At 44.2% G+C, this 72,089-nt stretch overlaps 2 protein-coding genes and 1 pseudogene across 3 annotated transcripts in view; 2 read left to right on the top strand and 1 right to left on the bottom strand.

Annotated features, from left to right (window-relative positions):
* Positions 1–22,899: 22,899 nt before the first annotated feature.
* On the top strand, positions 22,900–23,370 carry SCP2D1 (SCP2 sterol binding domain containing 1; the record flags this gene model as incomplete). The annotated part of the gene is made up of 1 exon (XM_084258184.1): positions 22,900–23,370. One exon carries the CDS (start codon positions 22,900–22,902, stop codon positions 23,368–23,370), a length of 471 nt encoding a protein of 156 aa, XP_084114310.1.
* Positions 23,371–26,830: 3,460 nt separating this feature from the next.
* Positions 26,831–53,593, bottom strand: LOC311186982 (proteasome subunit alpha type-2-like; annotated as a pseudogene). The gene is made up of 3 exons: positions 53,589–53,593; positions 49,317–49,373; positions 26,831–27,344 (listed from the first exon to the last, which is right to left on the bottom strand). The product of its transcript is annotated as a proteasome subunit alpha type-2-like (transcript).
* Positions 53,594–62,978: 9,385 nt separating this feature from the next.
* GEMIN8 (gem nuclear organelle associated protein 8) overlaps positions 62,979–72,089 on the top strand; it is a gene marked incomplete at both ends in the record, with an annotated part of 10,740 nt that continues 1,629 nt past the window's right edge. The window contains 2 exons of the mRNA XM_084258182.1: positions 62,979–62,990; positions 63,608–64,010. Of these exons, the coding sequence (XP_084114308.1) occupies positions 62,979–62,990; positions 63,608–64,010 (415 nt within the window). The remainder of the gene's footprint in view (positions 62,991–63,607; positions 64,011–72,089) is intronic.

Genomic DNA, 72,089 nt, shown 5'->3' with positions numbered 1-72,089 from the left:
AGATCAGCTCATATTGGCCAAAAAGACAGTAAAAGCAACCATTGAGGCCAGTTAGAAGCGAGAGTTTTTCTTTCTTTCTCCATCGTCATTGTTGTAATAGACCAGAGGGAGTCACGAGAAAGGGAGAGAAGATGTCCCAAAGCAGAACACCGTCCCAGCGCCTCTCCGTGTGCCACACAGCACGGCTCTTCGGTCAAGGCACCTGCTGCCTGAGGGGTAGAGCACGGAAGGCCACATATCTATGTAGGAATGTTAACCGATACCTCGTGACACATTTTCTTAGGGAAGGATAGGGCCCCGAGGAAACAGGCACAAGCCAGGTGTGTTTTGACAAGGAAGAGAAGCCCAACTTAGCCTGACAGGTTTCCAAAAGGGGAGGCAGGAGGGAGCCCTGAAACAAATGTGCCCTGCCTCCTGGCTCTGGCTGCCAACCCTGGCAGAAATGGCTCTCTGTGGGGTGCGAGAGGCAGGTCTGACTTTATGGCTTATGAGATTGGGTGCCTGGTGTTTTTTGACTGAACTGTTTATTCAGGGATTCGCTTCAAAGGTACCCCACAGAGCACCTGCGTCACCTGGGGTCTCCGTGTGGCACTGACTGGTGATGCATAACCCACGTCAGCAGGCAAAAGAGACTGTTTTCAAAGAAAACAGAATTTTAACAGCAACAAACAATGGAGGACAATAGGTGTTGATGCTCACCGCCCCCCTTCTTCAGAATCTGTCACCCCTGAGGGAGCGAACATAGATACTCAAGCTCCACATGCTCAGCACTTTTATTCTGCCCCTTTCTGTAGCGTCACAGAGAGAAGCTTCTCCCTCCCCCAGTTCTTGGACACACTGGGAGTACCAAGTGAGCAGCATCTTGGTATCATGAGCCCTATCCCTTCAAGTCTTTGTATCCCCAACACCCAGCTTATCTGTGTCCCCGCCAAGCAGTCCATTCCCAGATAAGCAAAATCTTCCTGATTGGATGAACATGCCAGGACACTCCACCTCCTCACCCGCTTGTGTAATAAGCTAGTGGCTTACACGCTTAACCTTCAGAAACCACGTGAGGCCACAAATGCTTCCTGTGTTAAGCTGCTAAATTCCAGGGTGACTTTTACACAGCAGTAGGTCAGCCACACAGTAGGCCGCTACCATTTTTAAGATGTATGGGTCCTTGTAAATCTCCCTGAGGATAAAAAATATGATATGGAAGTATCACCTCAGAAGATGGAGGGAAACTTCTGGAAAATTTGGGGAAAGTGGCAAGTCTGTTGTGAACACTTAGAACAGTTGGGCACTTTTGTTCTCTGCAACTCATTGTAATCCATCAATCTGGGTCAAGTCCAGGCGAGTATGGGCCCAAATAACTTACAAGAAAATATGGATTATAAAAGTTTCACATCTTTTCACTGTATTTTCAGTTTTATTTTAGTGGTTAATCATAAGATCCTAAGCTGAAATATTAAAATTTAGGCAAAGAGGAGGCTAGACCGTGGCAGTTGTTCCATACTACATGGTATGGGAGAAGACTACGGTCTAGGAACAATGCCTGCAGGCCCCCTACGGCAGAGATGGTGCATCTGTAACATCTGAAAGGAAGGTCACCGAGGCACTTGGTAAACTGCATCCTCTCAGTTCACCAAGGGTTGTCACTTAGGAAGCCCAGAGCTGAGAGTCTGGAGTCTAAGGAATTCTTTAATAGCTTGACATGATATCACCTGTGGATCCTTAAGGCCTCTCCTACTTATTGGAGAGGAGAGATCTTGAGGAGATAACTTGCCAACTGAACCCTAAGGCAGAAAGAGAAGCCTGAGGTGCCATGAGAGGACGTGGACTGCTGAAGAACATTCTAGCATTTGAGTTGATAAAATAGAGGAAATTAAAATAGGAGAGGAGGAAAGAAGTTTAAAAACTACACATTTCAGTAAACAAAACTGAATCAAGCTGTGTGGTGCAGAAAGTAAATTCTCTTACCTGTGACTAACCCTAGAAATTCCCACTCCCCAGTGAGTTTCAGTGATACGCACTGGAAATTTTATAAGAGAATTTTTTATTAAATATTTCCTTATCAGTTTCTTTCTGGGTGGAAAAAAAAGTGCTATAGGGTCATAATCATCAAACTAAAATTTCCTCTCTTTTGATCGAGATCTTGGCATCAAAAGACATCAAAAATAAATCTGCTTGGGAAAAAATTATTTGATGTTCTTTTCATTTTGGTAAAATTTAGGACAACATACAATTTGGGCCTGAGCAGAGAAAAGAGCAATCTCTGTGTTTTTTGAAAAAAGACACTGGCATCTTGCTTGCCAGATCATGGGAAGAAATCACGCCATGTCCACTAACATGAGGAGTCGTCAGACCTCTTTCACCTAGGAGCTCAACCCTTCATCGACCTCCATGGATATTATTCCCTAGGACCATTGGCTCCAGATTCATCCACATGTATTATTCAAACATATCTTATTTTGTTGCATTAAAATGTCCATATAATCATTTCCAGGCTGTGCTAGAACCCCAAAATATGCTCTCTTAGATGTCATCACTTTCCCAGACATATTGCTTAGCTTGCGAGAGTGTTCCTTTCATCAATGCTTACAAACCTAGCAATAAAAGATTGATAAGAATTAAGAAGTAAAATGTCAGGGACTACAGTTAGCTTCCAGATAAAGCCCATTCTTTGTCCCCTACGTGTTCACATTCCCACATGTTAGTCAGGATAGGACAGGATGTGCTGCAGTAGCAGATGAACCCTGGAACCTCAGTATCTTAATGCAAAAAGGTTTACTTAATCATATTCAGTCCATCCTCATTTTGTGATTCTGTTTAAAAGGTCTAAATAACATGTGTAGAGACAGATGGGTATGACACGCAAAATCTTAATTGCTTTAGCCAAGAAGTGACATGTCACTTTTAATCCAGGTTTATTAACCAGAACTAGTTACATGTTCAAGTCCAGCTTCTTCAAGGGGAGTGTGGGCAACGTAGTAGCAGGTGTGGTGCTTTGGTGAGCATTATAGTCTCTTCCATACCCACAAAATGAAGAAAATTCTGAATAATAACAGGATTGGTGTTCCCTGGGGAGCAGAGCAGCGTAGAGATTCACGTACTTAGCCTCATGCTCACCACCTTCCCCAAAGCCTGTGCCTAAAGTTAGAATTCAAATTATCAGTGAAATTACAACTTATGGAGACCACTGATGCTTCTAGAACAGTCTCTGAGCAGAACCATAGGGTCTTCCACAAGGCATGACATCAACTGGACAAAAGTGGTTTGGAGATAACAGGTAGCAGAACAGAATGAGAAGGAAAGAGGAACAGGCAACTCTTGCTGAAATACTTGTGTTCAGCCCACCTTCTTCAGAGGTACAAGATTTTTGGTTTCCAATAATTACGTACAATACTGTCCCTCAGAGACAGACAAGGCCTACCTGAACTGTACGTCGAAGGGGAAGTCTATAATGAATGTTCCATATTTTACCTGGTGGATGATGGGGAGCAAGGAAGCAAGAGTTGTCAACTCCACCTTACAAGGGCAGTAAAGATGTGGCAGTGACAGGCCCCAGGCCTACAGGGGTGTGCCCCTGTCTCCGTGTCATCTCCATTCCTGTCTAGATGAAGAAGCTGGGAATCAACCGCATCCTACAGCGCCCTCTGGCGGGCCTGTGCTGTTGTTGCACCGGCATTATTTGTGTGTATGGTGGAAATTGGCCAAGGGAAGAAGCTTTCTGGGAAGACCAGAACTGGACGAGGCCTCAGAGCCAATGTGAAACCCCCCCAACCCCCCATGTCACAGAAGAGGAAAATCAAAATGTGCAGAACGGGGTGATTCACCGGCTGATTTTAAACCTTAAATAACTTCAGATGGGATCCTACCAAACTGTATGTCCTCCACGCCTCCGCACAACCCTGAGCGGTGGTGTTATTCCCCCCAAAGAAACTTGCCCTCTCACAAGAATAGCAAGTGTCCTCCTACTCTCCCTTCTCTTTTCTTTATCCTTTTCCCTGATCTTTCCTCCCTGTTTCTCAGGCATGGAGAGGTTTATGTGGGCTCTGCTGTTCATCAGGTACCCAGATATTGGAAGGTCATTGTCACTAGGCCCTGCTTTCCTGACATGGTGGTAAAGATGGCTGCAGGCAGCGCCAGGCCTGCCTTCTGCCATCAGTAAAGAAGGAAACTTCTGTCCTGAAAGATTACCCAAACTGTCCCAGACTCATGGCTCAGGCCCCTGTGGAGCGTGGAGTGTGGCACGTGTGGCTCATCAACCATACTGTGAGCAGGCAGGAAAAATCTGTTCCCTCTAGTCTAAGCTGTCGCGGGGTCACTTCCACTCTGTGCCACTAGGTGTTTTCAGGACACAGTGTTTTCGCACAGTCATTTAAAATTCCTCAGCCATGCAGCTCCTCTTCGGGGCAAATTTGGGGTACCACGCAAAGGGTGAAAGGAGCTACTTCTCCCTTGCCACCCACAAGGCTCTTGTATTCCCCTCCCCTCCCTTCTGTGCTGTGCAGATGGAGGTGAAGTAGTGATATTTACAGCCACCTGAGAAAAGAAAGATTTCCTGAACCTTGTGTTGTCTGGAAGAATCTGTGACATTATTGAAAAGCATTTTCCACATCAATGTCACCTATATTCTACTACAGTAACACCATATTGCAGAAGCTTGACTAAAATCTTCCTTTGGGGACTCTTGGTGGTTCATGGGTTAAAGACAGCGCTATCAAGCTAATCTGCAGCCACTGCAGCACGAGTTTGATCCCCGGTCAGGGAGTTGACCCACATGGCGCGGCAGACCTCTCCTGTCTTGCCACCTGCTCCCCTCAGCAGTGTATTTCAGTAGATCTGCTTGTTCTGCTCCCCAACTCTGTCTCCAGTGAATCCTCTCACCCTCCCCCTGCATCTCTGTCCTGTGCCCCAGTTCTTGTATGCATTAAAAAAAAAACAAATCTTAAAAAAAAAAACCTTCCTTTCATCAAGAAAAGGCTGCCATGGCCAAGACACACGGCAGGGAGAGCGGCAGAAGATTCTTCTCTTGCCCCTATAGTTCAATTACACCAAGTTACCATGAGCTTCTAAAATTACATTTAAGAAAAAAGATTGAGGCTTGCATTTTTTTCAAGTGGCTTCATGAACTTGGAGAACAAAAATCTAAAAACAATCACAGGCAATAAGGTGAGGAAAGCGAGGAAGCTGTTTCTCCACCCGGAAAGCAGAGAGCACCCAGCTCTCGGAAGCCAGGCTGAGCAATTTATCAAGTGTCCTCACTTCATTTTAGAATAAGTGATAAATGTACGGTCACCCAGAGGGCTCAGGAAGAATCAACTTTTTTAAGGATGATAAATCATCCGATGATAATGGCTCTGTTCAAACCCTCACTTCAGGGTCAGCAAGAAAACCGCCACTGTGATGACCACTTTGAAAGTTTTTTTCTGTAAATTAGCCAAAGTCTGGGCTGAGGGGCCTTCATCCCCAGCTTCCTCTACCTCTTTGGAAAACTGGGTTCTAATACCTGTCTCAGGTGGGAAAGGAAGCGGGTGTGACAACTGTCAAACATGGAGAAATGGCAGTTCCTGCAGGGAGGCTTTGAGACATTCGCTGAACCACACCCAGTGTTGACGTCACATTATTTACTCCCGTCTTGCCTTCTTTTCAAGTAAGAGTAACCGGGTTGAAGATGTGGCTTTGCAGCCTCATGACGCAAACCTTAGTTCACAGAGGAAAGCAGGGCTCTCACCCACAGTGTGCCCGCCCGTCAGCACCACCTCGTCGCCTGAGGCCTACTCGCTTTGACTTTGGATATGTTCTTGGGGTACCCTGGAGACCCAAGTAGTTGTTGATGTTCTGTCTCCCCGCATGGTGTGTTTTCATTGCTAAAGAACTTCCTCTACTTGTGGTTAATGAACAATTCTGATTCCTGTTCATACCTTTCAGGCCCCCTCAGTTTACAGTTTCCGTGGAATAGCCACAAGCCACAGCCCGGAGCTGCAGCTTGTAGGAATATTAACTACATCTGGAGGGAAAATATGAGGGGGGGGCGCGGGGGAGGGAGAAGGAGCAAAATACTCCTGAATGGGAACTTGTCGACTGACATCTGCACTCCAGGTGCTCTGCCAGCTCGTGTTCAGGAGCAGCTAAGCGAATGGAAGAGCCTAAAAGATTAAATGATAAAAGTGCCTCAAGGAAACCCCACACAATCCATGTATCGGGCCATTACGCTTGTTCCTAAGATAACCCACTTCTTAAACCGATTTTACAAGACCCATGGGCTAGTTCACTCTTCCAATTACTTTTCGTTTCATGGATGAATTAATAATGAGTGATGTTTATGGTTTGGGAGAGATTATAAATACTTGAGATGCTATTTTCAAGAGGTCACCCTATTTTAATTGCAAAGTGTAATTCTCATTTTCACAGATGAAACCTGTGGCCCACAAAATAGTAACCCCAAGTGAAAAGAATGTGCATAGAAAGTGAATTTTTTCTCAAATGTGGTGATCACTATCCTAGGCTATATTTAGAGAAGTTGGCATCCCACAGGAGTATCTTGGTCTCAGCCCAAAGGAATTTATTTCCATATTGACATTCAAAAATGATCTTGTAAAAGAACATCTCGTCTATAAATAAGTCTCACAGAACACATGGCATCAATATATTAGAGTGGAATGAGTGGATTTTTTCTCAGATTTTATTGATTAGCCAATCATTTAAATAAAGATAGGATTTGGAGAGAACCTCTTCTTACTTCCATGTGCACATACCTCACTCACCCTCCACCAAAGCCCTGTGCTGCAGCCCCCCACCAACCTCCCAGCCCCATCCTACTGGTAACCTGTGAATTTTGAAGACTCTAAGAATTTTCACTGTGCTTCTCCAGTGTGTGTGCTTTGGTTATTTATAGTCCACAAAAGAGTGAAACTGTCCCATAACTGTCTTTCGCTTTCTGACTTATTTCACTTAGAATCACCTCCAGATCCATTTTGTCTCAAAAAGCACTATTCCATATTTTTAAGGTTTATTTCTTTATGCATACAAGAGCTGGGGTGCAGGCCAGAGGTGTGGGGGTGAGAGGATTCACCAGAGACAGAGTGGGGAGCAGAACAGGTGGATCCACTGAAACACACTGCTGAGGGGAGGAGAGGGGAGACAGGAGAGGTCTGCTGTGCCATGTGGGTCAGCTCCCTGGCCTGGGATCGAACTCGTGCTGCAGTGGCTGCGGATAGCTTCATAGTGCTGAGACTTAACCCCTTGTGCCACCAGGGAGGCCCATCTTTTTAAGTAGCCAAGTACTATTCCATGGAGCATGTCGTCCACAATCCCTTTATACTATCATCTGTGGATGGGCATTTGGGTGGGGTCCATGACTTGGCTCTTGGAGGTAACACTGCTGTGAACTTCGAGTGCATCAACCTTTTTCGTGTTAGTCTCTTCCTAGGCATTGGGTCAGTACCTAGCTGTGGTGTGGCTGGACCATTTGTATTTCCATTTTAGTTTTTTGAGGAATCTCCATACTGTTTTCCACAGAGGTTGCTCCACGTTCCACTCCCAGCAATAGTGGATGAGGGTTCCTTTTTCTCCACATCCTCACCAGCATTTGTTGTTTCCAGTCCTCTTGATGTAGGCCATTCCTTGTGTGGATTTTTTATAAGCATGGCTAACAGGCAGACTTTCAGGGAAGTGAGGATAAGAACAAACATGGGGATCTACCATTTACTTTTCCTTGGTTGGAAAATGGCCCCATCCATCTGAATGACCCTCCTACGCACTGAGCACCAATCCTTGCCACACCCCTTTGCCTTGTGGGCTACCTCCATCTTCTCCCCATTTCCTAAAATGCTTTTAGGTACATTGTCCTGACCTTCCTGATTTTCACCCCCCTTCCTTCTCTCACACTCCCTCCCACAAAACCACTTTGAGGTCTATTTTGGAAATTAGCTCCCCCAAAGCTTCCCACCTTAACCCCGCTACATGTGATTAATCTCTTATTTTGGGTTTTCTGAGAACTTCTTCCTTTGATTTGCACAATCCTATTTTGCTCTGTGAATGCTCCCTCCTCAGAGGCCATCCCTCACCCCACAGAAGTGGTTTTCTGTAGCTTTGCTTTTTGATCTTCTCCTTCATTCATCACAATTCACAGCTGATTTGTGCATGTCTATTCACTTCTCCTCTGCCCCTCCCCATGCACCCCAAGCTTCATCAAAGAGTGACCCTGTCTTCTTCATCATTCTATATCCAACACCTAGCATGATCCCCAGCAAATGCAGTGTACAAATAAATGAATAAATGAATCCAGTATCCTAAAATGACCCTTTTAGTGTTTTATCAGGCCCAGATTACTCAGTGACCATTGTGTCTGCCTGGAGATTCTATAATTCCTCACTTACACACATAAGCAGTCATTCAACAAATGATTAGGAAAACACCTAATTCAAACTCGAGCACTATTAATATCTACCTACCATGTTGCAAGGGAAAACTCCATGGCTGAAAGTACTGTGTCTGAGCTGCTCAAGCTGGCATCATAAGACCCCCTTTGACATATTAGTAAAGATCTTCAAAGTCTGGGATTTTTTTGTGTGTTTCATGTTTTCACTTAATCTAAAAATTTTTAACGTGCCACATCTAAATAATCAGTGTCCTCTTTAGACCAGAAACTGTCTCCCACTTTCAGAAACGTCTCTTAGTTTGTTTTTTTTTTTTTTACAATCACTTTAGCCTCTGAGAGATTTCCCAGAGTGACAGTGTTTAACTCACGTGTGTTGATAAGTGCATTGGCTTCCTCCGAATTAGCATTCCCTCATGCTCAAATGACAGCAATCAGCTCACATCTGCCAGTGAAGACATCTTGAATTCTTGTGCTAGGTATAAAGGCAAAACTTGATTTTGCAGTAATAATTAGTGTTTGAAAGACACATTCGTAGGCTAAGACTTTAGCTACTAATGTGTTTTTCAGAAACTGAGACTTTGTTTAACATAATGAAAACTTGATAGTATAATGGAATAAAGAGGTTAATTATCAAGGGTTAATATGAAACAGGAGGCTGCATTAAGCCATCTCAATAAATAAAAGATCAGTTGTCTCGCAGGGTGCCGTAGAAACAAAAATTTTAAAACAGTGTAAAAGAGCAGGTTGAAGAGTTGAAATATTGCATCACACCGCTAATATAGTCAAAGCTGTCAGTATTGACAGCTTCACACTAAAGACTCTTTTTATACTTGCTAACTTGTAGCATTTCACAATAAATGAAATAGAAAACACAAAATGCTTTTGTTAAACACATTTTTTCAGTTTTTTTGATATTGTGTTTTGAGGCTCATCCCAAATTGATTAACTCCATCAAAACAAGGAGTTAGTAATTGTTATTAAATAGGAAAAATAATGATAATTCTAATGACCCAAAGGACGGTCCATTATGCTTTGAATGTAAAGAATCAAATCAGGTAAAATATGTCATTCCAATATGTCTTTCAACTACTAGATATATGGAAAGTTAATTTCAGCAAAATTTCATCCATCTCGCTGATTTTAAATTATTGATTTGAATGGTATTGTTCTATATCTACCTGTGTTGGTTTATATCTGCATTATCTGTGTATGTTGGGGTAGCATCCTGTGAAAGCTACACCCCATGTGTTTCTCTCCAGCGTGGTACTAGATTCAAAGAATGATAATCCAAACATCAATTCCAGTCTTTACCCAAGACCCTTAAAGAACTTAAAAGGTACCCACAAAGAACTTCTCCATACCTGGGTAAAAATTCACTGGCTTTTCTTATTATTAATAACCTCAAACTGGTGGATTTAGGACCCCCGCCCCAAGAAAATGTCTCTCCCTTCTATTCATTGTTCCATTCCCAAGATCTGCCTGATCCCTCTCCTCCCACACCCTCTGCATTTAGTCTTCTCCTTAAAGCTTTGTCAGCAAATCTCACCACCACCACCCCTGCCCCACCACCACACTTCCAGACCCCTGTAGTGAATGCTGAATGCATAATTTCTTCTCCTCTGAGAACATGTTTCTCCATGAGTCACTCTGGTAGGAATTGGGAGACAGGATATCCACTTTCCAGCCTCCCCCATCTGGCATAGTAATGCAAATGAACAGTCTGGATATTGGAGAATCATAATTGCTTTCAAGAGCACCTACCAAAGCTGATACTGTCTTTATTAGGAAAGAGAAGGAAAAGGCTGAGATTTATGAGTCCTAACATAGAGAATGTTGCAGTGAGGTCTCATGGGAATATTTTTTTTTTTCTTTTAAAAGAGGTCCAGATGATCTCCTCCAAGATATATGCTAAAATTCCAACAGCTGAGTGATAGGAAAAGTGTGCTACTATTTGTGCTCCTAAAAAGGAATATATTGCAACATAGGCTTTTATTTAGATAGGATAGCTTTACGTATATGCCAAAAAATTATAACAGTGGTTGCTTCTGCAGAAAAGAACCTGGTAAATGAGGATAAGAAACAGGGGTGGTGGGGAAAGTTACTTTTCACCATATACCTTTTGATTTTTTAAAATATTTTATGAATTATATTATTACCTCCAAATAAAATTGCTTTAAAAGTTTTTAAGGGGAGAAGGCTATCCACACATTATCACTTGAGTCTGGGAAACATTATACTCTCTTGTATTCCACTCACACCAACTATAAAAGATAACTTTTATTATCCCCCATCTACTGAGAGAGAAACAAAGGTTTCTCAAGTTTCAAGTGACTTGGTTAACTTACAGAGCTAATAAGTGACAAGACCGAAATTCAAACTTGGAAATTAAGGACTCCAATGTCCTTTCACCTCATGCCTCTCCTTCAGTACAAATGAAGCCAGTCAGATAACCACCACGATGGGGACGGACCAATTCTCTCTGCCTGCTCGAACGGCAGTGTTTTAAAGATCATGAAACATTCTAAGCTCCCCTCAAGAAAAGGTGAGAAAACGTTCTAAAAAGAGTAGGGGTTAATTTACAAAAGCATCAAACACTTTAGTATGCGTAGGAATAGATGTAATGAAAGGTAGACAGCATCTCTACCAGGAAGATGATACAATGTGACTTGAAAGATGAGGGAGCGTCTGATGAAAGGGTAAGCTCTCTGGATCGGAAAGCTTGATATTGTGAAGTGTCATTTCTCCCCAAATTCATCTATACATTCAGAAATCACAAATCCCAGCCCATTGTTTCTGAACTTTGTATTAAAATGCAAAGGACTGAAATAAAGCTAGAGGACTTACAGTCCTACCTTCAACGCTTACTGTAAAGTCACAGCAATCAATACAGAGCAGCATTGACAGCTGATCCACAAATAGAGAGAAAAAAAAACCACCATAAAGGAAAGAAAAACCGCCCACCTATAGTCAAATGGTTTTTGACAAAGGTTCTACCCCAGTATGAGTGGAGGAAGGAAAGTAACTCAGCAGATGGCACTGGAGCCAGGGAATACCCACAGAAAGGTCACCTTTGACCCACTCCCCACACAGCACACAGGCCTACCTCCAGAGGAACAGCTTCAGGACAAAGTCATTAGGAAAAAAATTTGGCAGAGATTTCTCAGACAGAAAGCAAAAATCTCCACCCTTACAAGAAAAAAATTGATATATGGGACTTCATACAAATGTAAAACTTTTACTTGTCAAAAGATGCCATTAAGCAAATGAAAATTCAAGCCAGACTTGGAGAAAAAATTGGCCGTGCATATTTCCCAACTTGTGCCCAGATTGTGTAATGAACACCTACAAATCACTAACAAAAGAGACAGACCATTGAGTAAAAGGTGAGCAAAAGATTTGGACAGACAAGCCAGAAGAGAATATCTATGCACAGCCAGTGAGAAAAAAGCCGTTCAGCATCATTAGTTTCCACTGAAATACAAATAAAAACCACCGTGAAAGGCCACTCCATAGTCACTCCAACAGCTACAATTTTAAATTTAAATGTAAATTTTTCATTTAAAAATTACAGATAAACAGTACCAAACAAATGCTGGCAAGGATTCAGAGCAATAGACACTCATACATCGCTGGTGGGAATATAAAATGATACGTCCATATGGCAGGTGCTTAATAAAGTTAAACAAAACTGCCTCATGATCCAATAAATCCACTCCCAGGGACTGAACAAAGAGAAGTGAAAACATTCCTCAGATACGCTCTATCAGGGATGTTCACGGCAGCTTTATTCATTATAGCCAAAACCTGCAAACACTCCAAGTGTCCATCTGTAGGGAAATGAAAGACTGGTATATCTAGACTCAGAAATATGGCTCAGCAGAAAGGAAGAATTAACTGCTACTGCATGCCACCACATGGAGAAATCTCATCATTAGGTTGAGTGAAAGCAAGCTGACACCAAAGTTTATCCCCTGTGATTTCATGGTATATGCAGTTCTAGAGCAGGCAAAGGTAATCTATGGTGATAGAAATCAGAACAGAGTTTGCCCAGCAAAGAGAAGAATTAACAGTGTCGGTATACAAAGGAACTTACTGGAATCGTGAAAGATTCTAGATCTTGATTTGGGTGTAGGTTATATAGTTCTTCATGCTGTTAAAACTCATAGAATTGCACACTTAAAATTAAGCATTTTACTTATGTCATTATACTTACCGCCCCCCCCCCCCCCCCCGCCAACCACCACCACACACACACACACACAGAGAAAGCGGGGGTGGGAGGAACAGCTGGTGTAACGTTTTTCATGACATCGTTCCATGTGTTTTTAGTTTCCTTCAACTGTGGTGGCCTGTGAGATGCTATTTTTAGAATATAATTCATTGAGGTAGGGGCGACATCTGTTTCATTTGCTTAACCTAATACCAGACCCATTGCCAATTACAAGGGAGGCTGTTTGCTGAACAGGAGAAGGACAGAGGATGCCTAGCGATTAAATAAGAAAAACTTGCTTTTGGTGCAGAAAAAGAAATTAGCAGAAAGGGAACTGGGAACTCAGACCATTTTAATTTAAGGTCTATCACGTATGAGGTGCTCGGCAACATCTGAGTGTGCAGCGCATCCGTTCGATGGTTTCTACCTCTGCCAGTGAGTTTGCATTCCATTACTTGCCTGCTTCTGTTGAGTTCAAATGGTACCATCTGTTACTTGAGTTTAAAACAGATGTCTTTACCACCGCAAGTGTCTTCTGTTCTCTATCGGAACAGGGGGAGGGGTGTGCCAGGTAATGTACCTACGATATATTGATGTTGTTTGAGAATAAAACATGAAGCCTTATGACCCACCCCTTCATCCTAGAAGCAAAGCAAAGTTAAATGAAAATGATCCGTTAGAGCTAGTTGCTGCTCAATGAAGCTTAAAAATGCAAAGTATCTTGCCTGGGCTGACTAAGATTGCTTAAAAGGGGAGGCAAATGTGTGTGGTGTCATTAGGTAGCCAGGATAGGAGTTCTATCTTGGGGGGAAGAACAAGGTCAAAGCCTAGTCCGTAAGCCCCAGAGGTGATAGAAAAGTTACAGATGTACGTCTGCGGCTCGTTGTCGTAGCCGTTCACAAAAGACAAAGATCAAAGTGGGGTACCTGGATCTTTAATTTCATGGATGTCAGTAGGGGAGATGGGGGGGCGGTTCTCAAAGCCTACTCTGTGAGATCACCCCCTAAACACCAAAGAGAATGTACTTAAGAAGGGCTACAATGGAAACATGGGAAATGGGATTTTTGGAAACATCGATGACCAGGGGGACAGCAGCCTTAGTTCTTTCAAGAGTTCCGCTAATCAGCTATTGTAGCGCAAACAAGGGAAAGCTGTTCCCTAAAGGATGTGTACAGAGCTGGTGAGGAAGCAGTATTAGAATTATCAACCCATTATACAAAAAAAGAATGTGGAGTCATCCAATTGAGTAAGACGATCAGATAAATGCAAATTACTGTTAGTATTTTCAATAATGCTGTCAAATTCTCCTTAAAAGATCCTTTCAGCTTCTGTAGGCATTTTGGTATATTTCAAATTTCTCATTGCAATGAACAAGTGGCAGGGTGAGCCCATCTACGGGCTATCAGTAAAATGCAGTGAAAAGCAGCACTTTGCAAATTGTTTTCTAATCTGCCTTTAGGTTTGCCCACAGACGGAAGGGATTACAGAGAATCTCAATTCAAATAGCTAATGTAAAATTTTATAGCTAAGACAGTGTGTTTCAGCATCAATAAATATTCTTATATATTTTGAATAGTAATCATATACTAGAGAACTTATTTTTCAATTAGACAACAGAATAAGGATAAGCATGAAGGTGTTCATGCAGCAAAAACCATAAAAGCAGAAAACAAAAAATAACTAGCCTAATATTAGGAAGATTGTTCCCAAAATCATGATACTTCAATTAAATACCATTCAGCCATTAAAAAGTTAATAATACTAAGAATTTCAGAATACTGAGGATCTTAAAATACCCTGGGAAATGCACATAAATGACTAACAAGATTCTAAATGATCTATATATCTGTGATACAAATACATTGCATGTGTACACTTTGCATGTACTTTGTATATATCTGCATGTTTAAAGATGGCAGATATGCACAAATTGGCATGATCATTTTTATAAATGTAATGGCAGCAATGTGATGCTGCTTTATAATAAATAAGCATTTGTAAATTTCTAATTAAAGCACCATAATGACATTCATTCATTTAACATGTTGACTGTGGTAGATAGAGCGCTGTCTTTACATATATTGTCTTCCCCCAGTCCAATCAAAAACCCCCAAATAGGCAATAATCATCATCCAGGGTACATCATGCTACATTTCTTTCTATCCTGGGGGACAAACATTCACGTAGGAGAGAGGACTTACCATCCCAGCTTCAAAAATTACTATAAGATTCCAGCAATCAATATAGGATAGCGCTGACACCCAAATTTTAAAATATATCTGAATGGAAAACTGTTTGATAAAAAAAATGCAAAAGACCAGAAATAAATTGAACCAAATAAGTACAATACGTATGGCAGGCACAAACTTAATACTTCTGAGTTTCAAAGAATGCCCATATTTTTTTCTATCAAACTTACATCATCCCTATATTTCACCCTGAAGATTGCTTTCCCCTCTTCCTTAGTAATGTATCCCTGCATCTCCCCAACTTGATAGATATTGCTGTAATTCATGTTTCTATTTATCATTCATAGTAAGAATCTGCATGATTAATTCAGCCATTTTTTTGCAAAGGAACATTCAAGTTGTCTCCAGTCTTGACACTACAAGAAAAAGCTGCCTTATGCTGTGAGACATTTATTCCTGTAGGATAGATTCCCGTAGCTGAGATTGCTGGGCCAGAGGCTTACCCATTTTTTTTCAGCTTTACTTCGCAGCACAAAACACAAAGAAATGTTTGCTTTCCCAGATTGTCCCCAGTACTGGTGGTTATCAAACTTATTTTTTTGCAATGGGACAAGAGAATTTGGTATCTCAAATCTGCAATCCCATGAATGTTGATGAGGGTAAGATTAGTTTATTGATCATTTGTGTTAGTTCCTATAAATACAAACCTTCTTTTATATTGTGTCATTTTGCACTCAATGTGTGGGAATTCCTTGAAGAGTGGAAGTGTTGAGTGTTGCCTGGCACGTGGACTGCACATACTGAGCTCCTCTATTTCTTGCCTTTTGGTTTTTTATTATACATTTTTCCATTCAGAAATACTTTACAATTTATATGTCTATTGATCATTTTTTTTGATTGCCTCTGAGTTTCCCGTCTTGGTTCATGGCCTCTGCTCAGTCACAAGGTTGCAGAAAAATTAAGATTTATTCTCTTTATATATATAGATATGGACATTATATATATTTATAAGTGGTAGAAGGTAGGAATTCATATTTTCTTTCAAGTATTAAAATTGTACCAACAACCTTTAATAGTCTTTCTTTTCCTCTTGAATTGTAATGCCAACTTTTCTTATATCTTTAGATAGGTGTTGAGAGTCTTGATTATCTTCTGTTTTTTCTGGTTATTATTTCTCATGCCACTGACATTCTGTTTTGATTGCCATAGAACTATTATGAGCTCATGATCCGGATACCCCCTGATTATTCTTCTTAATGAAACATAAATTTTGTTAGCAAATCTCACACATTTCTACTTTCACGTAAATTTAAAATAATTGTTCTAACTCCAAAAATATCGTTCTTTGGATTTTGATAAGGCTTCTTTCGCATTTGCATGAGTATTTAGGAAATAATGACATTTATTTAATAGTCTTCCCAAATAGCACATGGCAAGTGCTCGCTTCGGCAGCACATATACCAAATAGCACATGGCAAGATTCCCCATTTATTCGGGTGTTATTCAGGTGTGTCCTTCCATAAAATATTAGGTTCCTTGGGCCTCCCTGGTAGCTGAAGGGGTTAAGTCTCAGTGCTAACAAGCTATCAGCAGCCACTGCAGCTCGAGTTAGATCCCTGGCCAGGGAGCAACCCACATGGTGTAGCTGCTCCCCTCAGCAGTGTACTTCAGTAGATCTGCCTCTTCTGCTTCCCACTCTGTCTCTAGTGAATCCTCTCATCCCCATTCCTCTGGCCTATACCCCAGCTCTAGCATGCATAAATAAATAAAATAAATCTTTTAAAAAATGCTAAGTTCCTTATCCTATCTAATTTAGTCCTAGGTATTTTACAGCTTCAAGTTGCATTGTGATGGAAATTTGTCACCCATTTCCATTTGTGTGCTCTGTTGCCACTTAGTTGTGCCTTGTTAGTTTCTACATGCATGTTGAGGGGAGGTGCAGCAGGGTGCCAGGCCAGATATGTGCTGGGGAGTGCCCCATCCCAGCCAGGATTGCTTCATCCATCTTGGGTGTAGTTTGATTACTGGGTGAGGAGTGGTACAAAACGGCTGGACATAAACACAGTCGCCAACCCTTGGACACAAAGTCCTGAGATCAGCCTGGTCTAAGTGTTAAGCTGATGATAGTTCTGTGCAACCAGAAAGAAGGAAATTTCCCAGAAGTCCCCAGGAGTCTTGCTAACAAGCCCCCAACTGACTGTAGAAAAATGTTCATGTCATCACTTGTTGAAAAGTCTATTCCCTGTTGGCCTTTATAGCATGTGCATGCATGCGTGTGTGAGCGCACGCACCTGCGTGTGTGTATGTGGTTGGGGGGGGGTGTGATTTCCAATATAAAGACATATTGAGGAAATTGCCTTGGGGGAAAATCAGCAGCTTGTTCAAAAATTTTTAAAAAGACTAACAATACATCTAAAGATGCCTAAAAACATAGAACTGGTTAGGTAAATTATGGCACATCCATAAGAGGAATCTGATAGAACTATACAAGAGACTCTTTCTCCGTCTATATTAGAGAGTGCAAAGAACATCCGTGTCATTGCAATGCGTGTGCAACCATTTTCCAAACTACATATTTAACTTGATGTTATTCTTGGAGATAGTGTGAGACACAGAATAGGTGCAACGTACATGTAGACTAATATGTGGAAGAATCAAAGTACTTTATATATCTGTGTAAAGGGACTATGCTTTTTGGTTTTAGATTTTCTACAATAACCAGATGGAAAAAGAAAGCTTCTTTAAAAGACGCAGTCTTCACATTCATATCCAGAGAATAGGCAAAGCTATTTTGCCTTTTTTTCTCATTTACAATGTGCCTTCATTTCCCAGGGCCGCCACAAGAAAGCCCCGCCCAGCGGGGTGGCTTGAAACAGAAACTCGTTCTCTCCTAGTGCTGGAGGCCAGAAGTCAGTTGGCAGTCAGGGGGTCCATGGGGCCTTGCTTCCTCAAGGCTCCGGGGTGGGGGTGGGGGGGGCAGGGTCCTTCCTGGCCTCTACTACCTTCTGATGGCGTCTACGTGCCTCACTCCAGTGTGTCTCCAACTTCCCTGGCCTTCCTCCCTGGCTCTGTGTCCAAATTTCCTTCTTTTTATAATGACATCAATCACTGAATTAGAGCCCGCTGATCCAGTATGACCTCATGCTAACCGGATTCCATCTGCAAACTCCCCATTGTCAAATAACTCACATTCACAGGCTCTGGGGGTTAGGATTTCAACATAGCTTCAGGAGGGACACAATTCACCCTCTAACAGTGCACCCCAAAATTCATGCCCTTCCCTCCCCTCATGCAAAATGCATTCACCTCATCTTAACATCCCCAAAAATAGTAGTCTCCCCTATCTGCCTTCTACCCCCCTTCCAACTCTTGACTCCCTCACCCCTCCCCCCCTCCTTCTCTTCCTCTCCCCCGCTCCAGCTGGGGCTCACTCCACTCAAGTGCTCCTGCTCAGTGTTCTCTCTCTCTCTCTCTCTCTCTCTCTCTCTCTCTCTCTCTCTCTCTCTCTCTCTCACACACACACACACACACACACACACACACACAGCTCTCAGGATCTGCCAGTCAGACCCCTGAACATTACTTTGACTCTTGATTTTAAAATCACCTTGCCCAGCCCAGTGTCTCCATGTCTGCAAAGAAATGAATGCATCCCCTTCTGGAAGGGAGTTATAATTCACAGTTCAGCCCTGACAACCTCACAAGCTAATTAACCAACCTTGGAAGCAAAATAGAGCTGTTTTTATTTTATTTTAAACCTGTTTCATAAATATGTTCTGCAGAGCTGCTGAGGCAATAGCCACCACTAGGAAATTATTATGAACATAAATTAGCAGAGCAGTTTGTCTAGCCCACAGGTAAGCAAGTTTTCAGATTGATTTGTTTTTGCAACAGAAATCAAAGTGGTTGAGGCAAAAAAAAAATACATGCAGAAATTCTGAGGCATTGAGACAACCAGAGGTGCAGTGGTTGGAAATGAGGGGGGTGGGCTATAAGTTTGGATTCTGGCTGACAGAAATGCTGTCATGCAGGAGAAAGCAGAGTAATCCTGAGTCTGGAAGCTCTCACGTCCGCTCAGCTGCACTGGCTCTGTGTGTGCCCTGGTGTGAGCAAGGCAAACCCTTCCACCTGCACCTGCTTCAGCGCTTGCAGTGCTCGGCGCAAAATGGAAAGTTAGAGCCCCTGGTTCATAAAGTTTTAGGAATTTCCAGAGGGTGGCAACCAAGCCTTCCACCAAACACAGGTCCCTTCTAAAGCCCGGTGCAACCACACAGCTTGTCCTGCCTGCAGGCTTCAGGCTTTCATTCAATGAAATGGGACAACAGAAAATGACATTTGCCCGCCTCCTTCACGGATGGTTGGGGTGATAGAGTGAGATGTGTCCTCTGTTAAAGTGCTTTGCAAATGCAGAAGCTCTTTATCCAGAGCCGAGGCCATGGGAAGTCTGCAACACAGACGGGGTCTCCTGGGTGCCTCCTGCACACTTAGGAATGAAATCAGGGAAAGCCAAATGCTTCCCCTGTAGTTAGTGCTTCATAAACCACAAGGGATGGATGAGATGGAGCTCAGTCCTTGACGTTTTCAGTGAATTAACAGAAACCAGTTCACTTAATGTTCTGTGGTTTCCTGGCCTAGATGCTGGGACAGGAAAAGGACATCAGTAGAAACCCAGAAAGCTCTAGATCTTAGTTAATAGTGACTGACCACTGTTAATTTCTCAGTTTTGACAAGTGTACTTTGGTTCTGAAAGATGTTAACATTAGGGGAACCTGGAAGACATGTGGCCAGGAATTCTCTCTACCATCTTGGCAACTTTTCTGTAAATCTAAAATTATTCCAAAGCAACGAGTTTGTTTTAAAAATGTAACAGTCCAGTTTGACTGACTGGGAAGAAATGATGATTTCTGTTTACTTGATAGTAATAATAAAATTATTATCAGTTTCTATTAAAATATGGAAACGCGAGCTGAATGACCAAATTACAGATACCTAAATACATAACACATACATAGAAAGGAAGGGAGCAGGGGAGAAACAGACTGAATAAATGGAGAGGACTTGAAATTTTGCTGCATATACTCACATATTCACCATATTTCTAATTTACTCAAAGGTTCAGCGTTGATTCCAGAATCTTCTTCCTCAGGCCAGCATTACTTCATATTCTTCCCCTATTATCATTTTCCTTCAGATTGTAAGACTAATTCATGCTTGTTCTAGGAAACCCATAAAAATACAACATTCAAAATTATAGTCCTGGGCTGAGCAATAAACATGGTCAGTATTTCAACTCATTTTGAAACATCACTCTCTCATGTGCTTGTTCGTGTGTATATAAGATGTGTAATAATACACGCCATTAGATATAGACCAGCATTTCCAGAATTATGTACCATGGAATATTGGTTACTCTGGACCAAAAAAAATTGGGGATCATAGCTGGCCATATTCTCCCTCTTGGAGATTCACCCTGCAAATTGGTAGGATGGGAAAGTTGTGACAAGTCCTGCAGACTTTTTAAAACTCAGATTTCTCTATGTATGAATTCTGTTATTATCCAACAGAATCCTTCTTGGGAAACTCTGGTATAAATAAATAAATCTGTTCCAGACATTTTGTCACTTAACAAGATGTTATAAGGATTTTCTCATGTTATTTGAAGTTAGTTGCCAACATCATTTTTATGGCTACAAATATTATATCAAATGAACATTTTGGTATTTATTATACCAGAAGTTGCCCCCCCAATCCAAAAAGAGCAAAATAGCAGATAAGTGAGGCCTTGTGGCCCTGGTGGGCTCTGTCCAGCACCCTCTAGCCGGCGCCTCCGCGTGGGTTCAGGGGAGCACCCACGTCCCGACAAAGCCTTCCTCGCCCAGTCACGTGTTGTGAAATCTTAGTCTTCTGTGGACTCTTCCCAACCTAAAATGTAAGTTTCTCAACTTAAAATGTGAAAAAACAAAACAAAAAACAAAAAACCAGGAGCCAGAGGGGAATTATGTGTAGTAAAGCAAGTCAGAAAAATAAAGGGAAATTTTACATGTTTCCAGAGAGAGGAGTAAGCAAGGAATCATGTGGATGACTGGGCCCAGAAAAAGGAAGACACTTAAGAGCTAGCAGACGCTCCTAACAAAGGGAGACTGCTGAGGCTCAAGGGGGGGCGGGGAGAAAGGCCCGAGGGGTGAAAGGGCCGGTGGGGGGAGGGAGGATTTTTTTAATTGAAACCTTTTTCAAAAACGAAAATAGACATGTGTGCCTAATCTCTACTGATCTACCCAGCGCCCTCCACTCCAACAAAATGAAAGAAGCTGTCAAGAAGCAGGAGAAACTGGACAATCCGCAGGACCTCGTGTGTGTTTGGTGGGAAAGGAACTGTCCTGAAGAGAAGGTGGGTCAGAACAGCCACAGCAGGTGAGGAGAACACTTCAGTTCTCCTTAGAGAAGTTGCCTGTATACAGGATCTCTGGCCTCAGGGAGGTGAACAGGCTCACAGGCGTGGGTGAGGGGCCCGCTTTCACACCGAAACTTCTGGCATCTCTGCAGGGAACACGTCGCCCTTACAGGCCGGGTGAGAAGGCCGCTGACGGAGGGGTGACCCCCCATCTCTACGCAGCCCAGCCAGTCGGTCTGATGAGTTTCAGAAGAGCCCAAGCCTGCCCAGCCAAGCTGTGGCTACAGGCCTGCTTCCTGCTGCCGAAGGCGGGCCGGAAGCTGCAGGTTTCGCAGAGAAGGCTGAGGAGGCTGCCAAGAATGCACAGGTGGGGATGAGTCTTCAGAAGGGGACGCTTGAGGAAGGTGCTGGGAGTGGCTGCTGTGCATTGTGACTGCTTTTTTAAGCTTGTATTTGTGGGTCTGATACAATCTAGATCTCTCATATTTTTAAGCTTGAGCCCCTGGGACTCTCAGCTCTTCTCAGTTTCTGCTTATTCTCCATCCTTTGCAGCTAATTAAGCAGAAGCTGCTGGGGTCATGTTGGAAACAGAGGTTAATGGAGTTCTGCTCCTATGTTGCTGGAGCCGCCCTTCCTCCGCACCCGGGCTGAGACCAGGCCTCTGCGCCCCAGCCTCCCTGCCTCCCCACCTGCCACCCACATAAATGAAGAAGAGAAACAAACCCATGGAAACCCACAGCACCCCACCCTAAAAAAAGCAAATAAGGCAAAGACCACCTGAACACAAAATAGAAAAGCAGGCGGAGAACAGAAGTGGTCGGTCAGAAAGTGAACAATACCGAGCGGTTCCACTTATTGGTGAAATAGAAATCACCAAAGGACCCAAGCTGGCAAAGCTCAGCAAAACTACTTCTTAGACTCTGTGGAAAATATGCTGGTTACCAGGGGGAGCGGCGGGGAGGCGATAGGGGAAGTGGGGGCTAGGGCGCTGGCACGGAGCATTGGTGGAGGGTCACTGAAGCGTGTGCACATGTGAAGTGTGAAAATGTACCCTTAAGTTATTTAGATACATAAATGACTGGCAAACTCATAATGAAGATATACAGATAAAGCCAGATTCGGCTCCACTTTTTTTTTTTTTTTGTCTGTACCATTTTATTTTTTATTTTTTTTATAATAAATGTTATTTTTATATTCCCCATACAATTGCAACCCCCTTATTTTGACCCCAATCCCTCCCCTCCCGCCCTCTTCCCCCCCATAGAGTGTCTCTGGTTCATAGTTTTTTGTTGATTTTGATTTTCACTTTCTTATAGTTATTCATTTTCCTGGTCCCTTATTTAAGTTTTCTAGATCCCTGCTATGAGTGAGACCATCCGGTATTTTTCTTTTTCTTTCTGGCTTATTTTGGCTCCACTTTTGAAGGCATCAGAAGTGCCCTCCCAGAGCACTGATTATCAATGAACAAACTTCTGGGGCCTGTTTTTCCCACCATGGGGTTCAGACCCTCCTGGGCTGGTGGGCCCAGCAGCTCTGGTGGCAGGTCATGTCATGGATCTACCTCACAATCGCCTGTGTGAGCCCCCACCCCGTGTCATGTTTTGTCATCTGTTCAGCCAATTAGACGCCAACACACATCCACTGCCGGGCGCCTCGCTCTGATGTCACAATGTGGCCAATGTATATTAACCTGCCCATGGCCACTCCAGCCAGACAGCAAGGTCGAGAGGACTGAGGCAAGATGTGGAAGAGAAGTGACCATCACTCAAAGATCAAAGCAAAGAATGGATCTCCGGCTGACCGGTTCAGGGAACTGGCTTTAACTCCAGAACCGTCCGGGCCCAACGCAACAGACCTGTCAGAACTCCAGAGCTGCCGGGTATTCGAAGCTGTTCGCCGTCATGTCGAGGAAGCGGGAACCCAGCTGGTGAAGCAAGTCAATGCCGTTTTTCAACTGGACATCACCAAGGATGGAAAGATCATCATGCAGTGGACCATCGACCTGAAGAACGGATCTGGAGAGGTGTACCCCGGCTCCTCCAGGCTTCCTGTGGACACTCTCTTTACCATCTCAGAGCCTGTGCTCATGGAGTTGGCCTTTGGTAAAATTAACCCTCAGAAGGCTTTCCTGGCCGGCAAGTTCAAAGTCAGTGGCAAGGTTCTGCTCAGCCAGAAGCTGGAGAAAGTTTTCAAAGACTGGGCTAAATTTTAAGCTTGCGAAAATATCAAGGAAATGATCAAAACTTCTCTCCAATTATTGAGTGGAAATCATTCTTAAACTGAAGATTAAAGCAAAAAGTGTCCAATATTTTTACTCAAATTCTTCCTATAGAAGTTTGATTAATTTTCCTGCTGGATGTGTAATTGTGAAGGGAGGGCTCTAGAGCAGTAAAGAGTGTTGGAGTATATCACTTTACCTCTCTGTCGTTTTCTTTTCTTAGATGTGTTGATGCCATACTATATGCTAGGGTGAAGGCCACAGAGAAATGGTTTGGATAGTAGATTTAATTACTCCAGTGACTGAGTTTCTGAGATTTTTGGGGTTTATTTTAGTTCAGTGATTTGAGGGAAGGAAGTGGGAGCCATCTTTGCACCTTTCCAGTTGGTAACTTGGTTCTTTGAGGGACTTTAGCTCAGGTTGCATAGTTCTAAGTGGGTGGCTCCAAGGCTGTGTGGGTAGAATAAGGCAGTAGAGGGATGGACTCTGGGTGTACTGCGACACCTGTGAGGTTAAATTCTAAGATGGTTGAAGGGCTTGACGTGTTCTAAACTACTGGTTCTTCAGCTGGAACATACAGGGATGATGTGAGGTGAAATAAGCCAGGAAGAGAAACATAAAAGCCAGATGGCATCGCATATGGGGAAATAGAGAAAACAACGGGTCAGTAAAGCCAAACTAAGAACAAAGCCTACAAAGCTGACTGCAAAACTGAGGCTACTGGAGGGGGAGGGGCAAGGAGAGGGGGAGGGGCAAAGGTGGGGCAAAGGGAGGATGAGGGCCGAGATCAAAGTGGGACAGGGCCACAGTGGACAATGGACTATGGTGGAGGACTGTGGGTGTTTGGATGGTGGGTGTGGTGTGGTAACACCTCAAAGGGGAGATCCTGTACCCTTTAGAGGGCCATTTTGGAAGGCCTGGGAAATTTCCCTCCTGGAAGCCCTCTCCACACGGGGAGGACTAGAATGAAGCCTGCTGCGGCCTAGGTGACCCCACTTATGGGTAAAGTGTTGGGGGCATTGGTTTCCAGGGGATCTACAAGTACCTTTATCTTGTAGGTTAAATATATACATCATGGACACCCTGAAAACTGCCTGGAAGTTTATTAACACACATGCCTACCAAACGATCCAGCTATTCCACTCTTAGGTATTTTCCCAAGAGAAAAAAAAATGCCTATGTTCCAGTACAAAAGTTTCCATGAAAACATTCATAAAAACACAAACAACATATTTGTGTTAGTCCCAAACTGTAAGTAAGCCAAATGTCCATCAATGGGTGAATGAACGAGCCTATTGTGTGATGTCATACCCTGGAACGTTACTCAGCAATAAAAAGGGATGAATTATTGACACACAACAATATGGATGAATTTCAGAATTATGCCAAGTTAAAAAAAAAAAAAAGAAAGAAAACCGAGTACCTATTATACAATGCTATTTATGTAACATACTAGGACATGCAAGCTATAGTGACAGAAGAAAGATCAGTGGTTGCCAAGAGACAAGGCAGGGCGAAGGGGTGGGCTGGGAGGAAGGTACTACAAATGGCCATGAGGGAACTTGGGGCTGATGGACTGGTTATCCTGATTATGGTGATGGCTTCACAGGTGTGTATATAGATCAAACATCAAATTGTGCACTTGATATACACCCATGTGGACTGTTATGTGTCAATATACGTTCAATAAAGCTATTTTACAGGCCTGAAAAATAAAGTTCCTTGCCTAGTAAAACAGAAAAATAAACAGAAAAAAGAAAGTACTGGAACTGAAAAAAAAAAAAACAAGTGCAGGTGGGCCAAAGGACGTCAGAAAAGCAAGACTATAAAAATAAAATAAAATAAAAAGTTTGAAAAAGAACATTCTTAGCTCACAGACTACACAAAAAATGGTGGTGGGTCCATAGGTCATAGTTTGCTAACCCATGTTTTGCCCCCCAATTTTATAAGTTATTCTTGTAGGCCTTTGGGGAAGTAAACCTTTGTCTTATCAGTTCCTTTGTAGGTAATTTATAGATTTTATAGATTCCTGATAAATTTCTAAAACTAAACTAGGGAACATGAATGTCAGACTCTGACTACATATTGCTGTATTACTTTCGAGAAAAGATCTACAGTACTTGACAGGAGTGTCCAAAAGCGTCCATCTCACTTACAGTCATGCTACTTTTGACTTCTATCATTTTTGAACTTCTGGTAATTTGGTGGATGAAAGTTAATATGTTTTACTATGCATTTCTCTGATTACTAGTGAGGTTGGACAACCTTTCATCTTCACTGATCATTTGAATTTTCTCATTGTGACATTTCTGTCGTAGGCCCTTGTCCCATTTGCCACTGAAATACTGTCTGTTTGTTTAATGTCTTGGGAGTCTTGGGAATCTTGGGAGTTCCTGTTACACTGGGCATGTTGGCTCTTTTTTTGGATTTAACAGTTTATTATGGTTTGTAACTGTCATTTTAAAAAATAACAGTCCAGTGTCCATATATAAATAGATATGCAAAAAGTCTGCAAGACAAAACATGCTTTAAATATGTATACGTGGATTGATTATCTGAAATTTCAAATTTTTGTCACTTCATTATTATGTTGTGGCAGCCGAGTTAGCCTAAACTTTGGAATAAGCCTTCATAGGAGACTCCAGCTTCTGTGTTATCTGCTGTCATTGGCCCTTCAAAGCTTTCCTTTAGGGTTAAGATGGCTGTAGGAATGGCATCTTCAAGTTCCCCATCTTTATTATATCCTCTTTTTTTTTGCATTTTACTTTTTTTTAATTTTATTTTTATATTCCCCATACAATTGCAACCCCCTTATTTTGACCCCAAATCCCTCCTTTCCCCACCCCCATAGAGTGTCACTGGTTCATAGTTGTTTGTTGATTTTGATTTTTTCTTTCTTGTAGTTATTCTTTTTCCTGGTCCCTTATTTAGGTTTTCTAGATTCCTGCTATGAGTGAGACCATCCGGTATTTTTCTTTTTCTTTCTGGCTTATTTCACTGAGCATGATCCCTTCCAGCGCCATCCATGTGTTTGGATAAACAAATTGCATGTGTTTATCTTTTTTTGAATGCTGAGTAATATTCCATGGTGTATATGGACCACATCTTCTTGATCCAGTCATCTATTTTTGGGCACTTGGGTTGTTTCCAAAGCTTAGCTATTGTAAATAGTGCTGCTATAAACATAGGGGTGCAGGTGCTCTTTGGAATTGATGTTTCTGTGTCCTTTGGGTAAATACCTAGGAGTGGAATTGCTGGATCCTATGGAAGCTCTATCTTTAGTAGGTTGAGGAATCTCCACACAGCTTTCCACAGTGGTTGGACCAGTTAGCACTCCCACCAGCAGTGCAGGAGAGTTCCTTTTTCTCCATATCCTCGCCAACATTTGTTGTTGCTAGTTTTTTTAATATGTGCCATTCTCACTGGTGTGAGATGGTATCTCATTGTATCCTTTCTAAAGGAAAGTTTTCTCATTCACGTAGATCTTGCCCATGACTGTGCCTGTCCAGGCAAAGTAAGTTTCAGATGGATCTGAAGAAATAAATATGGCTGTCCCTCGTCCCAACCACAAATAAGAAACTCCAAATTCTTACCTGAATGGTGTGTTCTTGCATCACAGAAGCTACTCTCAGTACCAGCTGAGCTGTGAGTGTGGGTTCTTTCTAAACAAGACAGTATTAACTGAGCTAGTTTTCAAGCTCTGTGCACAGTGCTCTGTAATGTGGGCCCATGCACGTTATGCCAGGCTTAGATGTTTGGTAATTCATTCCACTCTGTGTACACTGTGCTCATCATACAGAATGGATGTCTGGTTCTTCCCAGTTGTTAATACCACACCATTTGCAGCTTAAATTCCCACTGAAGGTGCTCCTCTAGCTACAGCAGCCAAAGCATGTTCAGTCTGGACAAGTTTACCAGACAGGCTGAAAGTAGTCAGCAAAAAGCTGTAACCATGCCCGCCATCTTGACTTGAAAAGCAAAAGCACCATGTTAACTCTTTTTATTCTTGGCAAGTATTTTCCTGGTGTTGACCTTTCCATTTTATTTTGATGTCTTCAGTTATAGAGATGATTTTAAGTCTTAAGAGGTGGTTATAGTTTGAATATAGATATCAGTTATAATTGCTAGAGATTTATAAAACTATTAGTGTAGCCATTGTGGTTTCTTCCAATAGCCAATGTGGTTTCTTCCTTTGCTTTTATGCATAGAAAGTCACTTTCTACTCAGGAATCATATCTTTCTGCCAACCCTATCTTTTATTATACTCAGAAATCATATATTTTATTATACTTTCATGTTTTATCATATCTGGTATTCATTTAGTGTGTAGGGTGAGATGAGGTCCTAAACTGTTTTATTTCCAAGTTTTTTCAGAATTTGATTTTTTCACCATCATTTATGACATAATCCACCCTCCTCCCTCTCCCCCGGTTTGTGTGTTATGTAAATACTGGGTCAAAATATGGGTAAAAATGGAGTCTAATCTGAGGGAAGAATGGCAGGCATAGCTAGTCCATCCCATTTCTACCCCATGTCTACCTGTCCTTACACTACATCAACACTCTCTCAGCAACTGTCATCTTAGCATACATGAACAGCTGTTAGTGTTAAAATACCTGATGAGAGACCACTCCACTTTGTCACTCCAACCTCTTCTCAGAAGAAATTAAAAGGCATCTTGGGAGTATTTATGTTCGGAAAGAAAACCTACTATATGAATGAATAACCTACACTGAAACCATGCACAGATCATTGACATGGAGAAAAGAACCAGATGAGAACCCCCCAAGATTATCTGAACAAGAGGGGCAGGCATACACTATTTGGGGGAAATTATCTCCCCTGTTTACTTTAGGCCTATTGATAACACTCAGTCAATTCTCACTTCTTCCAGTTAAATCTGTCAGCCGAATGTGGCTAGAACAACATGTCCCCTCTGACTGTAGCCTTGTGCCGGGCCCAGTTCATTTGCAGACGGTGTTCACAGAGCACGTGCTCTCTCTGAACAGCAGTTCTGCCTTCCTTCCCTGGTCACCTTCCTTGAGTGTGTTGTTAAGACAGAAATTCTCAAAAATGTAGCAGCAGGAGGGAGAAACGCAGCAGCCAAATCTCAGTGGGTTGTATAGGCCTGAACTCACAAACTACTACAGGCAGGCCCAACCTAGCCCGCAGCCTGTTTGCGCCTCAAGTTTACTGGCTCGTGGCCACGCTACTCCCCATTGTCTGCGCAGTGGCTGAGGTGAGTAGTTGCAACAGAGATGGCATGGCCTGCGAGGCTGAATGCATGTCCTCTCTGGCCCTTTATAGAAAAAGTTGGTTGACGGTCATAGAACAGTTGCGTCCCCACTCCCCGCTGATGCAGCCCCCGCACAGGCACCCCACCGGTTATCAAGACAGCGCCTTCGTCTCCTTTACTTTCACCTCAGTGATTCCGTCTGCTTTTAATTCGAACCAAATCCAGACCACAGGCTTTCACACAGACGATCAGAGGGCCGTGCAGTCACAACTTTTAATCTCTTTCCACAAGGCTGCAGTCATCGTCTCCTAAATTCAATCTGATTGTCAAGACCTGACAAATGCTCCAGCCGGGACTGAAAAAAGCAAAGGAAAAGGAAATCAAGGTAATACAGCAAAGAAAAGGGCAAAGAGCCTCTTGCGTTGCGCTACTTTGGATGTGCAAGGAAGGCCTGGCTGAGGTGAAAACAGCCATGTGGAAATGTCCACGTCTGGGATCTCGAAAATAGATACATTATTTTTAAGCACATTCCTTCTGTCAGCCCGAAACCTCTTCGTTTAAGAGCAAGACACTGGCAAGCCTTAGCTGTCAGCGAGGTCGCTGTTGGTTCTAGCTCAGGAAGCTCACTTCCTGCGCCATAAATTGAGTGACGCTTTAGACCAATAATCTTGTGTTTCCACAGCAGCCAGTGAGGACTGTGGCTGACCATGTGCTGACAGTGCTGTCTGGCTTGCACTGGTTTTCAGGCCTCAGGGTTGCCAGAATGAAAATTGTTCTCAAATTATTTCTTAGAAACTCAGCCACATTCGGTGAACAAAATCATAGCAACACTTCATTTATTCTGCTTTATGAGAAAATGAGGAATTCCATCTAGGTAAATTTTCCAAATAAATTAGAAGGTCAGAATCTTTGGGTCATAATCACTTTGGAAAGATTTTTTTTTTCTCGAAAGATATTACTTCACTATGTAGTAAATGCAAAACACTGGATTTTTCAGTGGCCAAGGACCATCATTTTGAACATTCAAATCTCTACCAAGAACCATCCCTGCCCTCAAGGAGTTTATAGTCTAGATGTCAGCAGACATGTTTTGTAAAGGACTAGAGAGTTAAGTATTTTAGGCTTTGTTAGCCATAGATGTTCTTTGTTGCATAGTCCCTGAGTGTGAAGAAATAAAATTCTAGCTGGGACATTAGGCTTTTTGGAGGATTCAAGTTGAATCTTCAAAGGTTCTTTGTTTTCAAAGGTAAATATACATCCAGAATATACGAAGAACAACAGCAAGAATACAAACAGTCCAACTGAAAAAATGGGCAAAGGACTTGAATAGACATTTCCTCTAAAGATATACTAGCAGCCGGGCCTCCCCGGTGGCGAAGCGGTTGAGCGCTGGGTTGCGAAGCTGCCCGCGGCCTCTGCGGCGCCGGTTCAATCCCCGGCTGCTCCCCGGCCACCGGAGGAGGGTCCCACATGGTGCGCAGACCTCTCCTGCCGCCCGCTGCTCCCCTCAGCAGTGTACCTAGGTCCTTCTGCCTGCTCTGCTCCCCGCTCTGGCTCTGGTGAATTCTCTCACCCTCTCGCGCTTCTGACTGTACCCAGTGCATGTATAAACAAAAACAAAACAAACAAACCAGCAAACAAATAAATAAAGCATGCCTCTATTAAAAAAAAAAAAAAAAAACTAAAAAAAAAAAAAAAAAAGATATACTAGCAGCCAATAAGCAAGTGAAAAAATGCTCAATGTCATCAGTCATCAGGGAAATGTAAATCAAAATTACAATGAGATACCACTTCGCAGCTACTAGGATGGATTGGTAGAATCAAAAAAGGAAAATAACAAATATTGGGAGAAATGTGGAGAAATTGGAACCCTTATACACTGCTGGTGGGAATGAAAAATTGTTCAGCTGCTATGGAAAATATTTTGGCAGCTCTTCAGGTTAAGCGCAGAGTTACATAGGGCCCAGCAATTCAACTCCTGGGCATACACCCAAGAGAGTTGAAGCAGGTATTCATGCATGGCCATGGAAGCACAATTCATGGTAGCCCAAAGGTAGAAACAGCCCAAATGTCCATCAGCAGGTGCATGATAAACAAGTATGTGATACAGACACACAATGGAATAGTATTCAGACTTAATAGGAATGAAGTATTGATACATGCTGTAACGTGGATGACCCTCCAGCACATAGTCAGACACCAAAAGTCACTTACTGTATGACTCCACTTATAAGTAATGTCCGGAACAGGTAAATCCACAAAGATAGAAAGCAAAATGGTGATTACCTAGCACAGGGGGGAGAAGGGAATGCGGAGCAAGTACTTAATGGAACTGACTTCCCTTCTGGAATTACAGAAATATTTTGGAGCCAGATATAAGTTGTAACTACACAATGTTGTAGATATACTAACTGGCATGAATTGTCCACTTTAAAAGGACTATGTTATATGAATTCCACCTCATTTTTAAAAATTACTAGAAAATCAAATATGCAGGGTGGTTATAAATTCAGGAATCACAGGTGCCATTTTACTAATATGGTGATAAAATATCAAAAGTAACTTGATGTATCTATTTGCCTGTGTTTCTGTACCTTTGGGCCACCTCATATATATGTGTTGCTTTTTACTGTTAGAGTAATAGGTGTGTGTATATCATGGTATATAGATAAAAAACATGATGACAGCTTGAATGTGTTGAGCTCTAGCCATTTGCTACATGAAACAATACTTGCAAATAAGAATCCCCACAAAGACCCTGTGAGCAAGAAGCTGTGTCTATGCCCAATTTAAATGATAAAGAAATAGAGGCTGAAAGCCTCTATTAAGATAGAGGCCTAAGGAGAGAAGCTTGTAAATAGCAGAGACAGAACTGGAAACCCACAGTCTGACCCCAGAAGTCTGACTCTGGAACCCTGCCTTCTAATTCTTTGAAGGAAAGTATAACATCTTTCCTACTTCCACTCTTTCTAGAGGGAATCACTATTAATTAGACATTTTCAAATTCATTTTGCAACAAAATGAGGACCCCACTAAAGCCAGTATTGCAAAATCCAGTTTTAAAATTTAACACATCATGAGTGTTTCTTCATGTTTGTGCCCTTCACCCTTATGAATGGCGCCTGATGGGCCATTTATCATCCAGTCCCCTGGTGTTGGGCACATAAGTAGTTTCCATTTTTACTCTATTACAATCAAACACCTAATATCTTTGTTTTCTTGCTTCATTATGTTGTCAAGATAATTTCCTAGAAGTGGAGTCACTTGGGCAAAATATATGCCTATTAGTCACTATGATGAATGTTGCTGGATGGCCCACCCCCAGATTGCTCTGATTTTAGATTTCTCCCAAGTGTGTGAGAGCCCCTTTTTTTCCGACCATCACCGATCCTGGGCCTTGTAGATCATTTTAGTCTTTGCCAACCAATAAGTCAAAATTTCTATCTTATTTTTTTGTTTGCATTTCTTTCCTTTTTAATAAAATTGAGTAGATATTCACAGAGGTGTTGCCCATTTGAACCCTTTTAGGACTTGATTCTTTCTGTCCATCCTATCGCCTGTTTTTCTTTTCTTATGGAGGTAACATTGGCTCACAACATTGCTTGAATTTTAGAAGTATGCAGTTTCTCCTTTCAGGTATCATGAGCACACCCCACCCACCACTAAGCCCCCGTAGTCCACCACCATAGTCCACTGTGCTCCTTCCCCACTTTTCCTCACCCCTACCCCCCAGCGTAGCCTTGGTTCTACCACCACATTTCTAGGGTTATTGGCTTGGCTTAATCTGTCCCTTTGTTTCTCAGTATTCCGCATATAAGTGACACCATCGGTATTTTTCTTTCTCCTTCTGACCTATTTCACTGAGCATCATCCCTCCACCTCCATCCATGTTGCCCCAAATGCCTATTGCCTAGTTTTCCGTCAAACTGTTTGTTTTACTGGTTTATAAGACCCCGTTACATATTACAGTGATAGATGCTTTGCAGTGATAGATGCTTTGAGACACAGGGTTTACAATAACCCCTCCATATTTTTTTCTGTCACATATGTTGCAACTTTTCCATGTATTAACGTTTGTCTTTTAACTTTGGTACTTGGGGCCACCTGTAAGGTATTTATGTTTTTTTAATGAAGTCAAGTATCTCAATACTTTAATTAGATGTTTGTGATTTCAGTGCCATGCTTCAAGAGGGACAGAAAACTTCAAGAATATGGAAATTTTTCCATTTTTCTAGGAAAGTTTTACTTTTCCTTTTTTTTTTTAAAGATTTATTTTATTTATACAAGAACCAGGTACAGGCCAGATGCGTGGGAGGGTGAGAGGATTCACCAGAGACAGAGCAGGGAACAGAACAGGCAGACTGACGTAATACACTGCTGAGGGGAGCAGCGGGCGAGACAGGAGAGGTCTGCTCACCATGTGGGTTGCTCCGAGGCCAGCAGGGAGGGAACCAGCACTGCAGTGGCTGTAGACAGCTTCACAGCGCTGTGCTCAACCATCTGCGCCACCAGGGAGGCCCTGCTTTTCCTTTTGAAGTCTCACTCCACCTGGAATTTATGTCTGTTTATGGTGAATATTAAGATTCTACTTTAGAAATGAGGACAGCAGGCAAGGTTATCTCTGAATTTTGCTGGTTGGTCAGTTGGTTGGTTGGTTTGGGTTTGTTTTTGGAGGAGTGAGTTTTTTTATCTGATTTTTTAAATGTCTTTGTTCACATATTGCTGTGGAGAGTGATTTGGATTGCAGATTCACAACAGAAGTGATTCAAAGTAATGGTTAGAAACTTGAATTGTGCCCCTTTCTGTCCCATGGACATCTCTTGTGATTCCAGATTCCAAATCTAATTTGGCCCAGTGGGAAACTGAACCAAAGATTATAGCTGTAGCTGTGAGTAAAATCAAGGTGGTGACCTGTTGTGATGTGGATGCTGACAACACTTGCAACAATCTAGGTTATGCTGTTGACTTAGTCTTGGAGAACTGCATTCGGGGCCAAGTTATTTTGGCCATCCTCAGAGCTGCCCTTGGGTTACTGTATGTGCCACAGGGACAAAATGTCAGCTGACCAGTTCACCCTTGTTTGTGGTTATTCTTCATTCATGAGTTTCAAAAACAAGGAACTGGAGAAAGAGCCATGGAGCAAGAGCAATAGGCTCGCAGAGACTGCAGGGAGCACTGAACTCCTCGGAGCCTGCACCTCCCCTCCGCCACCACCTGGTGTCCCCATGCAGGACCCAAAAAGTCGGCGGGGGGGGGGGGGCGGGGGGGCGGGGGGGGAGGGAAGAAGGTGAAACTGGTCAGTCCTTGGGCACATGAAGCCCTGCTGGGGGCAGAGTGTGTGTGTCTCTCCTTGATTCCTTTGGCCTGTCCCTCCTCCTGTGAGTCTTAGATCTGGCCTATTTCGTGGCCATTGCTCAATCCCACTGCCTTGCTTTATGATCATGCCATGCTTTCTGAGATTATTGGACTGTCTTTGCTGGTGTCCGCATAGTTGTGGGTTGAGTTGTACCCCCCCCCAAAGATATATTGAAGTTTTAACCCCAGATACCTGTGAACAGCACTGGAGTATGGCAGGCTTTTAATCCAGTATGAATATGACTGGTGTTCTTAGAAAAGAGGGAAATTGGACATAGACACAAATAATGAGAGATACGATCCCCTGTGAAGACAGCAGAGAGGGCAGTGACGGGGCCACAGCCAAGGAACCCCTGAGGCTGAGAAGCTAGAGGAGGCAAGGGGGAGCTCTGCAGAGCCTGCAGAGGGCGCTTACTCTGCCACACAGGGATTCAGGACTTCTATCCTCCAGGACTATGAGACGCTGGATTTCTGTGCTTTAAGCCACCAAGTTTGTGGTGCCTTGTTCCAGCAGCTCTAGGGCTCTAAGATGTGTGTTTACGACTGGGCTTGCACCAGACCCTCGCCACGTACACCACAAACACAAACGTGAGTGCAAGGAAGGTCCTGCACCCCCAACACTTAGAACAGTGCCTGATGTATAATTGGCACTCAATAAGTATTTTTTAAAGATTTATTTATGTATGCATTCAAGAGCTGGGGTACAGGCCAGATGTGCGAGAGGGTGAGAGGATTCACCAGAGACAGAACGGGGAACAGAACAGGCAGACTGATGAAATACACTGCTGAGGGGAGCAGCGGGCGAGTCAGGAAAGGTCTGCTGCGCCGTATGGGTTGCTCCTGGCCAGCCAGGGGATCGAACTCATGCTGCAGAGACCATGGACAGCTTCATAGGTTGTGTCTTAACCCCTTGCACCACCAGGGAGGCCCCTCAATAAGTATTTATGCAAGAGAAATGCCCATTCCATGCTTGACTCTAAAGCTGAGGAGATGGCAGTGCCCCCTCCTAGCCACGCAACCCTCCCCTTCCCTTTCTGTGTATCCCTGACTCTTTGAAATCTCTCCCGACCCCTGCCCGAAAACCTCTGACTGCTTCTATGCAGCCTAGAGCTGTGTCCAGCTCCATGGCAACTGGTCACGTGTGGCTGCTGAGCACTTGAAATATACCTACTGCACTTGAGGAACTGGATTTTGTATTCAATATCACCTAATTCATTAAACATAAAAATAAATACTGAATTCAGTGACTGGAAAATTTTTTAAGTATTCTTGGAACATCTTAGGTATGTGAATCTACTTTTTCAACAATTGCAATTTGTCTGAAATCTAAATGCAAAGTATGTCGAATACACATTTAGCATCCAAGCTGAGATACGCCTGCAGTGTAAAATACACCCAGGATTTTGAGAATTTAAGATAAAAAAACAGATTTCTTGTTGATCATTTTTATATGGATTATATTCGGAAATGGTAATACTGGATATATTGGGTGAAGCAAAACGTAGAATAGTAAAACTAATTTCACCTGTGTATATTTCTGTTTTAATGTGATGAGTGGAAAATTTAAAGATATGGGCATAGCTGTTGCACAGCACCAACTAGAAATGCTGAGTTCTGCCGTCAGACAGCCTGGGTTCAGTCTCCGCGCCCTAATTTTGCGACTTGGGGCCAATGGCACAAATGTCTGAGAGTCAGTTATGTGGAACTAAGGCTTGCACGGTCGTTGTCAAGCTTAAAAGAGATAAATAAGGCAATTTGTACCATGAATGGCATCTAAGGGCTCAATAAATGGAATTCGTTTTGAACTTTATTATAATTATTGCTTTCCCTGATGTGGGCATTAAAACGACTCCTCCTGCTCTGACCTGGAGAGTAATCTCTCTATTAAGAATTATCTTACCTTGACCCAGGCTGGCGATTAAATTTGCAGGGCTCACTGCAAAATGAAATGTGAGACTCCTTGTCGAGAAACACAAGAAAAACGTGTTCTTAAAGTTATTAGTGTATAAAAAGTTTGCCTTTCTACAGTTTCCCTGTCAAGGTATGTTGGTGATTTTCCTTGCTAGGGCTGCCTGGCTCCTCAGCATCACTCAGGCACCCGCGGGGGCACAGGTCTGGAGGCCGGAAGTCAGGGGGCGAGAGTGGGCCCCAGCACCCACAGGCACCGCACCAGGACTTTGCCCGGCAACCAGGCGTGGCAGGACACAGTGGGGCATGAGCGACGGCACCGCCTTCAGCCCCACCAGCCAATGCCCCAGGCCGGGCCGGAGCCCTTTGTCCATTTCAGGTTTCCAAGGGACCCAGATCACTGCAGGTCAGAGTGTGCCCTGCCCTACCCCCACCCGCCGGAGGGGAGTGGTGATGAGCAGGAGCCCCCGCCTGGAGAAGGGCAGCAGCTGCCCCCACAGGCAGAGGGTGGCAGCAGTCTTTGGGCAGGGAGAAGGCGGGAAGGCACCAGAAAACAGTCCCCTGAGACTGAGAACTGGTCCCAGGGCCCTGTGCCTGGCCCGACCATCAGATGTCACTTATAAAACCAGAGTCCAAGGTGCATCGGTAAGCCATGCCGGAGCCACCAGCAGAACGTTAAATGCCAAGCGCGGGGTCCTTCTGAGAGCAGGGCCCTGGACAAGCTCCCTGGCCTCAACCTGGGCAGTTGCCCCTGCCTTGGCCTTGAAGCAGGCCCTGGTAGGTGCCCTGCCCTGCCCACCTCCACCCCCGCCCCCAGGTCTCTCTGCAGGCCTCTGTCCTCCACCCCCTCCCCCAGGTCTCTCTGCAGGCCTCTGTGCGCCCTCAGTCCAGCTGTGGCCTAGGTAGCCCTGGCTTTGGCAGCCCAGCACAGACAACTTTCCTCTGAGCCCTGCCCCTCAGCCTCTGCAGCCACCTCCTTGTCCTATGCCGAGAGCCAAGGGTCTGGGAGTTCACTTCCAACCCAGGCAGCCTCTGGCCAACCAGTGGCCCACCAGTGTGAGAGGAATCCTGGCTCCTGGCACAGATCACCCCCCTGAACCCCGGGTTCAGTGCTCCTTGGGCCATCAGGTGGCTCTACCTAGGCCTTAAAGAAGCCCAAGACTCATTTGCTGCCTTTAAGCCGAAATATTCTTAAGATAAAAATAAAACCCCATTTAGACCTGACGATATGGGACGCCAAGGAGCAGAATCATTTATTTTACTCTAATGGAGTAAGTGAAGGAAACTGGACTGAAAAAGAAGGCACCCAGCACACTCTTTCTCTTAAAAGCCACATTTTATTCAGATGGATAATACCAGTTATCTGAAAGGGAGCAGAAAAGGGGGGAGGGTGCTCTTTTAAGTAGGCAATCGGATCATCAAAGAATGTCTTTGATTCCCGAGCCTCTGCTTGAATTATAGAATTACGGCTTAATGCTCATCACTCCCATCATCCGGAGAGTCATTCTTCTCTTTTAAAATGAAAGCCTGACTTTTCCCTTTTCAGCACCAAAAATCAGAAGCTGTACCCACATAAAAGTGAAAATGCTGAATGAAATGTTTTGTTTTTTTTTTTTAAAGTCAGTCACAGGTATAGTCTATCTAAATGATGACAGCTTACAAAAGTTTTGGTTACGTTCATTTAACAAGCCTATAGTTTAGGACATTGGGGATGCACACGCTGTATCATAGAAGCAGCATGATACAAGGCTGAGACCATCCAAAGCCCTATTTAATCCATTAGGTCGCCAAGCATAAATAGTGTCATTACAGTGCCAACTAATTTCCATGTATTTCTATGGGAAATGTGTCCACAACGCACCCATGATATACCCAAAATCTGAATTCTTGGCAGTAACATCTTGAAACAGAAGGAGGGCTGCAGTAAGGGCTGCAGTAGACATGTAGCCCAAGGTGCAAAATGTTTGCTAATCATTTACATCTGTGTTGTTATTATGCAAATAGTTTGAATTCAATTTTTTGAATACATATTCAATTTTCAAGGTTCAGAATGATAGTTCAAACCCTGCTCAGGTGGAGGGGTCTTGATGAATATCCCAGGCTTAGAAAACACTGCTTAGCCATGCATTAGGACATAAAAATATGCCCTAGGATGAAGGGATGAACTGAAATAGACTCTCCCTCCCTCAGGAAACCTGAAAACCAAGACACAATAGGACCAAGATCCTGTTATTTGCTTGTCAAAAAGAAAATTAACCCCTGAATGTCATTCAGGGCCTATAGAATCTTTTAACCACAATCCACAATATTTTTTTGGTTATCATCATTCTCCAAAGCCTTAGCATTCTTCTCTCTCCCTCAGATATGAGGCATGCATTATTAATTAAATAACAACATTATTACAGCCAATAATTGAGTACACCATAGCTCCTGCCTACAGTAATTAACGTCTATGCAAACAAGAGGAGGAGTTATGTTGCCTTTACTACAAATAGTTTGGTTTCATGGGATTCTGACCGAATTAAATAGAATTAAGCTAAACAATGATTGAATTAAGTGAAGGTCTTCATACTTAGATTACTCGTATTTTTCTAAGGCATGACTAAATGTTGAGTTCACTTTATAGTGTATACATTTTTCCTAACAAATTTCCTCCTTCCCAATGCAGACCCAGGAAAGTGACTATGCTTTCAGACTGATGAATGGCATTCTCATCAGCCTATATTCAGTAATTGTTTTGCACACAAGAAACTACTTAAAAGTAAGTCAAGAACAACCAATTAAATCTAAAAATGAGTCCGCAGCTATTGTACCAATTATAGGCATAACCAAGGAGCAGCCCGTGTGCAAAAATACTCATAAAATCAGAATGATGTCAGAGTTGGTTGATAACTATCAATTTTGATTAGTGTAACACAAAACAGCAATGTAGGGAAGCGCTGAGCAGGCCGAAAACCGAATCAAAGGGACATATTCTCATGAGTAGACAAACGGATTGTCTCTCATAAACAGACACATGACAATCAGTAAGAAGACAGACCACTCCCAAAATAAAAGGGCTTTCCACCAAACCATATCCCCATCAGTATCTGGAGCATCATGACCCACAAAAGTGTAATTAAATCTATATTCGTAACAGTATTCATGACAGCTGTGGACTTCAACAGAAACAGAATATGTTCTTCTTTACCTAAACTCACAAAGACAAAACCTGCCTTAACTGGAATCTCCTCTTCATACACTATCCCCTCTCTCTACTCTGCTTAAATGACCTTGTCATAGGATCTCCGATACGTTTAATATAAGAGCAAATATTCAATCTTCGAGTCAAGCATTGAGTCTTTCACCAACGAGTGTGTTAGTTGTAGCTTCCCCCACCCCCACCACCAGGTTGGAATACCTTCTTTATTAGATATCAAATCCCCCTGAGTTCATGCATGGGTCTATTTCCATTGATCTGTCTTCTCCTGCACTAATAACACAATGTTTTGGTCACTTTTTACATCGAATGGAACAAAATCTTGTAATTTTTTTTTTGCTTATTCTCCATTTGTTTATTCTTTCAGATACATTTTATAATACTTTTTTAATTTGTCCTGTTTTTTATTGTTCCTCTTGCTTTCTATGCAGTTAATCAAATACTGTTCTACCACCTCACTTTACTCAGTTGACTTTTCATCTATTTATTCTTTTTGTTACTTTTAGTAATTATTTTAAACATAACAATTCTGAACTTATCAGAAACTCTGTAGATTTAACATTACGCCAATTTATATAAAATGTGAGCACCTTTATAACAGTATAATTCTATTAACCATATATTTTATACCCATATATATGCATGTGTTATATATATAATTATCCCTAAGATAAAATATTATTTTCCTTTTGAATCAGTTGTATTTTTAAAAAGTTAAGATTAAAAATGAAAAGCAAAAGTCTTTTACATTTGTGCAAATAGTAGTCATCTCTCGTGCTCTTTGTCCCTTCTTTGGTATTTGTGATCCCATTTGATGCCATTTCCTTTCAGTCTAAAGAAATTCCTCTCATTTCTTGCAGTGAAGCTCTCTACTTGAAACAAATTCCTTCGGCGTTTGTTCTTTTTGGAATATATTTTTAATGTGTTCCCCTTTGTTAAAAAAAAAAACAGACACTTTCTGTGGACATAGATTTCTGTTTTATGTTTTGCTGTATATGGAATTCTGATAGAATGTTTTTCTTTAAATGCATTAAGGGCCTCCCCGGTGGCGCAGCGGTTGAGCGCTGGGTTGCGAAGCTGCCTGCAGCCTCTGCAGCACCGGTTCGATCCCCGGCTGCTCCCCGGCCACCGGAGGAGGGTCCCACATGGCGCGCAGACCTCTTCTGCCGCCCGCTGCTCCCCTCAGCAGTGTACTTCAGTCCTTCTGCCTGCTCTGCTCCCTGCTCTGGCTCTGGTGAATTCTCTCACCCTCCCGTGTATAAATAAATAAATAAATCTTTAAAAAATTAAAAAATAAAAAATAAAAAATAAATGCATTAAAAATGTCATTCCATTGGCCTGAGACTCATAATTTATGAGAAGTCAGCCATCAGTCATTGGTTTCTGAGGTGCCTTCCTTCCCACATGCTACCTTCAAGCTTTTCTCTTTACCTTTGGTTATCAGCAATTTGACGATGATATATGCCTAGGTGTAGTTTTCTTTGTAAGCTTCTTGCTTAATGTTCACTGAGCTCCCTTTATCTATAAAATGATCGTTTTCGCCATTAGAAACTTTTCAGCCTTCTTTCTTCATTTTGTCTGCTTCATTCTCACCACTAATTCTCAGACCTGGTTTACACACATGAAGAACACTTGCTACTGCTCCACTTGTCTTTGAAGATTGCTCATTTTTTTTTTCAATTTTTTTTCTTTAATTTGGAAAATTTCTATTTATTTGTCTTTAAAATTCATCAATCCTTTCTCTTGCCAGCCAATACCAAACTGCTGTTAAGCCTAGTCAGTGAATTTTTCATTTCTGTTATTGTATGTATAGTTTTAGAATTTCGTTTGGTTCTTTTTTATCATTTTTTTATTTCTCTGCTTCGATTCCCCATCTGCTCACTCATTATAATATTTTTTTTCATTTTAGATTCTTGGACATAATTACAATAACTACTTCAAAATTCCTAGCTACAAATTTTAGTCTTTCTATTCACTGCTTTCTCTGCTGACCTTAGGGTACATGTTTCTGCTTTTCTGTACAGATCTTGTCATAGTTACTGTATATTGGACATTACAGAGGTTATGTTTTAGGGAATCTGGACTCTGGTATCCCCAATGAAATATTCTTAATTTTTGTTATACCAGATAGTTAAATGACTGGCAGATAACCTTGAACATGTAGACACTTAGTTTTATACTTGGCCAGGGCGGATCTGTTTTGATTTGTTCTAGCATTAGGACTAATCTCTGAGTCCTGTGACAGTTTTAATACTCTAGACGTGGCCTTTCTGGAGTTCCCTTGGAAATCCCAAAGTACTTACTAAACCCATTTAACTCCATACTGTCTCCCCTGATGTGGACAGGAGCTCAAATCGCTGCCCATATTTTTCTTTTCAGCTTTCCACATATTGCCTTCCCCTGGTCTCCTTTGACAGCCTTGGTACAACTTCAATTCAGGAATCAGTCTAGGATGTGAGGGGAGATATTTATGCACATGTAGATAGGACTTAAGGGAAGATTATATGCAGCCCCCTCTATGACACCCTCCTTTCTAGGACTTCACTTCTCAAAGTCCAGCTACTCTTGCATCTCCTTCTAACACCTTGAGTCAATAGGGCATCAGCCGTCTGTCTGGGTTTGGCATAGACTAGAAGATGCCTTCAGAGGAAAAGCTATAGAAAGAAACTTGAATCTTTCTGAGTGCAGCTCCCTCCTTTAAGATTAGTCAAATCCAATTTCTGCAGCTTTTTTGTCACTCTCTAGTGCCTTCAAAGAGTTATTTTGTTACTATTTTGTCTAATATTTGCAACTTATATATGTAGGAAGGTTAGTCCAATAACCTCCTACTGCCATTGCTAAAACAGGAAATCCTGCATACATACGATTTGGGAATTTGTTCCTTTCAGTTACCAATTCAGCTTGAACATTCTCCTTTATAGTTAGGGTTTTCTTCTATAGTAATTTTTCAGATTCAAGCAAACACTTCAAATAAACCTCGCTACATTTGTGTCTGAACCATGGAAACTGCTAAAATACAATACTTGGCTTTTCTCATAAGATGATGAGAACAGTCTAGTTTGCGGCCCTGTGAAGATGAGGAGAAAACATTAGGTCACCTCTGGTGCAAATGCAGAACTTTGCAAACCATTCCACTGAGAGTTCAAATAACGTGTGATTTCTCGCTTCTGGCTGTAACTTAACTGATATACCAACCTTAGGATATTCCAAAACTGTGATCAGGCTGTGAGGGGCACCCCACCCTCAAGAAAGTAAGCGCTGTGGTACCTCTCAGCTATTTTCCATCCCTCAGCACGAGCTCCCTTTACCCACTAATATTTTCCTCCCGGGAGCTCTAGGGAAAAGATGGAGGAAGAAAAAAATGACACTAATGGCCGCCCTTTCATCACACGTTGGAACTCACCATTACTTTCTGTTTCAAACACGCTCTATGATTTATAAACACCCTAAAACAAGAGAGCTTGACAGGACGTGCTAAGTCTGTGGGGGCCTCTTCCTATGTAATGCTGACTGATAAACAAAAAAGACAAAAGGGGGTGCTTTTCTTAGTACACTCTGCCACAGCTCTCACCACTTTGAGTAGATAAAAATTTCAAGCATTAATTATCAGGCCTGACAAGATTTATATTCAGGGGTCTTTTTTAATTCCAGAGTTTTCTAGGCAATTCCATCGCCTGGAAAAGAAACTACCTCTCTACAGTTTATGCCTGTATTTAGTATTCACCGTGGAGAGTAAACAGCTGAAATGAAATGACTACAAAATGAGGCTTCTCCCGAGTCCTCAGAATGGGGAACACAGCTTTGCCTGGATTGCCAGTCTGCTATTGGGGTTTTAGCGGCAGAGCTGCAATTGTCTTTACTCGGGACACCTGAGCCCCTGCATTAACAATCTAAGCATACAGGAAAATGCCAGATTACCCAGGCCTCAGATCTCTGAATTCTCAGTGCCAGAATCTGCGAGGAGCCCACTGCAATTCTCCATCCTCAGATGGAATTGCTGGCTGAAAATTCAAGTAATAAATTGGATAAATGATGCCATGGTGCTTACCGTAAGCTGTTTCAATAAGAAGCATATACTTGGAGAGACACGCGGCGTGTTTATATTTATTCCAATCAGCTCGCTGTCAGTGAGCCCAGCAGGCTGAGCGGCTGGGACTCCACGGCGCCACCCAGAGGCTAGGTGGTTCATCGCAGGTGAGGTGGCAATTTGTTTTGTCTTGTTTAGGGATAAATGAAATCCTTTCCATTTGAATCTTCAAACCTTAAGTAATCCCATCGTCACTGAAGAAAAGCAGACGTCTGGTGACTGCTGGAGCAGGCTGGGTGCTCTGAGCTTTGCGGGAGTCGTAGCTAATGCCTTGTAATTCTCAGAATTTTCCCAGCCCATGTGCAAGCGTGAGCTCCCCGTAGTCATTCAGCAACCAGAAGCAGGAGGCAGCGGGAGAGAAGCGGAAAAGAGGTTCAAATAACATATTCTAGTCAAAGGCAGAATCTGAGTAGGCAATTAGTGGCACTTGAAAAGCAGGAAAAATCCAAATGATTGGAAATCGAAGGCCATTCTAGGAGAGGTAAGGACAACTGACTGGGTAGACCAGACCCCCCAAATCAGTAAAAACAAAAAACGGCAGATGAACATGAACACATTGATGCAGGGCAATAATCCTTCTGCAGTTAGAAGAGAGAAAAGACAGTTCTGAGAGTTGGTTCTGAATAAAGATGAAAGTCCAGGGGCCTCCCTGGTGGGGCAAGGGGTTAAGTCTCACCACTATGAAGCTATCACCAGCCACAGCAGCACAAGTTCGATCCCCGGCCAGGGAGGTGACCCACATGGCGCAGCAGACCTCTCCTGTCTCACCCGCTGCTCCCCTCAGCAGTGTATTTCCATCAGTCTGCCTGTTCTGCTCCCCACTCTGTCTCTGGTGATTCCTTTCACCCATACACACACCTCTGGCCTAGACCCCAGTTCTTGTATGCATAAATAAATCTTTAAAAAAAAAAAGTCGTATTTGAAAAAAAAAAACAAAAAACACTGATGAAAGTCCAGCCTGGACATCAGAAAGTGAAGTCTTGCGCCGCCACAAAGCTCTTCCTTCCTAAAAGTGATGCCCACGTGGAGTTGAGAGAAGGGGCAGAAGTTTCTGGGCCCTGTGTGGGTCTACCATATAAAACAACACTGCTGTCAAATGGGTTTTGAAAGAAGATTCCCTCCCTCAGAAGGCAGGGGTGGAGCATGCAAGAAGGGGGCTGACTATAAGCCAGAGCTTTACCTGGTAGTTCCTTTCATTTTCTTTCGGAAAAGGAAGCTGTTTGTGATTTTTTTAATTGTATTCCTTTTATTGAGGTGACGTTGCTTTGCAACACTGTATGTGTTTTAGGGGTAGAACTCACACCTCTTCAGATGTCTATGACCACACCACCGCCACCACCAAAGCTGCCCGCTTCCACCTTAGTCCATTGCGCCCCCAAGCTATTTGTATTTTTTCTTAAGAGAGTTGAGAGACTCCAAAGCAAGACAGCTTTGCCAGCCCTGGCTTAGGACACTTGTGGCTCTATAGGGACAAGGGTGGAACCGCCCCGGGAAACAAATCTCACTCTCCCTCCCTCCCCTTGACCTGCTTCACTTTGACAGGCTGCACTCACCTCAGCACTGCACACCACAACCACACATGCTCTCATGCTGGTCAAACACCCCGGGGCTCCTCCCTGTTCCATCATGTTTGGCTTTTATCTGTACTTTCTAACCAGAGAAACTGTAAAAAAGCTGGCCTCTAGAAAGCTCTCAGGTAGAGACTCCCCATGCAACCTCTTCCATTCAGCATTACTGTCTCACTAGCACCCAACCTACTGTGTACTTGAGGCCATGGCATCTTGCCATACATGCAGTAGGCACTCAATAAATGTTTGACTGTGAATGATAAATGAGCAGAAGTATTTCCACATTCACAATTTGGCAAAGATTTTTTTTTTAATTCTGTTTTTTGGTTTTTTTTTTACAGTTCAAAAAGTCCCTTTTGTGACAATCAAATCAGTTCAGTGATACTTCTTTGCATACAAAAGTGGCAAAGTAGAACTTAGGGAAATTATTTAAATGAGCAGAAGATGGACCCAGCAAGCTGTCTAATTAATGCATTGGGAATTAATGTCACTCCAATTTTAATCAATTTTCTGAAGTAAGTGGAAGAACGCACTGGAACTTTCTTCCAAATATTTGTATGAATTTTGCTCTTAAAATATATGTAAACAACCCAAAGAAAGTAGAAAGAAATGCTACTTTTCTCTATGTGGGTTTCTAAGAGGAAATCCAGGTTTCAGAGGTGGACCCGGGGCATTTAAGAGAATGCCTGGTGGGGGAGTGGGGGGGGGCAGAGGATCCTTGTGCTCAGCCACAAGAGGTGGTTCAGACCTCACGATGACCCAAGATGCTCACCCTGTAGAAAGAGGCTTTGATTAGTCCCACGGAGAGGGATTTTTCCTTCATTTTGCTTATATTTCCTGTTTTTTTTAATATAATATAAATCTATTTTTAGTAATAACAAATTTAAGCATACCAGCTCGATAATGAACATTAGGAGTTGTATTTTTATTCAAGTAGAAATTAGAGATGACTTTTCACCCCTACTCAAAGATGGATTCCTCCGAATCGTAAGGAGTTACAAACCAGCATTGCTTCAATGACAAAAATTATGGATCCAGTGGCCACACTGGTGTTCACTACTTGCTTGGAATCCTCTTTATTGGAAGTTTTCTGCCACTTTAAACCTCTGGTGATAAATAGTAATCCATGAGAGAATATTTTCTCCGTCATGAAAAATTTTTCAGTTGCGTTTTCCTTTGTGCATTCTTCACAGATAAAAAGTTAAAAATGGATTTTGAAAGTTTAAGAAAATAACCAAAACATTAAAAAATCTATGTGCAAAAAAATCTATTTATAGTGTAAAAGAAATTGGGAAAAATTTAAATGTCCCCAGATAGAAAAACCATCTAGCAAATTATGATATAGCCATTTAAAGATTGTTTTTAACTGAAGTCATTTTAAATGTTCATGATGAAAGAGAGCAACCTGGAAAATGAGTATCAGATAACCTTTTTTTGAACTGCACAAGAACACCATAATCATATGCCACTTCATAGCCATTAGCATGGCTACAATCAGAAAAGCAGGTAATAGAAAGTGTTGATGAATATGTGGAGAAATCGGAACTCTTAAACACAGCTGATGGGAACGTGAAATGATGGTGACTTTGGAAAGCATTCTAGTACTTCCTAAAAGGCTAAATAAGCATCGAGTTACCTTATGACTCAGCAGTTCTATTCCTAGATAGATATCCAAAGGAGTTGAAAACATGTTGAATACTTGCACAGGAATGTTTTCAGAAGCAGAATTCACGGTAGCCAAAAGGTGAAAACAGCCCAGATGTCTATGAACTGATGAAGGAATACACAAAGTGGAACGAGCCATACAATGGAATGTTATTCTGCCATGAAAAAGGAATGACGTACTAATACATGCTACAGCATGGATAAGACTTGAAAGCATGATGCTAAGGGTGCCTTCGTTTCAGCACTAGTGACATTTGTGGCCAGATAACCCTGTGCTGTAGATAATCCCTGTCCTAGGATGTTTAGCCACATCTCTAATGTCAAAAGCCACCCCCACAGTAGTGATGATCAAAAATATGTCCTAAGGGGGGGAAATTACCTCCAGTTGAGAATCACTGCTATAGATGATTAAATAAATTGCTAATCTGTGATCACTAGTAAATAGCCAACCTAATTGTATTCAAACCTAGATGACCCCACCCCTTATACTATTATGCTATATTGAACGATATGGTGGAAAACCCAAGAACAAAGAAGAAGCAAAAAAGGAGTTAAAGAAAATAAATGAGATTATTCTTTTCGGTCTGATTTCCTTTTGTTTAAAGCAAAAGAAACAGAAATGGCCCCTAAAGATTGTGAAAGAAACAGACTGTTAAAGATTATTCAAGAAAGAGTCCCTAATGTACTTAAGCTTAACTAAGAATAAACAGGGATAGACTGCAGCAGTATTTCCCAAACTCAGCTACATATTACAATCACCTAGTGGGCTTTAAAAATACTGCTATATGAGTGCCAGCCCCAAGAGATTCTAGTTGAATTGCTCTGGGATGTGGCTTGGGTTTGGGGGTTTTAAAAGCCCTCCAAGGGCTGCTACTATGAATCCAAAGCTAAAACCCACTGCTATAAACGATTAAGCTAGTCCTTTACTTCTATGGGTCTTATCAGTTATGCATATTAAGTTGATGGGATTTGCTTAGCTTAATAGAAAACCAAATGGTTACCTAACAAAGTGAGTACAGATGTTATTCTCAACATTCATTGAGGTACTGTTCATCAAACTTAGAAATGTTCACAAGCATTCTACACAGGAAAGGAAAGGATTCTGTAGTTCCTTACCTGTGGACTATCTTGTCTCCAATCATCATTTCCAATATAAAATGATCAAAAAGATGGAAAGTTATTTCATAATTTTTCACAACCTTGTGAAAGTGTAATGGAAGGATGTTTTTAAGTTGGGTAAAATGGGGTTTGGAATGGTTTCAAGGCTCTAAACATTTCATTTGGGATTATTCCAATATGTTTCACGAGGTGATTTTTCCAAAGTTAATCCTACCACCATGAATAATTCAGAATTCAATAGATATATCACTTTCTAATTTATTTGGATAACAGGACATTGTAGATTTTCTTTAATACAGCCTTCAAACTATGGAAAGAGTAACCATTTTCCCTGCTAGCTTTCTAGCACAACGATCAGCAAATCTTATTTACTTTAGACAAAATACAACTATTCACTCTGAATATACTCCCTTTCATTCCCTGGACAATCTATACCCACACTTGGTAAGAAGTAACACAGTGTGGACCTTCCAATCACGGCTCTAGTGCTGCTGACCATGTCTAATCGCACTGTACAAAAAAATTGTCCAGTAATTTGCGTAAGTTCTTAGAAGATGGTCACTTCTCATACATTGATCTAAGTGTAGGTCGATTCTCACACATCACTCCATCTGTGGACTGTAAGATTCTTCAGAACTAAGCAAAAGGAACCAACAATTATGGCCTCTTGAAAGTTTTAATCACAACTCTGAGGATGTGGGGGTGGGTTTGCTCATTTTGTTTTGTGGTTTTGGCAATTCTTGGAGAGTATTTTTGGACTAAAGGGAAGGCTTGGATGTGATAAGTTTTCCCAGGTGGAGTTCAACTGATAGTAGAAACACTCTTCCAAAGCATTCCTGCACCATCCATTGACACTTAGGTTGAGCTGGAGTCTTACGTTAGGCAGCACAATGAAAAGAAAATAGCACTGACCCTGGATAGAAGAAATATGTATGCAGCACATACATCCCCGGAGAGTTAGGTATAATTTAACTTCATTAGTCAATTACACTTGATTCCATTTTCATTGCACATATAGTCCATGATACTCCTACTGTTAATTTCTTTATATAAAAAATAAGAGTAGGGAACCTGAGTGCATCCTTCTGAGTCTCCACAATATCTAACAACCTGCTGTGTATGTTAAAAATACGCCTGACTATTTATTGGTTAGTTCAGGGGAAAGGGCCTTGAATCCCAGAAATGATTATTCTCTATCTGTCTTGTGTGCCTGCTTGCCTCATCCCGCTGCTCCCTTCTAAACTGGACATAAATTTGTACCAGGAGGGAGACAATGACGGGGGATGGAGCTGGTAAAAGCGCGGGTTTCTGGATGGCTGTTGATTGCTTCACTCTGCTTTTGGTTTCCATTGATCTGTTGGTGTTGTCTGGATTTGCTCCTACTCCGCCCCGTCCCGAGAGCTAGGGTGTTATTTTCCCTGCAGCGTCAAGTCCTTGTACCTGGGTCCTTTCGCGGCATGTCCAGGAGCCAGCCGAGAGCTGAGAAATAAACCGAAGTACCCAAGTGGACACGGCCATGTCTGCACTGTCCAGACACAGCAAGCAAGTTGGGAGCCCATTCCGGCTGTGTGTGGTCCATTCTAGAAAACTGAGTTGGGTGATTTTTCAACAAGTTGTTCAAAAGCAGTCACAAGGCTCCCCAAAACTGGGAAACGGTGACCGTGAAAATGACACCTGATGGGATGCAGGAGAGAAACGATGGAACAATAAACAAACAAAACTTGTTCAAACAAGAGTCCAGGAATCAAGATCAGAAGAGATTGATCCTGCCACGTAGAGGTGATCGCCCTGCACTTGACCTACACATGAGCTGACTGTATTCGGGTGTAGGAGACAAGCTGGCCATCATGGCAGCTGGAGCTAGAAAGAAAAGAGTAAGAAGAATACAGGTACGCCATGCATTTTAGAAGGAGTGCTCACCAACATGGTGTTGCTGTTGTATTTGTGTTTTGAGGAATAAAGCTCAGGAAAAAAATCAGCTCCATAAGCCATTGAAATATGCCACTTCGTCCCTGACTTCCTGGGCATATTGGGCACTACTGTATTTCAGACAAAGCATGAAAATCCCTTTAGAAGTATCCGGTTCTGCAAATATCGCTGTAACCGGAGTGATGTGGTTTAGGAAAGAGAGACACAGAGAGAGAGAGATACGTGAGGGGTTATTATCATTCTGTCTTCCTTGCAGTTTTTCCCAGCCGCATAGGTCTTCGATTTCAACATAGTAACACAACACGTACTTCCTTCTACTGTTACATTACTTGTCTCTCATCACATTTTCTGGGCCCCTATATTATATTCATAATTTTTATTCTGGTGGCTGCCTAACATTCCATGTGCCCGAGGTGCCTCCAGTGTGACTGTCCATAAGCTATACTGTAATAAGCATCTCTGTAGGTGTTGCTGTGACGTCCTTTCATAGTGTGGAATTACTATTAAAGGGGAAAGTTCCTAAAACGGAATGAAAATATCTCTAAAGGAGCCCAACTGAAGAGTGATCTGCCTTAGGAGTTTGTGATAAAAAATAAGGGGGGGGGCGCTAAGGGAAGCCCCCCCCCACCTGCACATCACTAGAAGTCCAGCTTTCCCTGCGAGCCTGCTTCCTCCCGTGGCCCTGAATTGCTCAAGGACCTGAGATTCAGTGAAACCTTTGCAGAGGGAATGCTAGAGACTCCAGCTGCCATCTGGCGGACGTTCGGTGACACTGCTGTTGATTCTGCTGCGCCTGACCTTGGTACAGACGGGGCCAGGCAGCTGATGTGTGCAGGTCCAGCCTCTTCCACGGCAAACACATGGGGGGTCATGGCTCCCTGGTGACAGGTGGGCACGGAAGGGCTCTGAGCAGTAGTGCCAGAGCCAGGGTCTCACCACCCATCAGGGACAAAGACAGGTTTTCCCTCTCCCGGAGGGACTTTGTCCACTCCACCACAGGAGCTCATCACGGGCAGTTCCACGCCAAGCAAAATCTGAAACTGTCAAGATGGGGGCTCTATGACCCTGATTTTTTTAATTTGTTGGCGGATACTGCACTGTCTATGGAGGGGTGCTTTACTTCTGTGTCTGGCCTCTAAAAAAGATCTTGTGAGAACAGAAAACATACCCTTCAAAAACGTGCTAACCCCACATTTTACCCATCGTGGGGTTCAAATGATATTAGTCAGTGGAAATGAACAGTCTTATTTAGAGATTAACCGAATTCTGATCCTGTCAAAGATAGAACTTAAAAAAACAATGTAAAGGAATCATTGGAAGTGCTGTCTAAAAACAACACATTGTATGACTTTAGCTGCATAGCTGCACTCACTTGCATGTGGTAACATACATCCTTAAAGTCTATGACTGAAATGCAATGCACTTTTTACTTTTCTAAGTATTTCTCCATCAGTTACTCTATACAGCTATGCCCTCTGCTGGACAGAGATGGCTACTGTTTTTGCATCTCCACACACAATACAGTGGTTTTGACTCCTACCTACTTAAGCAAAAATTTTCATTACTTGAATTCTGAGTAATGTTTCAGAAATTAATTGGCTCTTTGCCACGCCAGTCCCTTAATCCTCTTTATATATTACTGAGAAAGAATCTCATCTACTGAAGATTCCAGGTCGATTAGTATAGATCATAAGTGGGAGGACAGACAGTAAATAGAAAGACTGGTTATTTTAAAGTAACATGACTGGTTAATTCTTGCTTTTCGTTGCATGCAGCTTCATAGGACTGAGAGCTGTTTGCAGGTGATTGGCACCACTTCTGTGACCCAGCCAGGGAAGGCCCCCAAGCAGCTTCCCCACAAGACTCAGGTAGCAAAGGGGCCTGGGTGAGTGGGGGTGGCGGGCACAGATCAGCTTTGCTTTCCCGCCTGGGCCAGATCATCCACACCGGAACATCCCTGGATGGAGCTGGGGCCCGCGCACAGCCTGGGGTACTCAGAACTCCCTCCAGCTCTAGGTTACACCTCTGCAGATCACCTTGCCCTGGGGATTAAGAAACTCTACAACTTCTCCTAGGTCTTTTGGCCTCCCCGGATCAGGCAGGTCTCTGGGCTGCAGCAAGTTCTCTGCAGCGTTTCTTTTTCTTTTCTTTTCTTTTTTTTTTAAATTTAGGTGACATTGGTTTACAGCACTCTTTGTGATTCAGAGGCATGGACCAAGGCACCCAGTCTCCGCCTGAGTGCATTGGCCCACCCCTCCCACTCTGGTTCTGCAATCAGATATCTAGAGTTGGTTTGGTTTGGTTTTATCTGACCCTTTGTTTTATTTCTCTATCTTGCATGTATCAGTGACTCCATCCGGTATTTTTCTTCTGCCTCATTTTGCTTCGCTTCATCCCCTCCAGCTCCATCCCTGTTGTGGCAAATGGCAAGAGTTCATCTGTGCTTATAGCTGAGTTTACTCAGGTTTCTTATCTGTTCGTTTCTGGAGGCAATGGATGTGTTTATTAACTTAATCATGGCCATACATGCAAACGCCCGATCCTCGATGACATACATGGAACATGTCCAGGCTTGTTTTGCATACATACAGCTTGGGTTTTTTCTTTATTGAGGCAACATTGGTTTATCTCAGGAGTATCAAGAAGAAATCCTGTCACTCTGGCCCAACAGTGTCCCCTCTGGCCCGACTCACCTCTCCCACTCAGCACACAGTACTCTCAGGCTGTCTGTGCCACATGATCTTAAGAGGCCCTGGCGTGTGAGATGGTCTGTTTAAAGGGGTGGTTCTGGATGGGGGTGATTCCCCCTTGGGGAGGGCTGTCGGTGCTGGAGACATTTCTGGTCGTCACAACTGGAGAGGGTAGGGGCAGGGGCTGCTGGACCCTGTGGGCAGAGGCCATGGATGCTGCAGACCATCCTGTGTGCCCGGGCATCCCCACGAGGAAGGATTAGCCAGTACCAAGTGAGAATAGGGCCGAAGGTAAGACACCCTGCTTTAAAGAGTTCCTTGTCTGAAAGAAACCTGTACCGTTTTGCTAAAATGCAGTAAGGGTTATTTATCACTTGGGATGAATGCCTGAAACAGACAAGGTAAGGCATGTCGGACTTAAATGTATCCACTAGATGGCACCAAAACACAAGTGAAAAAGCCAACGTACTCCAGCCTGTCAGCAGGACAGAGAGAAATACACTTCTCCTGATGGTTTGAGCCACTCTACTTGAGTCTCCATGACAGTAGTTGAAGTACTGTCCTAATACCATAGCATACTCACTACACACACACACACACACACACACACTCTCACACTCACTCACACACACACAGAGTACTACAGTATACATACTTGGAGGACTTCAGTAAGTGACCACTTGTCTACTGAAACATACCCACTCCAGGCCTGCTTTGTTCTGCCTTCCTGAGCTTCCTCCCAGGCAGATGAGCCCTCTTCTGTCTTTCCTTCCTCCACAGATGCAGTTTCCTGAGGCAGAGACTCCGCCCAACCCCAACATAATCCTCAACCTCGTTTCATGCCCAACTTTTCCCAGCAGACTCTACACTCTATCCTCTCCCCCCTCCTCTATGCATACCAGTCTCACCTCTTCCCAAATCCACTTCAAGAACAGTGGAGGAAGACTCATGTGAAATAACCCTCCTCGATATACACACTTTCTCTGGCCCTTAACCCTGCATATTTTCTTCATATTGCTGACTACAGTGTATGATTATATCGCTTATCTATTGGTTGTCTGTGCTGTCCTCAGCAGTGTATTCATTTTATGAGGTCAAAAAGTATCTTGTTCACCGCTACCTAGCCTGTAAAAATGGGATACCACTGTCCAATGGACATATATAAATATATAACATACGCCACAGAGAATTTTTTTAAGTTCTGGTAGCCACGTTAGTAGAATAAAAAGATAAAGGTGAAATTAATTTTAAACTTCTGTTTTATTGACCCTGAATAGTCCTTTCCTAGCCTGTTACCTTGATTGAAAAGTGAGGTACTTTGCATTCTTTTTCTCATACGAATCCTTCAAAATCCTCTATGTAACACACCCTGACAGCACATCTCAATTCAGACGACCCCATTTCGAGCTGCCAACAGCCACATGTGGTTAGCGGCCGCAGTGGTCAGCACACGTACGGCATGCACGGCACACAGCAGGCATCCGGTGCATGGTCAAGTTAATATTCTGCTACGTGATTTGATTCTTCTTTTAAAGGACAGAAATAGCACGACAGACCATGGACATAGCCTAACTGACAGCCCTTTCCTCTCATGAGGGGTTTCTTTGCAGTTTTCAGTTTTTTTAATAATTGTGCAACAAGCATCACGTGTCTGTCTAGTTTTCATTGCGGTAAAAATTCCAGAAGTAAAAATTCCACGACAAAAGTGCGCCCCCCTTTCCGGACTGTGCGGTGCTCACAGGGCAGGTGTTGCTGATGACGACGGTGGTGCCAACAGGGAACGCAGATGACAGCCAGAGTCCCAGGAAGGGCGAGAAGGGACGGGCAGGGCCGGCCCGCGGGACGTGCTCCTGCCCCGCCCCACGCGCCGGCGCACTGGACGCCGCCCGCCCCTTTTGTTCCCACGCTCCGCCCTGGGAGGCGGAGCCTGACCAGCGTGGCTCACCCATCAGCGTGGCGCGGCGTCATGGCGGCGCGCGAGCACTTCCGGTGCGCCGGCCCGCCCCCGCGGTTCGCCCCGGAAGCGCCCGTCTAGTCGCCCCGGCAACAGCACCGCCCCCTCACGCCCCCTGTACCTCCCGGCGGGAACTAGGCCCCGGCTCGCCCACCGCCCGAATCTGCCAGCCGCGCGCCCACGAGGTGATTCCGGGGACTTCTGGGCTCCTGGGGGGGGAGTGAAGGAGGCGCCTGGAGCCCCGGGGCCCGGCCGCCTCTGCAGCCGGGACGGCCGAGGCCTTGGCTGCACATGTGGTCTACTGGCAGAAGTTTGGGGCTCTCGGAGCTGCAGAGAACTCATTCATTTCTGGTTAATTGTCGGGGGACCTGGTCCCAGAGCCTCCCAGCTCTGCGGTACAACAGAAACACCGGGGGCCTTTTAAGAATTCTGATGCCCGCGCCCCCATCCCAGACCAGTTAAATTCGAATTTCTAGAAGTGGGGCCCGGGCCATTGGTGTTTTTATTAAAGCTCCCCTGTGATTCTGAGGTGCCCACTAACCCTGTGCTAAGCACCATCTGGCGGGTGAATTGGGACTTTGCCCTTCCAGACCAGTATCTGATCAGATCTCCGAGGGCACCCCATCGTGGAGGGATGTCTAGGAGAGTGGCCCGACTACTCAAAAGTTGGGATTCTCTTACTTTACCCTGGCACCCGCCCACTCTGTGCGCGGTCAGCGGTCTGGGTAGAAGTTACCTGGTGAACATTTGACAGCTCTGGTCGTGTATACACTGTGCCTGTGGAGATGGAAAATGTCCTCACCCACTTTCTTCCTCAGTGACTAAGTGGGGCTGAACCAGTGGCCAACAAAATGCCATTCACTCTGAAATCCTGAAGATCCAGATCAGATGGGTCTGAACAATATTTTTTTTCAGCAATGATTTTTAGAGTTCCCCAGGCTACGTTCCATAGTCAGCTGTTTAGCACCTTAAGTCAGAGTAACCTTACTGGAAAGTCTAGAATAAAGCTTAGTAACAATAACAACTGATATTTCCTCTCAAAGTTCCCATGGATGGGGTGTGAGAGAAGTAATCTTTAAGAATACAGTAGTTAGAGTAACATTGCCCCTTTGGGGCGGCAGTGGAACAGGAGCTTTTAAGAGTGTTAGTAACTCTGGAGAGACATAACTGAAGGCAGGTTCACAGTAAGGGGTAACAGTGCCTGAGTGTTCCTTGCTGTATTCATTCACAAACTAAAGCTCCAGAGAGAATTTTTTGTTCTAAAGCTGTTTTATAGATGGTGAAGGATTCTTTAGTCTTCAGGACCCAACAGCTAAGAAGAGGGCAAGATGAGAAGGATGAAAATTTGAACAATTAAGGTTAGAGTGTTATAGGGCAGCCCCGAAGACCTAGTGCGCTTTATGGTGACCAACGCAAGAAAAATTACTTTGGGCTGGTCAACCACGGGTGAAGCTTGGAAACCACGTTGGGCACCAGCTGTTATAGGGCAGCCCCAATATTGAACGGGTTGCCAGGCTGTGGGTCCTCACCCGCGCGCTTACAAGGGACTTATGAATACTGCACTACAGGCACACACAAAAGGTTCATAAAAGGTTTATTTACAAGGAAAAGGGAATTAAGGAAAATGGACAACTCAGGGAGAAAATAGGGAAATAAAGTCTTTAATGCGTCCTACCCGATCTGCCGACCTGGAAACCCAAAGGCATTCTCTGAGCTGGCCGGATGCTGCAAGCTGGCGGAGAGTCAAAATGGGGGACCCTCCAAAGCCCACGTGTCTGGCTTTATACCAACCTGGCTGCTTAACCCCACCCTCAGGTCCCAGCCACCTTCCCTTGGGTGGTGATGGAATGTGGAGTTCCCAGTGTCTTTGGCTTTGGCCTGGGGTGGGGGTGGAGTCCACAAACCTGTATGGAATTAGCTTTAGGACATCCTGTTCCCCCTAACAAGAGGTTGGGGAGATCACAAAATAGGTGCAGAACTCTTAGAATTCCTCTTCTCCAATAGAAAGCCCAGCCAGAAGACAAAAGTGAATGGATGAAAAAAGAACACAACTCTAATTGATTAAAGATCAGAGGAATTGGAAATATCTGAAAATATATAGGTGTATTTAAACATCCAATTCTTTTTTTTAAAGACTTATTCATGCATACAAGAACCAGGGTACAGGCCAGATGTGCGGGAGGGTGAGAGGATTCACCAGAGACAAAGCAGGGAACAGAACAGGCAGACTGACTGAGGGGAGCAGCGGGAAGCAGCTGAGGGGAGCAGTGGGCAAGTCAGGAGAGGTCTGCCGTGCCATGTGGGATTCTCGCCTGCCGGCCAGGATCAAACCCGCGCTGCAGAGGCTGCAGACAGTTTCCCGGCGCTGTGCTCAACTGCCTGCGCCACCAGGGGAGGCCCTAATCATCCAATTCTTGAAAAGGTTTGGAGCTATGTAGTCACATAGTTGAGCTACCAGTGGTTTTCAGGAGGGGAAATGTAGGACGGAGAATCTCAACAGTATCCCGAGGCAGGAAATATTAGCTGTGGTTTTTAGGCAGAAGGGAAAGTAGAAAATTTAAAGGAGATGGACTGTGGAATCCACGCCTACAAGTAATTGATGAAATTGCCAAATGAATGAGGCCGGTGAGTGCTGTTTAAATCAGGGAAGAGTTTAACATGGAATTACCATGTATGTGTTTATAGAACTGAAATCTACTGGTGGTCTTAACCACCTTAGTCATGGTTTTTGCTTGGTATGCGCTGAATTTGCTTTACCTGCCTCTCCAACCCTTATGAGCACACTAGTTTTGCTGACTGAAGGATGCACCTGTAGTGAAGTGAACTTAATCTGTTTCCTCTCTTGAACTGTACTATTGTGTCCTCCTCAGTTATCTCAGTTTTCAGCTAGCCCAGTGCCTGTTGGGCTCATGAATCAGAGGGTAACTTTGCTTTGGGGTGTCTCATATTTCCCTTCTGATGCTGACGTTAGTCCCATGGAGAGTTGGTGCCTTTGCAAATAAATCCATTCATAAATCCATCACCCTTGCTGACAAATTAAACAATGCTATCCTGTGGGTGGAACGTCGTTTGTATTTAAAAAGGAATTGTTCGCTGCATCCTTTGGGTCCTCCTTCCCACTGCTGTGCCTTCCTTGTGACATCACTCATCATTGCAACATCCAGAAATTAGTAAATTGGAAATTGGGCTTGAGGGAATGAAAATAGAAATAAAACTTCTTTGCCTCCCTCATGGGGCATCAGTTTTAAGGCTGGCTGTTACAGACAGGGGTGCGGGCTTTCTGACACGGTAGCACGTGTCGTCGGAAACTGGAGTCTGGACAAAAGGTGGTGCTGGGATAGCTGAGGGCAGAAGAGGGTCAGGCAGATGTCAGCCATCTTTGATGTCCAGTTCCGAAGGGACCAGGCCACCCCACATGTAGAGCAGCGCGGACAGGTGACGGGAGCAGGGAGCCGCGCTCACAGGCCTCTCATGATCCACCGCAGTGGAGGAAGTTCTGCGTTACTGGGGGCTTGTCCAGAGGTAGGGTCCTGAGTGTTGGAGAGGCCTGCACACCGCCTCCACCTCCATTCATGTCACCCCAGTTTCTCACCACCCCTTCATTTCGCTGGCTGCCATCTCCAGCAGACCTCCCTTTCTTCTGCCTTGAAGCTGTGGCTCCCGAAGGCCCCATTGGAGCCCCAGATGAGCTGGTTGACTCAGAGAGCCAAGTGAGTGGAAACCTGATCCGCGCAGTCCCGCGTTCTGGGCTCCAGCCCCGGAACTTTATCAGTTTTTCATGTGTTTCTGTACAAAAATCAAGGCAGGTACGTTTTCATGTTTCGTTTTCAGAATTGTACTGGACAAGGAAGCTAGAAGAAAACCCAGCTACAGAGCCTGCATGATTCTGAGGGGAGTTTGTTTTTGTTTTATTTATCTGGTTGCCATCCCACGTAGCCTGTCTGGAAGACTGCACAGAGGCAGTAAAAAGCATACGCGATGTCACCACCTCGTACAAGCTCTAGTCACTTATTTGTGGAATGTCTCAATAGCTGCGTGAAAAGGGGCACATTCTGTTCATTGGCAATGACAAAACTCCTGCCCGTTGTTCTTCATGTATATTTATGCACTTGAAAAAATGTCTTCAAGATAAACAGATTCACTGAGGAATGAGCGCATGTTCGCGGGAAGGCTGGGTGGGAAAGCGGAGCTGCAGACTCGCAGGCGCTGGCTCTTGCCCGCAGGCCTGGGCAGTGTTTAGTGAATGACATCAGCACTGTTTTTCTCCTTCCTTCTCTGGTGGTCGAGGACAGACAATGAGCCCGGTGTCTGTATCCCCGGCTCAGCTGGGTAGTGACTATTATGCCATTGTGCTCGCCGGGGAGGGCCGCTCCCTTGGTAGCGCTGCAGTCCCGGCCTGCCCTGACATTGCCAATCTCTTTTCTTTCAGCTCCACCAGCCCACTAGGAGAAAGTGGCTGTTCAGGCCACAAAGAGCGGCCATAAAGGAGTAGGAGTCCTCCCGGGGAGGTGGGGATGGAAGATAAAGTGGAGGCCTATTGAAAGGGCATCTAAGTCGCCCATGTCTCTGAGCTGGCTTTTCATTGAGTTGGTGGTGGTGTCTGAAAATGTCGCCGTCAGGTCTAGAATTACTTCAGTGTTGGCTTTTCAGAAACCCTGACCTTTTTCCTAGGTCCTCATGCTCTGTGTGTGGAAAGAGGAACCAACTGAGAAAAGCTAACAGGCCCCATTGTTAGAGGGGGGCCCCTCCCCTGCTGCCGAGTGGTGCGGTTCACAGGGCAGGGATGGCGACCTTCTTGGGGACGTGGCATGCCTGCTGTTGGCGGAGATGATGGCCGAGCCCAGGGCAGCCCGTAGGGCCTCGGTCAGAAGTCCAGGCCCTCCGCAAGCGTGTAAGCCTGTCCATTGGCACTGTCTGGCGGGAGCCTGCTTGGTTGTGTTTAATTCGGTGGTTAAATGTCTACGTAGATTTTTAAGAAATGGTCCAATTTGCTTATTTAGTCATGGAGATGATTCTTTTGTCCAAAATATTAGGAAATGTTCGCCAGGATTGCTGTTGGTAATGACCAGTTTTCTTGCTCCCTCCAGCCTTATTCTGAGCCTGACACGTTATGACGTGGGCGGGAATCCCCAGGTTCCTCCGCCGAAACCCAGGTAGAAGGTGAGGAACATTTGAGGTGCTCACCATACTGAGGGCAGCTTATACTCAGTAATGCGAGCTTCCCAGTAGACAGCAGGCCCTTGAATAATGTTTCCACGTCATTTTGTTACCTCAAGGAAGAAAAAAGTTAGGCCCAGCCCACACTGACCAGCATTGTGTTTCCACGTAAAATCGCAGTCTCCGGGAGCCTGTGGGCTGTTAGCTGGGACTTAACCGTGTCCGTGTGAAGCAGCTCTGGGCAGGCAGTGGCTATGGCTTGGTGTTTATGCTGCCCAGGAGCCAAGGATGGTGTTTACATTTTCAAAAGGCTGGGATTTTCTTAACTAAAAGAAGATGAAGACTATGTGACAGGGGCTCTCTCTGACCCACCAGCCTAACATATTTCCTCTCTGGCTCTTTGCTGAAGAAAAAATTGCTGACATTAAATACCAAGAGTAATACTGGAAATGGCAAGCTAATAATAATTATAGAGCTCTATGCACACTGCTATTCCTTCCGACACTTCTGTATGCCTTATCTTATTTGATTTTTGAGAAATTAATTGGCTCCTTTGTCATCATTCTGAGGAACTATTTTTGAGTATCTACAGGATGCTCAAAAATACTAGGAATCTTCAAAATACTAAGCATGTAAAAGGATATGATGAATAGGTTTTAGAATTGCAGGAAGAAAAAGCCACAAGTGAAGTGAGCATATTTGATATATGGCCTTGGAACTCCAGACTTGGTGGGGGATGGCAGAGGATTAGATAAGGGTCGAGTGGCTAAGGCAGTGCAGAAAGCACAGTCAAACCAGAATAAAATCCATGACCATATTGCCTGTATGCCATTACCAACGTGAGCTCATCTTGCCTTGATGGCCTGGATCCTAGGAGTGTCTGGTGATTAAGCTGATTAGTTGCTAGGCTTTACAGATAGTTGGCACACTGGACCAAATCCAGAGGGCTTCAAGACCCAGTGCTGGCATTGACTATCTTCTGTTATCTCAGCAGAAGTGTTCTCTCTTGGCAGAAGTGCACAGAGCATGCCTATGTGATCACGGAGGCCGCAGAGGATGGCAATCCTTCTGTTAGTGGGCAGACCATGGGGTACACCAAAAACCCCAAACTTGGATGATCTGAAGGGGTCCAGCCATACTTGCACATGACAACTAGGGGACTCGGTGTAAAAGAACTTTAATAGGATCCGTGTGCATAGAGAAAGAAGAAAGGATAATAGTTTCACAATAAAAACCCAAAGTTACTCATCCCCTTGTGGGTAAATGCCCAGCCAAGCAGGGTTGGCCCAAAGCAGGACTGCTGAGGCCTGAAAGGTTGCCACAAGTTAAGGCATCTGACAGGAAACCACAGGAAGGGGGCAAAAGGGGCCAGCTGGTGTGGGACAGAAAGAGACATGCAAAAATACAAATCAACAGAATGGCTGCCTTTATCAGCCTCCCCACGTGTCCCTCCCACAGCCCCCTGCTTTCTGTGTTCACAGCTTCTCTTGGGCTCTCCTCTGCACCCTCGTTACGTGGGGTAGGGAACATGGAACCTCCCCTTCTTATGCAGATGCCTCTATTGCATTTATTCCAAAGTATTTATTGAACTAATGACATAAATAACCTTTCCTCAAATGAGCATTCCCTCCCCCTTTTTTAATCACAGCTATCGATTTTTTAACGCAGAGAGCGTGATGGTGATGGATTATACTTGAACCTCTTAAACAGTTGACAACCTTATTGCGCATGCCTAAACTTCTGCAAAGGGGACCCTCTTGGAAGCCATCTTGTGGATTTTCAAAATATTAGTTCTCCTTTTAAAGCCAGGCTGGATTTTCCCAATTACACATAAAAACAGGATTTCCCAAGTTCTGTGGCACTGTTCCTCCACAATCATGTGTATCACAGATCTGAGACTGTCAAGACTTCCCAGCTGGGGAAATTGATATTTATGTCGCTCTGGTTTGTATGATTTATAAGGCATAGAAGTCTGGATTCAAAACTCTCAATTTCCAGAAGACAGTCAGATGTCTCCTAGGCTTTTAATTCCTATGGTTCTTGTTAATCTGTAAAACAAATTTAATTGAGACCCACATGGAGTTTACTTTAATGTCATTATGTGCTCCCAGCTTCCAGAAAACTATTCAGCTTTCAGGGATAGAAATGGGAAACCTGGCTGGAGTGAACTGGCCACTAAGCCTGCACCATACAGTTTAGCATTCAAATCTGTACTGATTTGGGGTTTGTGCTAGCTTGTCTGGGCGCTTAGCCGACTGTACTGACTCTTTCCTTTTTCGACAATAGCCTGTGGAGCACACAAGCCGCCAGGTTTCAGATAATTGCTCATGCTTTAAACTTTCCCGTTATAGTTTAAAAGTAATGTGAACTGAATATGCAGTCCTATTTGTACTGCATGTGTTAGTTTTTTTCCAGTTTACGTTCACTGCATGTGTATGTAATGAATGTGGAACAGTCAACAGGAAGTGTGGGCTGTTTAAGATAAATTTACAGAAGGTCATGTCAGCCCTCTTGAAAAATACCCTATTTGAGAGCTTATTATACTTTAAAGGAATGTGAATGCTTCTCTGTAGGCTCAGTCTTTAAAGAAGTGGGCAATTGAACATCTCAATTTTCAACATTAACCATAGCAAAACATCTGATAGAGATTACAAAATAAGTCAAGTTTATTTCTTAAGACTTAGGGATTTTTAAAACTCTACCCTATAATTAAGTAAAGTAGGAAAAATAGTACTCCTTCAGTATCTGATTTCCAAAGTTTCAAAACCTAAGTGGCTGTTGGCTTAGTATCACATTGTGTTACTGGTTTCATCTCACAGATGTGTAAATTCTCATGCATTTCAGAATATTTTGTTTAACTTTTTTTTCTCAAAGTATATCCTGGTATCAGCTGGTGTTTTAGTAGCTCTGAACACCCTGAACAGTGCAAAAATAATATTTTTCAATAGGTTATAAAAGGTAAAGCTGCAGATGAAGCTTACCCTTTAGGCATTTCCTGCCCTGTCATTTAATCCTGAGCAGGTCGATGGGGGGGGGTGTGACTCCAGCAGAGCCAGGCTGTTGGGCAAAGGCGCTGTGCGGGCTGGAGGGAGCGTCTCCTGCAAAGACCTGCGGGCTGCAGCCGGGACGGCATGGGGTCACACTGGCTGAGAGGCTTGTGCCATCCAAACCTAACAAGGTCATGAGGGTCTTAAAGCTCAGGACACATACAACCCAGGCTGCGGAGAAGTCTTATTGAGACACTCCTCCTAGTCCCGAACCTAAGGCAAGGGTTCCTGTGAGTTGGCAGGATGCAGTCTAGCCCATTCAAACTTTGGGGAAAGCCAGGTTTCATTTAAATGGGCTTTGGCATGAGATAAGAATTAGTAAATAAAGTAACAACTATACATTTTTCACCCATGTTCTGTATATTTTTTTTATGGGTGTACTAGCTACAAACTGTGTGGTTATTTCCATAGGCTATACTTTCGATAGGAAACAGGTACTGTCCTTTGCGCCCCTTCATGACACCTAAGGGGGGTCCCTCCTTTTTAGACCGCGAGGTCAAACCCAGGCACCAGCTTCCTTTACCTGTACCGTGCACACCCAGGATAGTCTTCGTAGGAGGCCACCTCTAGGAACTGCTTTGCAAACCACAAAATAGCCACAGATGTCACTCCCCTGCGCTAACCAGATGTTTGCACTGTGATTGTTCTTTCCTAGCTCCTGAGCCTGTTTCATCCTTCACAGTCAGGGATGGCAGCAAAGGTAAGATTTTTCTTTTTCGCTTGTAAGAGAAGAAGGTAAATTTTGGTCTCGGTGTTCTCATTCCATGGTGGAGAAGACCAAAGAAATATATCAGAAATTAAAAGTCAAAGCGCCATTGGGTGGGCGCTGTGGGGACTGACATTCTAGCACAGACCCTGGGGCCCCCCGCAGGCCACTAGGGGGCAGGAGGGAGGAAACACAGCCATGGCCTCCCTGGACCCGTGGGGCCTGGCAGGCCATTTCTAACTTGGAACCAGCTTGATTACAATGAGTAGAGAAGGCCGAGGTGATAGATGTGGAGTCCTTGTCTCTTCCCGCACCTTCTCTAAGATGGGCATTGTCAGCCTCTGCCTCCTCCTTATGATGGGCTGTCACCTTAAATTGTCCTATGCGCCATCCCTCACGTGCACCTCTTCTGCCCTCCAAGTCTGAACATGGGGTCCATTGTGGCCAGGGACCTGTCTTATATCCTCGTTGGCCCAGTAGCATCTTAACGTGGTGGCCATACTTAGGATCTACTTAGTGACGACATGTCAGATGGTTGGTTCAACATTCAAGGGTGTCTCTTGTGTCTGAACTCTGCGGTGGCTAGCCTACACCCCCCCTTCATTTTGTAGGCCGCCTTGTCAGACGCCCCGGAGCTTTGGTCTTCCCACCCGGTATACGCCAGGTACTGGCAGCATTACCACCAGGCCATGGCATGGATGCGCTGCCACCAGAATGCCTACCGGAAAGCTGTGGAGTCTTACTTCAGTTCCCTGTGGTACTACCTCCCTGAAGCCCATCCCCACAGCTCTGATGCCAGCCAGGGTGGCTCTCCTCAGCCCTTCCATGACCACCAGCTGCCGCCCCTGGATGCCTACACCAGTCCCTCACATTCCAGAGAAGACCAGGCTCTGTGTGCAGAGGAGGAGGCAGAATCCGAGTCGGATGGGGTGGAGTGCGACGTGAGCAACATGGAGATCACCGACGAGCTCCGCCAGTACTTTGCAGAGACCGAGAGGCACCGGGAAGAGCGGCGTGAGTACCTGGCCCACGTGTGTCCTCCCCTTGTCCTGCTGGCTGCATTTCTGTCTTTGTCTTCCCTAACCTAGAAGGAAGTTTATAGGCCCTCGATTGGGTCCAATTGATATTCCCAGTCCAATCCTCAGCCTAGGAAAGTGTAGGTTTACTGTGGATTATATTAGTTTCTACAGTTGTTCGAATATAAAACTTTGGGTTTTGTTCTTGAACAAAGCTGATCCTAAGAGTACCTCTACCCTTTAGTGAACGTTCGTTCTCCTACCAGTTGGAGCGTGTCCGCTTGCGCAGGCGTTCATGCATTCCCCCCATTCTACCCAACAGCCCCTCAACATCTTAAGCCCATCTTACAAATAAGGAAGGTGAGCCTGCAGGTTAATTGTCTTCTTCTGTGGCAGACAACTAGTAATTTGCAGCTTGGACGCAAACCTGACTCTTAATTCCTGTACCTCTCCCTCCAGCACAAAGTCAGCTTTGGTCCTAAGACTGCTAGGCCCCTAAGTGCTGCCGTCCTCACACACTCTCCACAGGTACACAGCCCAGAGCCACCCGTGCTGTGGAGCTTCGACTCGTAAATACTGAGCGGCTTTCAGAGTAGGGATCAGTGTGAACTTAAGCAGAGCAACAGAATGCCTAGTACTGAACTAGGCCTTTCAGGTTCGACCTCGCTTTGAAGCTGCCTGTCCCTGGTGTCGGGGAATTGTGATAATGGTCCTGTATCTTCCATGAGGAAGCAGAAATTGTCCTTTTTTTTTTCATTTCTTACTAATTTGCTGCCAAGATTTAGAACTGCTTTTTTGGGCCCTCCTTGCTATTACAGCTCACCAGATCATTTACATTTTAAGCATCTCTAACAAATATACAAATAATTTTTCCACTCTCAATATTTTTGAGGCCTAATTATATGATATTTTACCGAGAATGTTCAACAGGCAGAACCCTGGAAGCCTGGGAATGGGCGAGTCTCATTTCCATCTTGAAGCATCTGTATTTTCCTAACGCGGGGCTAGTATTTATTGAGCCCCCCACTGGGTGCCAGGAACTTACAGGGACTTTGTACAACACACTGTGCCCTTTCGTACCTCTGCCTGTGGTTCTTCACCAAACTTCCATGCTGGTATTATTTTTTTATTTCCCTTCCTTTGATTAAGCTGTTAAGTTCTTTGATGCATATTAGAAAATATTCCCAATATCATTGACACAGTGTTTGCTGTTACACAGAGAACACATTTCCTTCCTTGATCTCCAGAAAGAAATTTTACTTTTTGTCAAAATATATCCAAAATAGCCATGACAGTGATTATACAAGTCTGTAACAAACGAGGGAGAGGGAGCGTGGAGGGTGGCCACTGGGGTTGGAATGCTGTTTGTTACAGCTTTTGGAAAAGAAAAATAGTAGAGATGGGGCTTGGTTATTTCTGGTCCTTACCAGAGGGTAGGACAGGTTTCTCTGGCTAGTGATGGATGCTTTCATGATAGAAGTTGTAACTGAGGATGAGAACAAGCCCCAGTCATCTAATAGGCCATTTTGAGTTATCTGCTCATTTAAGATAAACCCGGCATAGTCATTCAGTAAAAAGATAGAATACAATAAAAATAAAATAATGAAGAGCGGTCTTCCAGCAGGAGAAACCCGTGTAAGCCTGTATCAGGTAGAATTCCCTGCAGGTGAAAAAACAGTCATGAAAATTATCTGCTAAGTTGTGCCTGGTGCTTCATGTTATTTGAATGAAGGAAGCATTTCAATATTGATTATGAACTTAAATCTCAGGTGAGACATTTTGCAAAGTCCGTGGGGCTTTGAGTGGTTTATGAACTTGATGAACCTTATATTCTGTGGGATATTATTCCTCAATCTACTCAGTTTTCTTCAAGGCTCCAGGTTGCACTATTGCCGTCACTGTTATGAATCGGGTCCCTTACAGAAAGACACTTTGCAGCCCTAGCCCCCGCCCCCGCTGAGGACGTGGTGGCGTTTGCAGGTAGAGCACGTGCAGAGGAGTCAGGGAACACGAGGTCATCGGGGTGGGCCCTGCGCCAGTGTGACTGGTATCCTTGGAAAGACGGGAATGTGCACACAGGAGGGCACCATGTGAAGATGGGGTTAGGCTACCTGGAGCTGGCAGGGAGGCCTGAACAGACCTTCCCTGACTCCTTCGAGAGGGGCCTGGCTCTCTGACTTCTGGCCCCCAGAAGTGAGACGATAAGTTTCCATTGTTCTAAGCCACCGAGTTGTGGTGCCTTGTAAAGCAGCCCTGGCAAAGCCACACAGCCTCCTGGGAGAACTTTCCTCACTCCCAGATGCAGTCTGTGGGTGGGACCCGAAGCCGACCCAACAGGTCTTGCCAACTCTGAAGAAAACACGGCGCGTATTTGTTTACCACAGTCTGGATAACAGACCCACAAAAAAGAGAATGCTAGGAAACCCTTACAGCCTCCCTCCTAACCCTTACTCCCCCACATTTACGCTATTGTGAGAGACATTTAGAGGCAGCTGTGGCAGAACTGCTCGGACTATGGGGCTCCAGCCTCATCCCACCACTTACTACCTGGAGGTTCTTAACCTCTGGTGGGGCTCCCTGCCCTGACCAATCTGTGCCTCAGTCTCCTCACCTGTGAAATGGGAATCCTGATTAATGGGTGCTAATTATGAGATTAAATGAGATGACAGAAGCTATAGAGCAGTTGCAGTGAGTGCCCGATCGGTATCGGTTGCGGTCATAGCTGATAGCTCGCCCTTCGGTGTCCACTAGCCATAAACTAGCTTCAGATTGGTCATCTTGGTCTGGAATAGTGCTTGGTCAATATTCTGCATATTTTTAATAAAGATGTTCTGTGACTTCAAAAAAAGTCATATGTGTCTGCGCTGGGCAGCACTTTCAAACTCTTAAATTGATTTAGATTATCCAAAGCATTAACAAATTGAAGTTTCAGTGTCTGTCAAATTAGTCATTAACACAATGTCATCCAAGGAGTCTTGAGCACAACTTTTATTTCTATTTCCAGGACATTGTTTGCTTGCCTTAACTCCATACAGTAGACACATTGTTGATACATAAGCCCACTTTATATTAGTAATGACAGCACGAAACACATTGAGCTTCTGCTTCTTTGTACTTTTAAAATTAGTAGCTGTAGCATAATCAAAACTACCATCCTGGGGTCTCTGCGATGCCCTTGTGGCCTGCAATCTGCCCTGCAAGCGTCGTCTCGGAAGACGTGAGGATGGCCTGGCACTGGTGAGAACAGGCCTCTTGGGCGCTGTTAGAAGCTGCCAGGGCCTGACCCTGCACCACCAGCGGTAATGGGTGGCAGTTCCGCAGCATTATCTTACCCCAGCCCTTAGGGGGTGTAGAGGATGAATACCAGTTCCTTTGAGCAGCCATGAGTGATGGACTCAGATGTGAGTAGTGTCGCTGCCCGTGGTGCTTCACGCCATTACCTTCGCCTGTGACATTCATGGAGCTTTGGTTGTGGCCACGGTTGGAAAAGGTCTTAAAGGAGATGAGGGACGCGAGCAGCATGCACCTTCGCCCACGGTTGTTTTGTTTTGCTTTTATTCAGTAAGGACAGGTTCAGCTTTAAGCATGAATCATCCCGAGAACACATAATTTTCTAAATTACGACTAAATAACCAGGGAAAATGCAGCTAAACTGACAGATTCTGCTCTTCGGTATTATTCACCTCTGCAGGAGCAGACATGGCTTACAACACCTCATCTTCTAGGTCTAATTGAATGTGTTCTTAGGGTGTAATCCTTCCGACTGGACAGCATGTCCTTGTTTGCGATTACCACTCCTCCAGATAATCTCTAATTTAACATGCGTCAATGATAACAAAAAAATGAGTAGGATAAAGGACTCTTTTTGTGCAGCGAGAGCCAGTGTGCTTTTGATTGTATGTCATTATTTCCTAATAAAATAATTCCATTATCTGAAGCTTCAGTGGGAACAGTACTTGGGGGAAAGCAGACAGTGAAACTTTAAAGGTCAGTTGTGTTTTCCATCTCTTAGGAAAGATATTTATTGTTAAAAAAAAGTTTCCTTTTTTTTTTTTTTAATGGTAAGTAACCACCAGTTGAGACTGCAAGTTCATGTGCCTAATACTCAGAGGGAGAAGAAGTGGCAGGTGTCACCCCAGTTTAGAAGTACCCGGTGCCCCTGAAGCAAGCACTGCTGGGTGGGCTTGAGCCTGTTGTTTATTTATCCCCTGGGTTTCGAGTGGATGTTGAGCCCAAACAGCCACGCATTCAGGAAGACCTCAAGCCCAGGTGCGAAAAGGAGACAAACGCGAAGTGACCGCTAGAGGAGCTGTCCATGGTGCCATCCTTGGTCACTTCAGCCAGTGCAGGTAGCGACCTTGATGGGAAGAGGAAACCTCCACCCGGTTGTGGGGGGCGGTGGCCACATGGAGTGGGCTCTCGGCTTCGTGGGAGGGCGTCAACTGCGGTGAAAATCCACTCCCCATTTAGACACCCACTTAGACAGAATGCTGTTCTCCTCAGAGGCCAGATGTGTCCCTCTGCCGTGGAGGGGGCAGCTCCCCAGTTGTATCATGACCCCAAGTGGAAGGCCTGCAGTCTGACTTTCACACTGAGTCTTTTCTTGGTCTGCTGGAGGCCATCTGCTTCTCCCTCATTCTTCTCTGTGGAAAAGCCAGGCCCTGGAAGCCCCTAGGCCAGCACTCAGTGTGCCCTTCTGGCTGAGCCCGTGAGGTTTGAATGAGGATCCTGCTAATTGAGCACGGCTCCACCCTCAGCGTGTGCTTGGTCCAGTCAGATGTTTGGAAGTGGGAGAGGTCGAAGGACATGGAAGGGGGAGAGATGGAAATGCACTTTCCTTCTAGAAGTGGAAAATGCTGATTGACCACTGGCTTGGAGATCACCTTTGTTGAAGTGGAGGTGCCAGGCACGAATGGGGGACCCATTGGGAGGGGCTCCATTTGCCCAGCTGGCACCTGTGTTCTCAACATGTGGCCAACAAGCCAGATACGAGGCTCCTTGGTCTAATCTCGGGTGTGTTGATATCATTCTTTCTGGCACAAGGCAGAGGCTCTCTCCTTCTAGAAAAATGAGGGAAAATCACAATCTGGTACTCGTTTGTCTCAGTGCTTTGTCCTCCGCCATGTTCTGCCTAGGGCTGATTATCTGAGGACGCTTAATGTTCTGCCTCCGTGGGTCGCTAAAGACCAGGTGTCTTTCGTGGCTGCCTCAGGCCCCTGTGGACCCCAGGCCTACATTGGAGACACTTGTAAATGTACAGAGGAGGGAAGAGTGCTGAGCCTCTGAGCGCTGCGCCCAGCACTCCACTGGTTTCTCCTTTGTACACGTAATCCTGTCATTCTTTCTGGTTTTAACCCCATATGCACGATAACCCTTGATGAGTTTCCTCCTGCTGCGCTAGCAGATCACCACAGCTGGGTGACTTAAAACACAGATGTGTGTTCTCACAGTTCTGCGGGTGAGTTGGCCAAAATCCAGTGTCAGCAGGGCCACACTCTACCAAAGGCTCAAGGCCTTGCCGCTCACGCCACTGGTGGCAGCTGGCGCTTGACAGCGTCTCTGTGGTCCTGGGCCTCCGTCTCCACGTAGCACCCGCCCCACACCTCTGTGGTCCTTTTCAGGGCCCTCGCTGGACTTAGGATCCACCCTCCTCTTACATCATCTCATCTCAATCCCTCCTTTAATCACACCTGCAAATCAGGTCAGGTTCTGAGGTGCCAGGTAAATGTGAATTGTGGGGCACACTAGCCCGCTATATCACTGTTTGAAAGCTGAAATCTCACAAGTCTGCTGTGTACTAAAGCAAGTTGCCCTTGGCCACGTGGCCTACAGGAAAAGGTGCTTGGTGACATGGAGTTCCACAGCTGCTCAGCAAAAATGCCCACCTGCCCTGTGGCAGGGAGCTGTCTGTCACATCAGCAGCTGCCGCTCTTCCTCTCTGCTCCAGTCAGATGATTCTCCATCTGGCTGACTGAGCCCTCACCTTGTTTTGACAGGAAGAAAAACTGCCAGTGACTGAGAATCTAGCCTGTCATTGGGAGGAAGCATAACTGGAAAACAGAACAAGCAGATTCTGATCTGAGGATTGCTTGATCCCCTCAGTCAGTGACACTGACGTTCTCTCAGATGCTAGCTGTGGCCTCCAGCGCAGTCTGAGAGGATTGTTTAAGCTGACTGGCTTTCAGATTTGGGTTCCAGCCTTAGCACTCTTCTTCTTAGTTAGCTGAAGTTGAGGAAAGACTTAAATGTGAGGAAACAAGGTCAGACCCCAACAACTTGGTGGCCCTGGCCCTGTGCCTCAAACTCCGGCCATGAAGGCTCTGCCCAGCATCTTGGACATCTGTTTCTCTATCCCTGGCTTCTCATCATTTCTCTTTATCAGCATCTGGAAAAAAACTAATGTGTTTGTCCTCACTCTCTGTGGACCATCATTTCCCGGAACAAAAGTGACAGTGAACCTCCCCGGAACAGGGGAGATGCAGGGGACAGGGTTCCTGCCAGTGGACCCGGGTTTTAGGGCACCTACCCACTCTGCAGGACCCCAGCCATCTTGCACAGCAGGAAGGGGACACAGGTCGGGCCTTAAATTTTCCTGAGGAAACCTGGGTAGAAAGGAGGTAGATGGAACCAAGTGAGGGCAGAGGCTGTGTCTTTTACTTTATTCTTACACATGAACTAAACCCCTCGATGGTCACCCAGGCACATGCTGAGTGGGAACTGGGGAGAAGACCCAGGCCGCGTGGCCTTCCGGCCACTTACTTCGTACTAGCGTCGTGCTTTATCCATGGATGTCACCCCAAAGAGAAAACCCCTCGCGGGGTATAACTGTTGCACCCTTTTGATAGCTGTAAGTTAGTTTTTGGCAGCAGGTTAACAGAAAGAAACATAATTATAACCATGTTAAATTGGGAGGGAAAGAAAACTACAAAAATAAAAAGGTTATATTCACATATTCCCATTGGCAGAAAGCAACACCTCCCAAGATAGGGCCGATTCCTGTGTTTAGTCGAACTTCCAAACTCAGATCTAGACAGGAAGTCAAACATCTGTTGTGTAGCTGACTCCGTTGGTGAGGCTGACGATAGTCTGCAGACAGATCTGAGCACAGAAGGCCTGAGGCCTGGGAGCCCGCCCCTCCAGATACTGATGCACCCAGCAGCCCCCCCGCCTCGGGATGGTTTCCCAGCCCCCAAGACACAGCCCAAGGTTGGCGACGCGACCAAGGCCCTCTTAGGTGGCAGGGGGAATCTTGTTGTTGGCTGACGGGACATGCCAAAGCTTCAGAAGAGTAGTCCTTGGAGCGTAGTATTTCCACACCCACAAGCCCTTCTTCTCTCCTGATGCTTCCAAGAATGGGAAACAAATGCTCGTGGACGGCCCATTCACTGGCAATTTAGGCCACTATCTTGGTTTAGTTCTGCAGTTCACAGCCAGTCAGTCCCGTCTCCTTCCCACGGACAGGGCGGCCACTCGACCGCATTTGCTCCACAGCCTTGGCTTACCCACGTGTTACCCCCTGAGGGAAGAGTAAATCGCGTGTGCACTAAGGTGGGGTGACCCTGTACCTCTGTGCATCTGTAATAAAGTTCCCCAGTTGATAAAGCTCCTTCCCTCCTCCTCCAAGGTGCTGTTTACTATGTGTCGGGCTCAGGGTGCACAAGAGTGACTGACAGCCACAGAAATATCTTTTCCACTCACATTTGATACGCTCGCCATTGTGTTCCCTTCCATTCTGAGCTTTCCTTCTGCTCCCTCCTCTCCTTTTTTTTCTTTTTTTTTTTCTTTTTTATTCTTTTTTTTAATTTTATATATTTTTTACATCAGTTTTCATTTTTGCACAATGTATGCATTTTCATCTTGGTTATAGTCCCCATACAACTCCCACCCCCCTTTTTTGATCCTGCTCCCTCCCCTCTCTCCCACTCCCCCCCCCAGTGTGTCTGGTTTATAGTTTTTTGTTGATTTTGACTTTTACTTTATTATAATTAGGTTTTTTTCCTGGTCCCTTATTTAGGTTTTCTAAATTCCTGCTATGCGTGAGACCATCCAGTATTTTTCTTTTTCTTTCTGGCTTATT

The sequence above is a fragment of the Talpa europaea genome, assembly GCF_964194135.1.
Source record: "Talpa europaea genome assembly, chromosome: X".
NCBI classification, from domain to species: Eukaryota; Metazoa; Chordata; class Mammalia; order Eulipotyphla; family Talpidae; genus Talpa; species Talpa europaea.
Note: the sequence above shows the minus strand (reverse complement) of the source record. Positions and strands in the feature narration are given on the sequence as shown.